General features: G+C 33.4%; 2 pseudogenes; both read right to left on the minus strand.

Annotated features, from left to right (window-relative positions):
- Nucleotides 1-33175: 33175 nt before the first annotated feature.
- Nucleotides 33176-50351, minus strand: LOC149543941 (uncharacterized; annotated as a pseudogene).
- Nucleotides 50352-57015: 6664 nt separating this feature from the next.
- Nucleotides 57016-60024, minus strand: LOC149543942 (ribulose bisphosphate carboxylase/oxygenase activase 1, chloroplastic-like; annotated as a pseudogene).
- Nucleotides 60025-62238: the final 2214 nt, after the last annotated feature.

Here is a 62238-nt window from a genome sequence, read left to right on the forward strand (position 1 = left end):
CCTTGTCATTGGTCCTACCTCTTTGTTTCCAATAATTTGATCTGCAGGACGATGTCTTCTTACATACTTTGCCAATACTGGTTCTTTCCTTGTTTGCATGTTGTCTATTTTAGAATCTGAATCTTCATGTGTATTTTCATCAGATATTTCTTCATTTCCTTCATGTTGATAGTTCTCAGAATCTAAATGAACATTCTCTGTATTCTATAGCTCAGCTTCTGAATGCATTTCCTACTCGACATTCACTATCTGTGACTCGACAGATACTGAATTTTGTTGCTGATTATCATTTTGAGTTGCAACTTCACCATTATTAGGTATACCTTCATAAAAGTATACAAAGGTCTTATATTCTTCTTCTTTCTTGGTGTTCTCAACACTTTGAACTTTTGCAAGCTCATCAAATTTCACATTTGTGCTTTCTACTACTTTGTTATTGTTAACATTCAAGCACTTATAAGCTTTGCTTCTAGTAGAATAACCATGAAATGTGCCTTCCTCACTCTTTGCATCAAACTTTCCATTTCTAGACTCTTTATATATATAGCATTTGCATCCAAATATTTTGAAATGTTTTACATTAGGAGAATGCCCATACCATAATTCAAAAGGTGTTGCATTTGTACCTTTCTTGACTTGAACTCTATTGAGTGTGTAGACTACAATACTTATAGCTTCTCTCCAATACTTGAGTGCAACATTTTTCTCCATCATTAAGGTCTTGGCATAGTCAATAACTGATCTATTCCTTCTTTGTGCTATACCATTCTGAGGTGGAGTCCTAGGTGCTAATGTCTACCTTTTGTTTCCTCTTTCATTGCAGAATTCTTCAAATTCTCTTGATGTGAATTCACCTCCTCTATCATATCTGAGACATTTTACCAGTCTCTTTCTCCACTTTGGCCAAGTATCATTTGAACATTTGGAACACATCTAATTTTTCTTTTAGGAACATGACTATCATCATCTTTGAATAGTCATCTACAAATAGCATTATGTATCTATCACCTTTTTAGCTTTGCACTTCAATAGGACCACACAAGTTAGTATGAACTAGCTCTAATAATTCATTAGAAGTATAAGCCTTACTTTTGAAAGTTGACTTGGTCATTTCCCTAGTTGGCATTGTTTGCACATGGTGTTATCAGGCTTCTTCAACTTTGGTAGACCTCTGACTTTCTTCATTTTGTTGATGCTTATCAGATTGTCAAAATTTACATGACATAGCCTCTTATGCCATAGCCATCCATCATCAGTTTGAACAATGAGACAAGAAGCATCTTCCATGTCTAGGTAGAACAAATTACTCCAGTCTGGTCACCTTTTCCTATTAGACTTCCTTGAGAATCATAGATCTTGGCAACTCCATTTTCAAATTCAACCTTGCATCCTATGTTGCCTAACTATGAGACACTTAACAAGTTATAATTTAGGCCTTCAACATAGTATGTATTATCACATGATATCTTTTTAGTAAGCGTGATACTACCTTTCCCTTTGATCTAACATGGTGCATTGTTACCAAATCTAACACTATTTCTTTCATATTGAATAAAGGTAATGAAATTGCTTTTATCTCTAGTCATATGATGAGAGCATCCGCTATCTATGATCCATTTGTTATTCTTGTTCATGTAGGTTACTAGGGTAGTTGCTTCATCTTCATCTAATTCATCTTTCATAGCCACATAGACTACTTCATCATCATTCTCGTTAGTGTCTTCTTCAACAATGTAGCATCTTTTGCCTTTACCTCTGTAGTCCTTGTTGTCCTCTCTCTTGTTCTTGAGGTTGCCTCCATCCTTGTAATTTTTCTTTTGTGTGCGTCCGGCTGCAATGTGACCAACTTCATTACAATTGGAACAAATGATTGGTACCTTACCTTTGAATTTTCCTCTTCCTCTATGAAATCTTCTTGCTAGTAATGCCTCCAATTGGTCTACGTCATCTTCATCAATGCTACTGTCACTAGATACATACTTTCCTTTTCCACTCTTTTTTTTGTTTGCACCTCCTCATTTTCATTTATTGTCATCTTGGCTTTGAATGTAGATTCAAAGTTTTCTAGCTTGTAGTTGTCAAACTTGGATACCTAAAAGGCAGTGAGTCTTCCAATTATTCCTTCAAATGACAATGTGTTGCCTGGTACACACCTTAGCTCTTGGATGGATGATACATTTATAGCATAGATAGTAAGTAAAGTTCTCAAGTATTTACTACATACTATTTCTCCTGATAACTATCTTCCTAAGATTCTTATGGAACTTACCACTTCTTTCATCCTTGCACTATATTGAGCACTATTCTCTCCTTCTTCCATTTTCAGGTCATCAAACTTTCCTCTTACGCTCTCTCTTTTGGCTCTTTTGACATTATCATCTCCTCCATAGATGTTTGATAATGTTTTTGACATCTGATGTGTGGTATCACATTCTTTGATGTCATCATACTCGACATATCTTAGTGCTGAAGCAATCTCTAACATCACTTGATTGTGCTCCTTCTTCTTGTTCATGTCTTCTGCAGTGAGGGCTCTTGCAGGGTCTACATGATCAACTGTGATTGAGGTCTGTGCATAGTCACCTATTGATCCAAGGTGCAACTTCATTAGACTTTTCCATGCAATAAAGTTGTCTTTGTTTAGCTTGGGAACTTCTCTCTTGGACATCTTGATCTTCCTACTGCTAGTACCTTGAAACGAATCAGCAATGGGCTTTGATACCAATTGTTAGAATTCTTTTAGAATAATTGAAAGGGGGGGTAAATTAGTTATTCAAGGTCCAATAATGTCCAATACAATTTTTTTTTTATAATAAAATGAGGGTGAATCAAAATTACTAGCCTTTTTACTTTCTTGTCAAATCCTTAATGGCATATAATTGAAATTATCATGCATGCAATTAAACATTAAAAAATCATGAAAAGTAAACATGCATCACCTCATAACACAAAGGATTTTGGTGACCCAGAAACCCTCCAGAAATAAGAAGGTAAAACTAGGGTGGGGATGATACCCACAAAATTGATTTCAACCACTTCTAATGGTTTGCCCTGGTAAAGGCCTACCTTGTTAAAGGCTTTACACACTGTCAGATGTGACCCTGTTAAAGGATTTCTACACCCTATTAGGAGTGTGCCTTGTTAGATGACTTAAGAACATTCAACTTAGAATGCCACCCTGATAAGGGATTTACATAGAGCTGTTAGGCCCACCCAAGTCCATGGGTTTTATAGTCACCTTCTCAAAAGGATATTTTATCCCTCTCTAAGGATCTCCTATCCTTCTCTTGAGGATCTCTTATCCTTCTCCTGGGGATCTTCTATTATTTTATTGAGGCTTATCCACCTAGCTGTTAAGATGACCTAACAATGTAGGATTTCAATGTCTAATACATTGGTAAGAAAGTATTAGAAAGGTTTTGACCTAATAAAGATTGCAACTCTAACCTTGTAGATTTCAGATCTCTCTTCGGTTCTTTTCTTTGCTTGGCTTTTCTTACTTGCAGTGCTGATAGCTTGTCCACCCTTCAAGATCTATCTCCTTGAGTTCTTCCACTCGTTATGCCAATGCACTCTATGGTTACTTGATCAACTCAGAGTCTTAATCCTCTGTACTTACTCCTCACTATGTCCTCCTTTTGACACTTCACACTAGCCTTCTCTTGGCTTCTTTACACGACCACACTTTGATCTATGACCTGTAACTCTTTATAAATAAGTTTTTTTCTTCATTTCTTGCCCAAATCTTCTCTCTCATCAATTTTATTTGATTAGAGAGAACGCTATTATTTTCCCTCCAAATTGTTTCTTCCAAAAACTTCATGATAAGTCCATCAGTATTTGCTCAAAACTAGTTTGCATGGTTTACATAAAATTTTGTGATGTCTACTCATCATCCTTATCATCCAACTAATTCACAAAATTCAATGTAACAAACTTATTGTTACTGATCTGGTGAATCTTTTTGTCTTATCAATAATGTAGCAACTCGACATCATTGGTTTATTGATGCTCAACACCTTCTGTGTTACTCAACTTCTACTACATTTACTGATGCTCAACACCTTCTGTGTTACTCAACTTCTACTACATTTATTGATGCCCGACACCTTCTATGTTACTCAACACTAGAAGAGTTTTCTCAGCACCTGAAGGATTGCTCGGCACACACTGAAGTTGAACTTGCTCAACTTTAACTAGCTTGCTCAACACTCACAAATGAACTTAGTCAGGTTCTACAAATGACTTAGTTAAACCTTACATCTTTGATTTGTCTTAGTGTGTCCATTCCCTGTGTCTTAGAGTATGTCATCAATACACTATTTCATCAATGGCTTAGCTAATCCTTATACTTCATTACTACATCATAACTTCAACCTTTCTCTAGGTGCTCTAGTTGCATATTATTGATTGCCTCCTCCTTGTCAATCAACCAATTGATAGTATTTGGATCACTTAAGAAATTGTGATTCCTACAAATAGAAAGTTTGACATCAATGACAAAACAATGATTGAAAACATTCTTTACCAGTTTCATTATTCTTCATTCATGATCTTTCCAATCATTTCCAACAATGTCTTTCCATAGTCAATTCCTTCTTCTTGTGCATATCCCTTGTGAACTAATCTTGCTTTGTTCCTTGTGACTTCACCATTTTCATCTAACTTGTTTCTAAATACCACTTGGTGCCAATCACATTTTTGTTTTTTGGTCTAGGAACTAGACTCCATGTTTTATTCTTCTCTATTTGTTCAATCTCTTCATCCATGGCTTTACTCTAGTCAACATCTTCTAATGCATCTCTTACTGATTTGGGTTCCTTCATGCTCAAAAAACATGTATCAATTCTCAATCTATTTCTTGTCATTGGCCTAGCATCTTTATCTCCAATGATTTGAGCAGCAGGATGGTGTCTTTTGACATATTTAGTCAATCTTGGCTCTACTCTTATTTCTTTACTCTATCTTTTAGCTTCTAAATCACTAAGTGCATCTATTTTAGGTATCTCAACATCTCTTTCATGTCCACCAACTTTAGAATTAGAATGTGAATTCACTCCATTTTGTAGCTTGACATCTAAATCTGGCTTGGTTCCTAAATGCAACTTGACATTAATAAGATGTGACTTGACAGTCACTGAAACTTGCTATTGGTTTGTAGCTTGATTTGTAGAATATTCTTTAGTAAGCATACCTTCATAAAAGTATACAAATGATTTGTAATCTTCTTATTCTTTTATAGGTTTAGCCTCTGTAATGACCTTTTTTAGATCATTAGTTTATTTATGGCTTTTTTGCCATTTTTTCTTCAATTTTTATATCACCTCCTTCCTTATTGTTCATGGCTAAGTCAAATATTACAAGCTAAATCCAAGATGATATTATCATGATTTAGATCTATGGCAGATGTGAATGCCACAACAATTCTTTATCATTTTCCATGTCCTTTCCTTCTGTTTGAACTTCCAATAAGAATCATATAAGCCTCCTTATCTACTACTGGATAATCCTCACCTATGCGTATTGTCTGTACTTCATGGTTGTACATGGGTTTGTGGATAAGAGTTATTCTTCAAATTTGCTTAATGATAAATGTCCACTGTGCATGTCAATTTTTATGTGACTATATTCTTTGCATTCTAAAGAAGATAATGACAGGTACAGAGATCTGTGGATGAATACTTCATTCTTTTTCCGATCTCATATTTATGCACATTCTTCCTATTCTCTTTTCCTAGCTATCACTTCCAAAATCTAAGAATGTGAGGTATTTGTTTGAGATGATTTAATTCTGCTCTCATTGTTTCCGTTGCCTTGAAATGACTAGTTGCCATCTTCCAGCAATGCTAAAGTTTATATCCGCATCAGTAATGAACACTTCCCTCCCCTAAAGTTGATAAATTTTTAAGAGAATATATATTTTTTAATTTGAAGAGTTGTGACTTTTCAATATAATAATTATATTACAATAATATAATAATATAATTATTTATTTATATTAAATATAATATTAATATTAATATTACATAATATAAAATATATATTAATTTGATAATATATCAATTATAATACTTTATTAATATAGTATGTTGCTGTATTAGATTATTATTATTATAACACAATATGGATATTATTATATAATTAGAATGTAATATTACTTTATAAAAAATATTATTATTTTAATATCATTATTAATATTACTTTATATAAAACATTTATTTATTATTTAAATTATATACTAATATGGGGACATCACAGCCTCATATACTTTTTTATATTCATCAAAGTTCACATTTGTACTTTCCACAACTTTGTTAGTGTTAGTATTCAAACACTTATAATCTATTCTTCTTGTGGAGTATCCAAGGAATATACTTTATTCACTTTTTGCATCAAGTTTACCATTCTTAAAATCTTTATGAATGTAACATTTGCTTCCAAATAACTTAGAATATTTTACATTGGGTGAGTGTCCATACCATTGTTCAAAAGGTGTAGAATGAGTACTTTTCTTGACTTGCACACAATTCAAATTGTAGATAGCTATACTTATAGCTTCTTTCTAGTATTTCAAGGCAAAATTCTTCTCCATCATGAGTGTTCTAGCATAGTCCATTATAGATTTGTTTCTCCTTTCAACAATCCCATTTTGTGGAGGAGTTCTAGGTGCAGATGTCTATCTTTTGATTCCTCTGTCATTATAGAACATCTCAAACTCATTTGATGTGAATTATCCTCAATCTAATCTCAAAATTTTTAGAATCTTACTTGTTTCTTTCTCAACTCTTGCTAGGTACCACTTAAACATTTGAAAAGCATTAGATTTATATTTCAAAAACATGACTATCATCACCCCTGAATAATCATCAACAAATAACATAATGTACTTATCTCCTTTGTAGCTTTGCATATCAATTGGTCTACACAAGTTAGTATGAACAATCTCTAGTATTTTTTTAGAGGTATAAGCTTTACTTGTAAAGCTTGACTTTGTCATTTTTCCTAATCGATATTGTTTTCACATTGTATTGTCAGGTTTCTTCAACTTAGGCAAACCTCTAACTTTCTTCATGTTACTGATACTAACCAAGTTATCAAAATTAATATCACATAACCTCTTGTGCCATAACCATACATCATCAAATCTTACAATAAGACAAGTAGCATCCTCTATATCAAGGTAGAATAGATTACATCTAGTTTGATCACCCTTTCCAATCAATTTTCCATCAGTATCATATATCTTAGTAATCTTGTTTTCAAACTCAACCTTACATCTTGAATTTTTTAGTTATTTATGAGCTTGATAGAATATTTTCCTTTTATCAAACATGGTGCATCATTACCAAATCTTAAACTATTTCCTTCATAACAATTTAGGGTAATGAACTTACTTTTTTCTCCATTCATATGATGTGAGCATCTACTATCAATGATCCATTTGTCATTTCTATATACACAAGTCAAAAGTGCAGTTGCCTCATCTTCATCAGATTCATCCTTCATTGCAACATACATCATTTCATGATGCGGAAGCATCTTGACCCTTCATACATTATGATGAATTTTATAATATTCTAATATTTAAGTCATTTAGATTTTCGTATAAACATGTTGAAGAAATGGTTAACATACTTAACTTTGCATTGTGATGTATTAAAAACTAGAGAAAAAATACATTTGCATTGTAATGGGAGTGCTTAAAGAAGCATTGAAAAATGTAGAGGGGTTAAAAGAATGTGTTGGGTTGGTTTGAAAGGTGGTTGGGAACTTTTAAACCACTACAACCACTTTAAAATCATTTTATTGGTCATTCCATATAGAAATGAATGAATGAGAAGAAGAAGAGATCATTTTGAAACATTTTGGTTTCTTAAGAATTTGTCATTTTGATTGGTTTTAACTATTTTAGTGTTGGTTCCAGGTCTTGTACAACCATGTACAGCTTGGAACCCTTGTATTTTGTGTACATTTGAAGATTAGGATGAATAATATTCTTTTTCTTTCTGCTTTGGAGCAATTTTGTTAAGTGCTGAAGAAGTTATGCTAGTTTTCATAAAAGTGGTTATTTTCAAATTTGGGGATGCCCAACTATAGTTAGACTTAAATGTTTGATACCGATATATTTTGATGAAATAGAAACTTCTACTTATATTCATTGGAAGGGTATAAAAACCATCTTTCAGTTCCAATTGGTTTGGGTCATTTTCATTTAGATATGTGTCAGTTATGTTCATTTTAATGAAGACTGGTTTTTAAGGATCTTTGTTGAAGTTGCAAGCAATGATTTGTGCTTGTAGAATGATTTATGAATTAGAAAAATTAATGGCTTATATATTCAAAAACTAGACTCACATAGGGTTGATTGAAAAATAGTTTGGGGTTATTTGGATTCATTTTGAGAAAGTTATTTGATGCCCTAGGAAGTTAAAAATTTTATTTCTAGTTTATGAAAGAGAAAATGGGTCTAAGGGAAGAGACTATAACTTGCAATGGATTTATTATTTTTAGATCAGCCTTGGCTATGTTTTATTATTCCTAATTTGGAACAATTTATCCAAAGGGTTTGGAAAGAAACATTAAGGATTAAAAGTAATGATTTATGGAATCAGATATAGAAATCAGGATATCTAAATGGAGGAGGGTTGATATTTTATGTTGGAAAATGCTTTGTTTTACCTTTTAAGTTTCCTCTAATTAATGGAATTATTTAATGTATTTTGAAGGGATCGGCATGTATCACACTAATTGGTTGATTTTAAAGATGCTCTGCATCAGATGTAAATAGAATCAATGGAGTAAACCAAATGTTGGGATACATGATTATTCCTTCAAAATCCATGAAATAAATTCCATTTTTAAAGAAATCTCATGAGGAAAAACAAAAATCTTTCCAACACTAGTTCACAATACTTCATTGTTCACAAGGTCTGACTGCTATACTTGAGTACATTAATCATAAATTTCAATCCTAAAATTTTATTTCAAAACCCTTTTAAGGATTTGTTCTAAATTAGGAATATGACCAAAAATAATAAATCCATTGTAAGTTATAGTCTCTGCACTTAGACCCATTTTCTCTGTCATAAACCAGAAATAAAATTGGTAACCCTTCCTAGGAAATAAAATAACTATCTCAAAATGAATCCAAATAACCCCAAACTATTTTTCAATCAACCCTATGTGAGTCTAGTTTCTAAATATATAAGCCATTAATTTTTTCAATTCATTGATCATTCTACAAGCACAAATCATTACCTACAACTTGAATAGAGAACCTTAAAAACCAATCTTAATTAAAATCAATATAATTGACACATGTCTAAATGAAAATAACCCAAAAAAATTGGAATTGAAAGCTGGTTTTTATACCCTTCCAATGAATATAACTATAGTTTTTGTTTCATCAAAATATGTCCATACCAAACATTTAAATCTGACTATAGTTGGGCATCCCCAAATTTGAAAATGATCACTTTTATGAAAACTAGCATAACTTCTTCAACACTTAACAAAATTCCTCTAGAACAAAAAAAAATGGAGATTTTTCATCCTAATCTTCAAATGTATAGAAAATACAAGGGTTCCAGGTTGTACATGGTCATACAAGACCTGGAACCAACACTAAAATAGTTTAAACCAATCAAAATGACAAATTCTTAAGAAACCAAAATGTTTCAAAATAATCTCTTGTTCTTATCATTCATTCATTTCTATTTGGAATGACCAATACAATTATTTTAAATTGGTTGTGGCGGTTTAAAACTTCCCAATCACCTTTTAAACAAACCCAACACATTCTTTTAATCCTTGTACATTTTTCAATGCTTCTTTAAGCACTCCCATTAAAATGCAAATGTATTAAGCACCTTTGTTGCCATCTTTTTTTTTTTTTTTGTGCTTCCAATTTTTCAACATCTTCCTCATCTGTATCACTATCACTAGACACATATTTTATCTTTCTCCTCTTCTTCTACTTGGGCTCTTCAGAGTCCTTTAATAACAACTTAGCTTTGAAAGCAGATTGAAGACTTTTAGGTTTGTAATTATCAAAGTTGGATAGCTCAAAAGCACTGAGTCTACCTATCAAACCTTCAAGGGTTAGATTGTTTCTTGGAATACATCTTAGTTTTTGAATTGCAAAAAATCTAATAGCATAAATAGGCAATAGTGTTCTCAAGACTTTACGTAGCATAACATCATCATCTATCCGACAAGTAGCTCCTTTTATTGCACTCACAACTTCTTTTATCCTAGCAATATATTGAGAAATATTATCACCTTCTTCCATTCTCATATCATCAAACTTACCTCTAAGACTCTCAAATTTAGCTCTTTGAACATTTTTGTCTCCTCCATAGATAGTGTGTATGGCATCCCACATTTTCTTTGCAGTGTCACAACCTTTGATATCATCAAATTTGGCATAGCTTAGGGTAGAGGCAATCTCCAACATCATCTAATTGTGTTCTTTCTTCTTCTTCATATCCTCAATAGTTAGCACTCTTGCTAGATCAACATATTCCATTAAAATGGTAGTTTGTGCATGATCTCCAAATCCTCCAAGGTGTAGCTTCGTCAAACTTTTCCATGCAACAAAGTTATCTCTATTGAGCTTGGGTACATCTCTTTTTCACATCTTGATCTTTATGCTTCTAGTCTTTCAAACTAGTCCTCTTAAGTAAATGGCTCTGATACCAATTGTTGGAATTCTTTAGAATAACTATAGGGGGGCAAATTAGTTATCCAAGATCTAGATGTATAAATCAAGCTTTTCATAGCTTAGTGAACCCATAAAAAATTTATACTCATGCATACATCCATAAGATTATGCAATCACTTTAAACTTATAAGTTACTGTCAAATCAATTAGCAGAAATGTAAAGCATGAAACATAAAAAAATCATTAATAAACATAACACAATTATTTACGTGGAAACCCAATTTGGGAAAAACCACCAATAACATGCTACTCTTTTCATGCTTCTGAAGTGATGCCTTGTGAAAGGCCAACCCTGTTAAAGGTTACAATACACACTATTAAAGGATGTGACCCTATTAAAGGATTTCAATCACCCTGTTAGAAGTGAGCCTTGTTAGAGGACTTTAGACCATTCACTTGAAATGTCAACTAGTTAAAGTATATACAAATAATTGTTAGGTCAACCTTAATCCAAAGGATTTACCCTAGACTGATAGAATTGTTAGAAAGTAACAGTAAGGGTTGATTTGATACAACTTACAACTTCATTTATAGATTATAGATCTCTATTTAGTCTTCCATTCTGCTTGGCTTTCACTCATTGCATCTCTGATAGCTTGTTCAACCTTCAAGCATATATTTACTTAAGCCTTCTTGCTTAACATTCTAATTGGGACTCTTCTTAGGTCACTTGATGAAGCAAAACTATTTTGAATCCTTGTCTCCCTTAGGTTCTCACACATGACAACCTTGCTTCATGACCAACCATTCCTATAAATAGGAAATTAAGATCTTTTTCTGCTCATTCTCCATTATCCAATTTAGGATTTGGATGGATTAGGTAGGATACAATGTATCTATCCCATACTCCATATCTCTTCTAGAAACTTCCTCCAGAATCCACTTTGAATTCTCCTCAAAATGATTTATCTAGAATTCTATGCCACCAACTCATCAACCTTATCTTCCACTTGGTTCACACAATCAAAGAAAACAACTTGTTAGCTTTGATTCATCGAATCCAAAATCTTTAAAATAATGCAGCAACTCGACATTATCAATATTTTGATGCTCAACACACTATGTTACTCGACATCCTCTAAAGTTTACTTGACCGAAACTAAATTTTACTTGTGCTCGACATCAACTAAACTTTACTTGGCATCAACTATTTTGCTTGGCATCTATTATAATTTTCCTTTACTCTCCTCCAACTAATTTTCTACTCATCTTACATTGAATTTTCTTAGTACCTACTATCCACTTAGTCAAGCTTAGCAAACAAGCTTTGTATAACTTGTTCTAATATTTCTCAGTGTAGCCAACATTTGTAACCTTAATTAGACTATCAATACATCATATTATCACTATCTTAATTGATTCTTGTGCTTCATTACATAACCATAACTTAACCTTTCCTCTAGGTGAAATTGTTACATCTTTTAATCAAATCCTCTTCATCAATCAACTAAGTGATTGTACTAGAATCTTATAAGCAATTTTCTTACTAGCAAATAGCAGGTTTGACATCAGTAATGAAACAATGATTGAAGCATATAGTTTTGTTCAATAATCTCTCTAAATAATCTCCCTCTTTTATTAGTAGCTTCTTCAATCCATTCTCAACAAAGTATTTTTAGAATTTTACATTTGTGATTAAGAATAAGAGTGAAGTTAGTAATAGAGTTGCTAATGCATTGAGTAGAAGACATTCTTTGTTGCTTGAAATGAAGGTTGAAGTTCTTAGTTTTGATGAGATGAAAGAGTTGTATGATAGTTATCCTGATTTTTATGAGGTGTGGAGAGAATGTAGAGCACCAAATCTGATAGATCACATCAATAAGCATGATGAATAATTTATTCAAGAAGGTATGTTGTTCAAAGGAATTCAGTTGTGTATCCCTAGAAGTTCTATGAGAGTTAATCTAATTAAGGAAAATTATAGTGGTGGATTGGATGAACATTTTGGAATTGATAAGACATTGAGTTTGCTAAAGGAGAAGTATTATTGGCCACAGATTTATGAGAATGTTCAGAATTTTGTGAAGAGTTGTGGAGTTTGTCAAGTTGTAAAAGGAGTAAGTCAATATACTAGATTGTATACACCAATTTTTATTCCCAAGAAACCTTGGAGTGACATCAATATGGATTTTATTCTTGGATTGTCGAAAATAGAAAAGGGGCATGATTCTATATTTGTTTTTTTGGATAGATTTTCTAAAATGACTTATTTTATTCCATGTAAGAAGATATCAGATAAGCATGTTGCTGTACTTTTCTTCAAAGATATTGTTAGATTGCATAAATTAGTGAGAAGTATTATTTTTGACAAGATAGTAAGTATGTTGGTTATTTTTTGGAGAACTTTGTGGAAAAAGATAGGTACTAAGTTGAAATTTACTTGTACATTCCATCCATAGACTGATGGATAGATAGAGGTTGTGAATAGAATCTTGGGTAATTTGCTAAGATGCTAAGTTGGAGATGAATCACATAATTGGGAGATGGTATTGGTACAAACCGAGTTTGCATATAATAATTCTATGAATAGAGGTATAGGGAAGACACCTTTTGAGATTGTTACTAGAATGAATCTTACAGGACTATTAGATTTAAGGGACATTGCTAGTGAAGAGAAGAGAAGTGTTGTAGGAGAAGAATTTGCTGATTTTATGGAGTTGTTGCATAAGGAAGTGGAGCTAAAGTTGGAACAAAGTAATCATAAATACAAGGAGAATGTTGATAAGTCTAGAAGACATCATGTTTCTGAAGTTGGTGATGAGGTGATGGTACATTTAAAGAAAGGTAAATTTCTTGTTGGAACATATAGTTTGTTGAAGATGAAGAAGTTTACACCTTGTAAGATCTTAAACAAGTTTGACAGTGGAAATGCTTATGAAGAGTTACCCGATGACATGGATATAACTCCTATATTCAATGTTGCTAATTTATATAAGTACCATGAGTCAGATGATGAAGTTGTACCTGATGATTATCCTAAGAAGTAGATTGAAGATGTTGAACATATAATAGATTAGAGAGTTGGTAAAAACACAAGAGGAAATGACTACTATGAATATTTGGGGAAGTGGAAGAACAAACTAGTTGAAGATGCTACATGGATTTCTCAATCTAAGTTGGATTCAACTCAGGTTCTGACATCTCAATGATTTAGAAGAATTATTTATTTCTACCTTAGTTATCTGATGTAGGAGCATCTTGGGTTGATTTGTTATCCTTCTCATTTGTGTTCATTCTCCCAGTTGTTGCCAAGTTGAAGCAATTGCCAACTAGTAATAATTTTGTAGAATATGTCGAGTTGACGTTATCCCACATCATGTTAAAACTTAGGTTAGCATGTTATCCTATCTCACTCTGTAGTTTGTGTTAAGTTCCACAGTGTGTGTCGAGCTGTCTTTCATGTGCTGAGTGTTCTTGTTTATGTTGAGTGTCAGCATTTTGGATGAGTTTTTCGTGTTTTGTTTCTTAATGGGAGCTAACTTGCGAGATTAATTTTGATCATGATGTTTATGATAAGATCCTATCATGGGATGTGTGTAGACCATTTTAGGGATGACTTTTATGTTTTGTAATGTTCTAGAATGTTGTGTAAGCTATTTTGGCAAGTATAAATAGGGTGTTTAGGGTTAGAGTTAGGGCAGAACTAGGAGGTTTTGAAAGTTGGCTACATATGTGTATGGAAGTGTGAATTTGAAGCTAGATCTTGGATATTGAATGTATTTTGTATCTGGTCATAACCCAGAAGGCCTTATAGCTAGGCATGTATGTTTATTACTCAATGAATCAATAAAAGACTATTATTCTCTCTCTCGATGGCTCTATTCTCTTTCTATGTTTGCATCCATTCTGTTAACTTTGTAAAGTTGGTTTGGATTTTTGGGTATGCCTTTGGCCCTAGTTCTTCCCACCCACCTTGCATTAGTTTGTGAAGGTGGAACTCAATGTATACTGTGGTTCAATTTGCACTAGGAATTGACATTAGTGTTGTCTGAGTTGGCTCAATCAATGATGGAGCTCAGTTATGCTTGGTGGAATGCTGATGCTTGGTGGTGGTTTTTGACACTAGGTTTGGTCTTGGTTTTTGTGGTGTTTGAGTTGTCTATGAGCTTAATTTTGGCATTTAATTTGGGTTGTGGGTAGTTAATGAGTGTTACAGCTAACTTGTGGCTTATGAAAGTATTTAATATAAGGGTTTATTGTAATTTGTAATGGAATAGGCCAAATTGTGGCTTAGTTGGGTATAAGTAGGGTTATCTTGTGGAGTCTTAGGGAAGACCATGAGATAGTCATCCATCTTGGAGGAGAGGATGAATTGTAGAAGAAACTTTTGAGAAGGGCTAGTAGCCAAGGCTTGGGAAACAAGGAGATTTCTTGGTGGTCTTGCGAGCACAAGTTGAGACCTTCCTTGGAGGTTCCTACCAAAGCTTGGATCTCTACTAGCTAGTGTGGAGTTGGATTTTAAGGGATCTTGTGTAACTATTTTTTAATTGGTAGTATATTTGGCCCTAACTCAAAAGGACTTACAATCAAGCATATTGCATGTAAACAATTATTTTTTGAATCAAGTCTTGAGAATTGGTATTAGATCTTTCATTGTTATTGTATTTCTATCATGTGGTTATTTAAAGGGATCTAAATTACATCAAGAAGGGGTACCCTTAGATTCTCACTGCATCACATGTCATCATTAATTGTGAGGGGATTTTGATTGGTCCAAAAAGGGGTGATAAAAATGGGAGAATTTTATGCCTAAATCAGCACACCAACATTCACAAGATTTTGTAGGACTGTGTTAGATATGAAATGATGGGTGATTTAAAAAATGATATCATGAGTATTGATAATGAAAGGAGTGGTGTTATGAATAGAGAAACAAGTACAAATGATCCTAATGATTCTTTGAGGAAGGTGCTATTTATTTATTTCCTAGACCATTTTCATTTGGGTTATCAACTTTCCTTTTTCCTTAGTTACAAGTTTCTAGGTGCTCTCTATGGTTCTTAAAAGCTTTTATTAGATTTTAGCTAGGGTTATGTTGGATATCTTTGAGGATTTTATTAAGGACTTGGGTGAGAGTAGGGAAATTGGTGGTAAACCTATTCATATCATCTTTAGTTCCATTTAAAATTACAAAGAGGCTTCTTGGACTTACTTGAAATAAGGTGGCTTGGTTCCATTTATGTAGTGTATTGAGGGTTATGATGAAGAAATCTCCATGAATTTTGTTTACTCTTGGAATAATAAAGAGGTGATTATGAATGATATCTTGTTTGAGATCAAGAGAGAGGTCATCACCAAGGTTAGTGGTTTATCCCCAAAGGGTCATAAATGGTGGAAGAAAACCCATGTTACAAATGAAGCTAGCCTTAGCTTTTTTTTTTTCTCGATGAAAGTCCGATGTGTGATCATGGTGGTTTTGTCACAATGGAGTTACTGGATTCCTAGAAAGAGGTATGATATTCTATAATGATATATCTTACCTTAGAGGGTATATTTTAGAGTTTCTATTACTACCATTTCCTCACTTTAAACCAATTTGATAATTATGACCTCATCTTCTTCCTATTTTTTTTTCTTTTATTCTATGGAGGGCATTTTCTCGGTTAGGGAGAAGATTAAAAAAGGAAAACCTTATAATATCCTACACTAGGCCTTCATGTTTAAGCTTTATGATTTCCACAGGAGCCTCTTTCTTATCCAACCTATCAATGTGGAGGTGATGCTTTCTAACTCGGCCCTTTCAATCTCCACTCATCAAATCTCTACGGAGATGATATCTACTATGAAACCAAAACTCCAAAACCCACCTCACACAATATTATGAAGAAAATTAAATGGAGAAAAATATCTAGATTATGAAATCATATGCGAGAATGGAGGGAAATAGATAGAGATCCTTGAGAAATAAGAAAAAATGGGGGAATGTGGACCTTGGGCAAAAATTTGAGAGTCCCCTAGCTCTAACTCCATGAGAAGTGGTAAAAGAAAACATCCTAAAAAATAGAAGAATAAGATTTCTTGAAGGAAATATGTTATAGATGAGGAGGAGGATACTATTAGGGAGGGAAAGGTTGAGGATAGTAGTCATTTTAGCTCCCTACCCTCCCATGTCTTGGTTACCTAGAAGAATGAAATTCATGAAAAGCTAGGGGGACAAATGGGTGAAACTCTCACTCCCCCCTATAGCTAACTAAAAAAGGTGAACATGCACATAATAAGGAGCCCATGTGGCCCCTTTCTACTGATTAGGACAAACATGAAGGGTTGGGGGTTGTTAACTGGGACCTTAAAAATTTGAAAGAGAGGAAGGAGATCTTGAAGTAGAGATTTGATGAGGTTACCAAGTTTATGGTAAGGGTGATGCATTTGGTTGCTTCTACACTCCACCTTTTGTATGTAGAGAAGGAACGTCTCACCTCAGTAATAGGAGTGGACACCACAATCTCTCTCTATAGGTTCATGGTCAATAATTGACTCCAAATGCTACTAGATAAACCAAATAGAAATGATAAGAATAAGGAGAATTATTTTGCCTTGTTTCTTAAGTTTTTTCTTTTGTTATGTTAACTTGTTGAGCACTTGGAGCTTTTGGGCATTATTCATGGAGTTGTTATGGACTCTCAAATATTATGATTTTTGTATATCTTGTGTTACACACTATCTATAGTTTTCTTTCTAGATCTTGAGATACTTTAATGTAGGAGTTTTTGGAATTAAAAAGGGGGTTAGGCTAAGTTAGTATCTTTTGACTTGTAGTTGTCCTGGAGCATTTTGTTCTTTTTGGTCAGCCCCCATTTTTCGGTTGTTTTTAATTTCAAAACATTCACAATCCACAAGTATCTCTTCACTAATCAATATGAACATGAAACATAAACCTGTGCCATTAAAGAAAAATATATTTTTAGTATCAACAAGCTAAAGGGATACATCTATATCCTAAACTCATCACCAAGTTAACAAGAAAAAATATTTCATCTGATCCACTTTGATAAAAATAACTAAAACTATGTATCTCCTAGAATAACCAAAAAAACTAGTTAGTGATCAACAATCTATAACTTACTCAAATCAAAACTTAAATGAACATAAAGGAAAAAAAATCTCTTAAACTATAGCCTAAAAGAAATATCATCTCATGACATTTGACACATGCCAAATGGATTTTTCTAAAAAGGCTTTCGAAACTCTTAAGAAAACATAGATAGAAAGTATAAAGTTAAATTTTCACTTTTACCATGCTTGGAATTTGATGGCCATAGTGGCCATTTTGGTTGATAGGATAAACTCTTATAAAATACACATTATGACATTTAAAGCTTATAAATAAACCATCTAATTTTGTTATCGGTAATATATTCTTTTATTTAATATAAATATAAACATGGAGTGTGCAACATTTAGAAGCTTGTTTGGTAGCATATGGGCCTAGAAAATTTCTAAAAAAGTTAATTTATTTTGTATATATTACTAATGTATACTTATTTTCGTATTTTAAAACATTTGTATATATATTAAAAATATTTTAAATAATAATTATTAAAATTTTCATTAATTAGAAAAAAATGATAGTCGACATTTATTTTATATCATAAAATGGAAGAAACTAACATGATCAAACCATTGAACAATACATTATCATGGCAAGCTTGAAGGGGTCAGTGGAAGATCATGATGGTGAGGTTGGTTCAAATTTGAATTCTCAGAGTTGGGAGAATGGTAGTGGTGTGCAAGAGGTCATATGTCAAGAGAGAATTGCTGGGGCTTCTATCCCTACTAGAGGCTTTATTCTTGACAAGATTTTGTTCCTTGAATCTTTGGGAGGTTTTTCTGAAAATGCCTTGAAGAACAAACTTTTGGGGACATTGGTTGAAATGCTTGGGATAGTGGTCCCACTACCTTCAATGCTATCCATAGATCATGTAGAAAGGGTCCTCATGTATCTTTTAATGTGGGGTTTGGTTATCCTTTGATAAGGACATTCAAGTGGGATCAAAAAGATTGGGAGAAGTTTTTTAAGGCAAGCTTTATCAATAAGCTCTCGGTTCTGGTTGAACCTATCAAAGTAGGATTCTAGAATGGAGAGTTCTCTTTTTTTATCCTTGACCCCATTTTGGATTCTTTTATTTTGGCCGTGGAGATGATTCTTATTTGTAAGTTTCTTGGTTCCCATTCTAATATTGAAGATGTTTGTTACTTTGTTAAAAAGAAATAGTATTTAAAAGGCCAAGTTGAATTTTCTTCCCTTGAGAAAAATTTCATGTGCTTCAAATTCATGAATAAAGAGGATTATAACCTAATCATTTATAGGGAGCTTATATTATTGGTACAATGACTCTCTCATTCTAGAAATAGGCTCCCAAATGGAACTTTCAAGATAACTTCTTTCTTCTATCCCTATCTAGGTTAGACTTCCTAAGTTTCCTTTGGTTTTTTTGAATGAAGAAGTATTTAAAATTATTGTTGCTTTCTTTGGAAAGCTACTAGCTATTGATTTGCGTATGATTGCTAGATAAAGGTTGATATTTTCTTGAATTTGTGTTAATGTTTGTAGACTAGAGAACCTACCATTTATGATTGCCATCAATTACAAGTGGGCTTTACTAAAATAAGAGGTTGAATTTTAATCCTTTCCCTTTTCCAATTTTGTTTGCAATAAGATAGAGCATTGGGCTAAAAATTTCCCCAACAAATATAAGAAGGTTGTTCAGCCACATCTCCCCCAAGGAAGAAAAAGGAGTGGATCCATAAATAGGTGTCAATTCCTAAGATGGATTTTTCTTACGAGGACTTTGGTCAAGTGAATCAATTCATCCCCCACAGACACCTTGGCCCCCTCAAGGACTCTACTATGGTGGGTTCCCTTGAAGGTCCCACTATTGCAGTTGAAGTGAATCATGAGAGTCCTTTGTAAGATGGCAATGTGTCCTCTTTTGTTTTGGATGACTCTTTTGATTCTAGAAAGAAGACTAATGTTTTGTATCCTCAGATGGTTGACCTTCCTAAGGATCGAGCTCTTCATGGAGACAGATTGATTAAAGGGATCTCTAATGAGGTAGTAGTTGGGAAAATGAATATTTATTTAGAGCCCCATGGAATGGTTGAGGTTGAGAAGGTGGTATCCCCTTCAATGTGAATGATCTATAATTTTCAAGGGGTATGATCATGACCATCAATTTCTGTCTAGAGGTCATGATAAACCTTGTGGAGCTAGGTGTTTGGCCCCAAAATTCCTATTATCCTTCAGAGGTCTTTTCCTAGGTCCCTAGAACTTGTTTTTCATTGTTGGGTTGGGAAGTAGAAGCTTTTTTAAATTCAAACTCTTTGATCTCTTCTTTTAAGAAACCATGGAAATTTGTGACCAATAGGAAAATATTTAATTATAAAATGCTAGTGTTTCTACATAAATGTGTCCTATTTTTTAATGGCAAACTCTTTTAATTCTAAGAAGAAGACTAATGTTTTGTATACTTAGAGGGCTCATTTTCATAAGGATCATGTTCTTCATAGAGAAGGATTGATTGAAGGGATCTCTAAGGAGGTAATAGTTGAGGAAATTAATAGGACTTAGGGTCCCATGGAATGTTTGAGATATATAAGGTGGTATCCCCTTCTTCAAATGAAATGATACAAAATTTTCAAGTGGTGTGATTGAGACCATTAGTTTCTAGTGGAGAGGTTGTGGTGAACCTTGTGGAGCCAAGTGCTCAGCCCCAAAATTCCTCTGATCCTTTAGAGGTCCTTTCCTAGGTCCTCAAAAATATTTTTCCATTATTGGGTTAGGAATTAGAAGCTTTAGTAAATTTGAACTCTTTGATCTCTTATTTTGAGAAACCATGGTAGTTTGTGAACCATAGGAAAATGTTTAACCAACAAATGCTAGTGTTATTCAATAAAGTAACCAAGAATCTCATCAAATTAGATATGGGGGGCAAGAAATTGGGTTGTGGTAAGAAAAATAAAAAGAAGGCTTGGGAGTTAGCCAAAAAAAAAGACATATCGGATGGGAAAAGAGGACCATTCAAGAGATCTACTTCTATAATTCTAAATGAATATTATTTCCTAGAATATAAAGGGATTGAATGCTCCCCATATGAAAGATGTAGTAAGGAATGTGATCAAGGACCATAAATTACATGTGTTATTAATTTAAGAAAATACAATGTTTAAATATAAAGTCGAAGTCCTTTCTCTTTTCAATAATGAAAAAGTGAACGAGTGTGATTCATAAGGATCCTCATGAGGTGTGTTAGTCACTTGGAATAATTTTCTTATTCAAGGTAAAATTATTTGGCTGAAAATTACATTACTTGTCTCTATTTTTCTCATATTAGGGATAATTTCACTTGGATTATCTCTAATGTCTATGCCCCCAATGCAAAAAATGGGAGGTTGGTTTTGTGGGAAAGGTTGGAATCCTTTAGAAATTTTGTTTGGAATATTTTGTGGTTGGTTATGGGTGATTTCAACACTCCTTTGAATTAGAATGATTAATAGTGGGGAATTGATACCCAAGCTCATTTAGATGGTAGGATAGATTTTATGGATTTCATCAATAAGGACACTCTTCTAGATGTGGATCTTCAAGGTTTTTCATATATATGATCTAACCATACATAGGGTCAACATCTAATTTGTGTAGGATTAGACCAATATCTTATATTAGGTTACTATTTCTTCTATCACCAAGATAGGTTCTGATCATTCTCCAATTTCTCTATTGCTTGATCCTCTGGTTGTCAAGCATTACTTTCCTATCAAGTTTGAAAGGACGTGGATGCAATGCCCCAATTTTGGACTAGGGGAAAGTGCAATTTGAAGGGGCAACTATATTTAGGATTGCTAAGAACCTTAATTATGTTAAAAATAAATTCAAAGCTTGGAACAAGGATACTTTTGGAGATAAAGTTTACAAAAAATTTAACATTAAAAATAGTCTAGATGAAGTCAAAAAGGTGATTCAAAGGAATGAGGATTCCCATAGGTTTTTTGATGAGGAAAAAGAGATTCTTGTAAAGTATCATGATATTGTGACTAAAGAGGAGCTTTAATGTAGACAAAGATCTAGAGCCCTTTGGTTGATGATAGGAAAAAGGAATACCAATATTTTCCACCTCACTACATCTAAACATACAACTTCCAAAAGGATTTCAAATATCTCTATGGTGAATGGAGATGTTCACTATGATGGGGATATATCTGAGGCTTTTGTTGATTTCTTCTCTGATATTTTGAAAAAAGACTCCAATATTTGTCTTCTAAGTTAAAAATAGCTCATGGTTTCCATTCCTTGGATTCTAGATGATAACATTAACACAATGTTGGTTTCTATTCTATTCGTAAATGAAATCCAAAATGTATTCTTTTCCTTTAATAGTGAGGAGTCACTGGGTTTTGATGGTTTTCCAATGTTCTTCTTTCAAAATTTTTGGAAGCTAGTGGCGTTAGAAGTGTGCACAACAATCAAAGAATTTCCTAATCTAGAAAGCTTCTTAAAGAACTCAACTCAATTTTCATAGTGCAAATTCCTAAGAAAGAGGGTTCTAGAACACTGGGAACTTTTAGACCTATAACCTTGTATAATTCCATCTATAATTTTTTTTCTAAAGTCCGAACCTTGAGAATCTTATCTATTTTATCATCTATAATCTTGCCTCAACATAATGGTTTTGTGTATGGTAGAAAAAGTCTAGATTGAATTATTACAGACCATGAGGTTATTTATTCTTCAAAATCACAAGGCTTACTACTAAACCTTGATCTATCTAAGTATTATGATAGAGTTGATTGGGAGTTCATGTTCAAAGTTTTAAAGAAGTTTGGTTTTGGGAATCGCTTTATCCATCTTATTTCCTAGTTTGTTTAGACTTCTTCTTCAACAATCATTGTTAATGATTATTCTTCAATTTTTTTCAAACTTTCCAAAGGTTTGAGAGAAGCAGATCCTATTTCTTTCCTTCTTTTTGTGATTATGGTAGAGACCCTTAGAAGATCTGTTAGTGCTCGAGTGTTCAAAGGGTTGATTTTTGGTCTTAAACCTTCTTGTGATGACTTGACTTTATGTCATGACCAATTTGAATTGATGACACTATCATGACAGGAGAAGCTAATTTAAAGGAGGAAAGAAATTTCAAAGAGTGTTTCCAAGTGTACACTAAGGCCTCAAGATTATTGATTAACTAGGAAAAAAATTGTTTTTTCTTTTTTATCAACATCCCTATTCCTAGATAGGGGAAGGTTGCTAGGATTCTGGAGTCTAAAATTTAAAATATGGTTATTGCCCACCTTTGGCCTCCCTTAGGGCTTAAATGTCCAAATTAATTCTAGGCTAAGATAGTTGATACATTCAATGTCAAGTTGGTTGGTTGGAAAGTGGCTCTCCTTATCAAGGTAGGAAAAAGTGAAATTCTTAAATCTACTTTGCAAAAAATTTCAGTGTATGCTCTCAATCATTTCAAAAATTTAGGCAAGTTTTTGGAATCTATTGAAAAAATCCAAAGGAATTTTTTTTTTTAGAATGGAGGATTAAAAAAGTGTGGCTCTAGTAGCTTGGGATAAAGTGTGTAATAAATAAGAAAATGTAGGGCTGGGGATTCTTCAATCATATGCTAAACCTTTCCTTGATGACCAATAAAAATTGGTGTATTTTTTAAGATATCAAAGATTAGAATAAAATCTTAAAGACAATGTATCTTATTAATAATATGAACAAAATGGATATTTTAGAATCCCACAATCTAGTTCTAGGATCTAGCTTTTGGAATGGTATTCAACAATGGAAAGAATTAATTATGTCTAATACAAGATGGAAAGTGGGGAATGGGTGTACAATCTTAAATTTTGGGAAGACAAGTGGATTTTTTAGCACTCGATCTCTCCTTTGTTGATGTTGGAATCTTTCAAGGAAAGATACATCTTTTGTTTTGGTCTGCAGGTCTTAGATTATTGGTAGAATGACATGTGGGTGGACCTAAATGTTCTTGATCCTATATTCTCTCAGGTTTATGATAGAGATCAACTCTATTGTTTTGGTTCCAACAAAATCTAATCTTGTCATTTTAGAAGCAAGTTCCAATGGCTCTTATTTAGTGGCCTAGTTCTTTGTAAACTCCAACCATTCTCCCTGTAGTATGGGCCAAGGTGTGGAGCCATCATCTTATCCCAAAAATTAACATTTTATAATGGCTCATGCTTTAGAACAAAATCCTCAAGATAAATAATTTGATGAAAAGAGCTATGTGTTTTCCTAATTGGTGTTTTTCTCTGAAGGGTTTCTTAAGTCAGGTGATCACACTTTTTTGTAGTTCCCTTATGCTTGGGATAGCTGGATGTATCTTTTCCAATGCTCAAAATCGTAGTGAATCTTACTTGGTATGGTATTTGAGATTTGGATATGTTGAAGAAGATCCATCTCACCTGTGGAAAGAAGAATCTAATTGATTCTTGCTCTTGATGGGTTTTGGAACCTCTAGAAAGAATGGAAAAATAGGGTGTTTAGGGAAGTCTCTTGAACTCCAATAATGCTAGCTTAAAGAATCAAACTTAGTGTGGTTGAAAATAACCATATAATTCTTCAATGTAAGGTATATTTTGAGAAGGGTATTATTTTTGATAGCTATGATATCACTAATTACAGTAGTAAAGAGCGAAAGGAGAATGTGAGATAGGACTATCCACCAAAAAGATGCATAAAATTGAACTTTGATGGGGAAATGAAGGGGAATCCTGGTACTACTAGCTGTGGGAAAATTATTCAAAATAAGAATGGAAATATGAATAAGGTCATTACGATACCCCTAGCATGTCAAGATAATCATCTAGTAGAAGCTATAAGTCTCGTCCACTAGTTAAGGCTAGCACTGAACTGTACCTACAAAAGGTTGTGGATCAAGGTGGATTCCATAAATATTCTCAATTATTTATAGGAAAAAGGTTAAGGATTTGTGGACTATTTCTAACATCATGATAGTGTGTAAATCATTTATAAATAATATGGACATGGTCTTTATTAGCCATATGCTTAGAGAAGCTAATGATATGGCCAACACTCTTGCCAACATGACAATTGCTAGCTTCAAGCCCATTCATTTGAATGATAGTTTAATAGGGTACAAAAATTTAAAAATTGAGATACATCATGAAAAAAGATTATGTAAAGGGGAAGATTTTAAAAATCTTGTTATCAATGAAAGACATGCCTATAAAAATTAAGAGTAGTGATGGTAGTACTTATGACAAGGTTTTGTACCAATTTCAAAGAACTTCTCACATTTTTTAGGAAGTTTTCCTTTTATTCACTTATCTTGTCCTTATTATGGGTAAAGATAGCTACTTTTGGAGATCTATTGTAATTGAGTAAAGTTGCAAAAGTATCAGTATGGGTGGAGCTCTAAAAATATAGAAGTCAAGGAACTATGATTTCAGGAAGAAAGAACCCAAAGTTTGGGAAGTGATGGATAAGGGTGGGTTGGTGCCTTACATAGTTAGAATGAAAGATGCCAAACTAGAGGTTATAGAGGCATTCATTAATGGATGGGAAGTGGGTATATTGAGCTTGGTAGGCAGACATCTCAAGATGGACATCGAAATTATGGGGTTGATAATGAGTCTAAAAGGAACATGTATGACTTTTGACCATAATAAAGAAACTAAAGAGGAAAGTGTTGAGAAATTTTCTAAGAATGAGGATGGAGATTTGGTGGAAGAGAAGGGAGGGGTTTTTGTTGCTTCTTCTATAAATTTTTTGTGGAAAATAGTTCTTGAAACTATTATCTAGTATATCACTTGATATGGGAGGTATGATAGGGCCCAAAATTATCATTTTGTATTGTTAAGTCAATTTTGACATAAAACTACAGTTTTATTTCTATTTTACCTACTTTTTTCTTTTGCTTATAGTATAAAGTAATTCAAGAAAAAAATGGATAAACCCATTGTCCATGAAGAGTTGATGAAGCTATGATTTTAATTCATGATGGATCAAATGATGAAGGAAACTCTCCCTCCACATATTCTTGTTAAAAGAGGAAAATGTCCTAAAACTCTCGGTAGTAGAAAATGCAACCATAAGTGATTGATGACTGAATTAGGAGAAGTGAAAAGGGAGTCAGTGAAAAGATACAAGAATAGTGTGAATTATAAAGAAATGATGACAGATTCAAAAGGAGCAAGTGAGGGGAAAGATAATAGTTTGGAAATAGGGGAGGATACTAAGAGTGAAGTTTTGGGAGGGTTAGTTGAGAAATGATTTAAATTGCCTAGTTCTTTCCCTTGCCTAGTTATGGTTCATTCTGACAAAGGGAAGGATGCCCCATAGATGAAGTAGGAGATAGGTTGGAAAAATGATAAAGGTGGAAAAGATGAAGATGATTTTGGTAAAGAATCCTCTTGCTTCAAATCCTTTGAGGAAAATGTTGCCCAATATGTGTTCATTGAATTAGAAAAATTGCCTCTCACTATCTCCCCTAAAGATTTCGAGGAAAATAATGAACTAAAAAGAGAAAGGACTTTCTGAGTTGCCAATATGGTGTATGTTCATGAGGTTAATGTGAAACTATTGGAGGATAATCTTAAAGGCATTAATATCTAGCGACCTCTAGATGTGCTCACTAGTACATTTGCACCCATTTTTCTACCAAAATTTTTGACCAAAGCTATGAATCCTTCTTATTTTTTGTTTTCATTCTCATGTTGGTCACAAATTTTTTTTTCTTGATTTGGTCAAAATTTTGACCAACATCATTTACCCAAGTTGAAAATATCCAAACTATTCTCAAGTTGGTCAAAATTTTGACCAACTTGGGTCATAATACAATTTGGACTAACAAGATTTAGATAAAGTTGGATGCTCAAGATGAGAAACACATTTAGCATGTGTTTTTACTGAAGCCTTTGGCGAGTAATTTTGAGGGATATGGTTTGGGCACTAGAACTGATCAAATTAGGATAGTAGTAAATTTTGGCTCAATTTTTGATGAATTTTGGTCAAAATTTTGACCAAGTAGTTCGTGGTAATTTTTCTCATATTTGTCAAAATTTTGACCAACCTGCACATTGGTCAAAATTTTGACCAATACATTCATTGAAATTTTTTAATTTTTGCTAACTTTTATTTGTCATCGTTGGTCAAAATTTCCACCAATGTTTGGTCCAATGTTTTTTAGAATTGGTGGAAATTTTGACCAATTCTTGGTAGAAAACTCTCAAGAATTGGTCAAAATTTCCACCAATGTTTGGTCGAATTTTTATTATAACTGGTGGAAATTTTGACCAATTCTTGGTAGAAAACTATCAAGAATAGGTCAAAATTTTCACCAATATTTGGTCAATCTTTTTTATGCTATATCTAGCAATTGTTTCTTATCCAATCCATTTAATTTGAAACTTTTTAAATCTTTGCAAAGATAAAGTTGGAGTAGGAAAAAATTTCTTCTCAAAGGTGTCCTCTAATTTTAAAGCATTCATTCCATTATCTGTTCAACAAATAAGACATATCAAGTTCAATAGACAATGGAATGGACGCTATACAATCAAAGGACACCTTTGAGAAGAAAATTCTCCTGCTCCAACTTTATATTTGCAGAGATTTAAAAGGTTACAAATTCAATTGCTTGGATAAGAAACAATTGCTTGATACAACATGGAACAAATGGATGTTTATGCATAGGGCACCATCAATTATGTGAGTGATGTAGATGCAACTGAATTAATTCAAGGGCTAGCTTGCTATAGTAAGATATGACATCTTATAAGAGACCAAGTTCAAATTACCCTCACTACAATTTAGGGACTCATAACCACACATACATGCAAAAAGTCTGTGCTAAATGGGCATGGAACCCATGAGTAGACCTTGGATTTGAATCCAAACATCACCTATCAATAGGCCCACATGAAATAGAACTTACCTAAACAATAATCAAGCTTTACCCACATAAATAAATAGAAAAAAATAAAAATAAAATAACTAAACAATTTTCAAATGACAGTGACTAATAACCTATCTTGTATGAGATTTATGCAATGAGTAGAATGGACTGCTCTTGCAACAGTAAACTAGATTCAAATCAATAGAAATGTTGAAGGGGAGATTTACTAGCTATATACAAAAGTGTTTGTCACCTCTACAAGTCAAAAATTAGACTAGTATGTGTTAAAGACATGTTTACAATGACAAGAGATAATGCTTAAATGAGATGCACATTCAAATTGCTCTTGGCACTATTAGTCAACCCATTTATGCAACAAGGTTGAGCTACATGAATGTGGGTGCCTATGAATAGAACTCAAGTTTAAATAATAAAAATATGTGTTAGTCTTATGTGGCTTGGCTCATATGGCATATAAGTCAACTTAATAGAAAAAACCAAGCTTTACTGAGAAAAAAAGGTTTAATGAGAAAATTGTGAATATGTTTGCGAGTGGATAGAATTTAAGTAATCCAAAGAAGTTGAAATAGGAAATGTACTCTCTAAATGTTCTCATGAAGTTTTTTATCACCTCGTAGAAGTGAAGTAATTCCAACTATTTCTCCAATGCCATTAATAGTCACCTCTAACTGACCTGGTCCTACAAGTGTGCCCTATAATTCACATCATGAGAACTCATAAAATTAATACTCAATACCAAAAATTTATGGATAATGAAAGTAGTGAGAAGGATAGAAAAGGACTATTACAACCAAGGTATTGGTAGTTGCAAGACCAAGGTCATTGTGGCAATGAATTGAGATCATGGCATTCTTAATGCCTGGAGTATTGGCTTTGATGCCTGCAATCAATTCATAGCATTCAAAAGGAAATAAGTACGCCACAGTATCCCCATTGCCAAAAGTGGTGGATCCTACTTTGTTCACCTCTTTGAATATCTTGTACAAAAAAATTGGATCAGTCTTGCCACTAGTTAAGTTCATTAATTTCTATGACTTGATACCTCCACACTTTAAGTAGCTCAATAGGCTACATACAAAAAACCTCAATAGGCTACATACAAAAAACTTGAGCGAGCCTCAACTAAAAAGTAATCTGTGTTTAAGGGACTCCACTAAAAGTAATTGACATGTGGCACTAAATGAAGAGAAACGAGCAAAGAGATCAGATTAATAGGTGAACACCACTAATTTTAGTTTGGCTACACCCACATGGTGATTTGAATTTCTTAAGATGCCCCAATATAGTTTGGGTATGAATATTTTGTACCATATTTGTGAAAATTCATATATGCATCCTAGGCAATGGATTGATTAAGGATGAAGGAGATTTTTATTTCATGTTGTTCTTGTTAACTACACACTAAACAACACGAATGAAAGCTTGTATATCTCTTCTAACAGTCCTACAGAAAGCCTCTGCCCTAATGAGTAGTTTGATTCTTATGACTTAAAGTCCTTCAATGTCTTGATGATTAAAATAAAATAAATTGCATGAAAAGTGCTATGCACCCTCTTCAAAAATCCTCAAAGATTAGAAGTCTCCTGGTGAAAAATACTTCCCTAATGATGCAGCTGATCTACATAGGTCTGGGTTATGAATTTGGTACTACATATGCTTTAAGCTGCTTGTTAATATAAACAATAAAATTACACACTCCAAAGCATGCAATCTTAGAAGATCATCTTGAAAGAAAAAATCTCCCAACAAGTGAGCTGAAATAAATAACAATGGCTAGAACGATCCAAGTGATTTTACTCTCATATATGAACAAAACCACTCACCATGGGAACCCTACTATTTGTTAGTCTGCAATCCTCCAGCATTGAGCCTTGAAAAATCCAACTCTCCCAAGAATCAAAATTATGAATTGCAAAGGTAAGCCCCATTTTCCTATTTACCTATAATAAAAGCATAGCCAAAGTTAAGCAAATTTTACATATTTGCATTAGACATTAAATCCAGAGATATTTTTTTGAGCAAACATAATCCAATTATTAGGTCTGACATCATCTTTAGAATACAACTTGTTACAATGCAATATAGATAAACAAAAACATGAAAAATATATAATGATATACCTATTGACTCTTATCTCCAATGCTATAGGGTGTTCAAAAAATAAAAAAGAGGTATAACAATTCTAGGCTAAAGTGTGGTAGCAAGATTAATTTAAGGATAGCATAGAGTTCCAAAAAAGCTTATCTGATAATATGATATATTGATCAATTTCTCAATATTGAGTCCTTAATGCATAGTAACAGCTACAATGTAATATAATAACCAAAACAAAAAAAAGGTTGTATGAAAAAAAAACCCAAGAGAGAAAATAACAAAAATGATGGAGAGGTCCCACTGGGTATCCAAGCAAAAAGAAACCATAAGCCCAATAACTCTAATGATTGCAAGTCCCATCTTGAGTGATTACACTACCAAATGAAAACACCTAAATTATATCAATCCTAAGGCCTTTTACCTGATCACCTACCAATTTCTTTGCATAGATACCTTACACAGTTGCACTAATCAAAAGTAATTTTTTTATAGTAAAGTTAAAAAACCATGTAAAGATTAAAAATGCCTATCATAGGATGGGTGGTCCATAAATTCTTTCCATAGTGCAGTTCTTGTACAAAAAAGAATAAAAAAATGCCTACTAGAAGATCAAATATATTGTACATGACACATCGAACAATCCACAATGTACATAGCCTATTAATCATCAATTGCATTTAATAGACCAATTTCCAAAATATGGAATTAGATTGTCATTTTGATGCTAGTAGTATTCTGATAATAATGGCAAGATGTTGCATGCTATAATGTTTAGTTGTAATAATACTATTCAAGGAACATGAGATTACTTAAATTGTAATATTAATAAGTGATTAATATAGCACTCAATATGTAGTAGGCCAGAAATTGGAATGTATAGTTGCATGTATCATATAAGAGTCATCCAAACAGATAAAGAAAGGCTCCACATTGTAAACCAGATAAGCTAGAATAGAAAATTAGATAGTTCACAATACCACATTACACAAAACATGGCAAAAGTTTGAATATCACTTGAAAAATAATTATACTTGCAATAATTTTCCTCCACTTGCTAAGGAATGTAGACCAACATGTCCTACTAAAGATCAACCAAGGGACAATTTTTTATAGAGAAAATCAATACATTATAGATATGTACATGCTGTAACTAGTTGCTAATTTAAAGGATCAAATTTGGAAAAATTTGAAGTTCTATTGGAAAATTTACTATATCCACTTGCCTTGCTTTGGAAAACAAAAAGAAATTAGGCATCAGGATCTCTCTTAGTCACATTGGACATGGTGTCTAGATACCAACCAACACCTAGACCTCTTTTTCTAGATACATGGTATCCTAGTTGACTTTTTGCACATAATGATATAACAAGCCATCTTTTAGGAGGTCACCTATTGGAGAGTAAGGGACCTTATTGATCACAGTTTTCTTCTCGAATGTTGTGTCCATTATTGACCCACCATCACCACCATGTTTATGCCTTGTATCCTTAGGTGAAGCAAACCGTAAACTAGAACTAAGCACTTGATCTCTTCCAATAATGTTAGCACCCTTGAAACTTCATTTAAGTTATTTGATTACAAAATGCTTGTGTGATGAAATTTTACACTTAAGAGGACTACCAATGTACCTTGTTTGCACAATCAAAAACACTGATGCATTGCTAATCAAAACTAACTGAGAAGAATGTAGTTAGTGGCACTTTATTGCAATGCATTTTTATAAAGAACAAGAACTATAAAAATCATTTATGATGCATGGGGATTTTTTAGTTTTTGAGGAAAAAATCCCCAAAAGAATGAAAAAAAAAGAACATTGGTTTCCTTGTGATTTTTTCTAACCAAATTCAAAATAAAATTATAGAAGTTCTACTCATTTGTAAGAGACATAAAAAGGTAGTTGGGTACTTCAGTGTAGAAATAGAAATGTTTGGGTAGTGCTTCTAGAAACACACACAAAAAGGGTAACAAAGTTTGGGTAATGCTTCAAGCAACATGCACAAACAGTAAGAGAGTGCAATAGATGAGAAGCACTTGGACAAAGGGGGTTGATGGAATGAGGTTACATGCACAGACACTAGCTTATATCCAAAAATTGTGAAAGGGGTTAAAAAAGAGTGTATCCTAAAACAAAAAATGTTCCAATTGTTGACCAATGAACATACTTGTTGTATAGTTATAGATATTGTGATCATTCATGAACTTGAACAACTGACACCATGTTAGAAATAGTGTTGTGCAAAAGGATTAAAAAATAGAGGGAAATGGCCATGAAATACACATGATTTATATAGCTACATTAAATAGCCCTTTGCTTCATAAATCACTTCAACTCAATCATTACATTGTACAAACAACCTCATCATATGTCACTTGAACAAACCTATCATGTACAACATGAGGGAAAAATCCAAAAAATTAGATCTTAAAATGTTACAATAGTACAAACCTCATGGAAAACACATGGGATGAATATATGTAATCAATTATTAGCCCTTTCCAACATTCCAACTTTATGATAATAATTTACTAGTCAAAGTCCAGAAAATTGGAATGCAATGACTGCAAGTATTCTTGGGTATCTGTTACAAGAAACCATGGTTTTGAAGCAAATTAAGAGCATTAGTCTTGTAGCCAAAAAAATGAGCTCAATAAACACTTTTGAGATGGTCATCTCTTGATGATCATGGATAAATCATTTATAGGTTCTCCTACTTGTTTTAAAATATACTAGCTGTATTTCATATTGATCAACTCTAGAAAGAAACTAATTTGAGAAGAATTATTTTCTATGACACTTCAATACTTTAAGAAAGGGCACATGAGAGTGTCTTGTTTTCAAATTTGAACCCAAAACACATAAGGCAATAAAAATTGTAAGAAGGAACAAAACAAAATAAATGTAATCTCATGAGGGCACAACCCTCTATACTAGACTCTATTAGGCTACAATATGACCAATCAGCTTATAGGTGATTCTAGAAAGTTCTTTACTATTTAAAGCATAAGCTGAACCTAACTAATATATACCTACATCATTTTTAGTGTATTCAAAAATTTTCCAAGTGACCATATCAATGCTCCATATACTCTCATTAGCTACAATGGAAATCAACAAATGGAATAAATAGCTATAGAAGCAAATAGATTAGAAGCACCATGCCTTGGTTGCCAATCTTAGCAATGCAGTGGTGAAGATTTGATATCAAAACTAATATTGCTACATTGCCTTGGTCTATGGTTCCAATGAAGGTAAATATAAAACCATCAACTTGTAGGAGAAATTGAATAGTTGAAATTAACTTATAGTCATAGAGTAGTCCATTCTTAGGCCTATTATAAATGTGAACTTATGCATGCTTGATACACATAGACATTTACATATCTAAAGATACTTGTCCCAATTACCAGAAAGGCCAAGGAAGAAAATAAAATATCAAATTGGTACAAACACCTTATTGGTTTTCAAATGGACCTATAGGAGCTTCAAGGCTTTCAAACATTCTTCATGTTCTGGTTCTTTCTTAGGAGGTGTGTAGTGTCCATGCAGGTCTTCAACAACATATTCCTAAAAATAAAAATAGAATACAATGAAAAAATAAATAAATAAAAGATAAACAAAAATTTGAAATAATAAAGATGAATGTAGATAATTATTTGTCTTGTAGATCTCAAAGTCCAAATGAGTTTAAAAAATCACCTTTGTGAGTTCCCTCTTTGTCAATATGTGATAGTGTCTTTTCCATATCATTTAAATTGCCATTGTTGCTACTGGTAGCCCATAGGCAATGCCAAGGATCACAAAAATAATTACAAAAATAACCAAGAGAGCACCACAAGCTTCCATGGATGCTGGAAAACAATCCAAAGTATCTCATCTATAACAACAACTATGGTATCCTACCATACATGGATCATTGTTATTGACTAATGAACAGTGCACTATCAGTCCTCCAATACCCATAATTATGAAAAAAGTAAAAAATCCTATATTTTGAATTGAGTTGAATTATTCAAATTGTGTGCAAGAAAAGATACAATTTTCAAAAAAAAAAATGTAATTCTAACTTTATGATCTGCAACAATCAATAACAAATAATGGATATGTAGACAACCTATTTGAAAAATTGAATCAAAATATAAGAAACAAACCAAAACAATAGTAGAATGGTATGGGATGCTTGGACAATAGTCGATCCCATCCATCGCTGAAAGAATTTATGAACTCCCCATTTGTGTCCATCAAGTATGCAATACTTCCCATAACAACAATTGTCTACAATAAAAAATGGGAAAATGATTTAGCTCCACTTCTACATATTATGTAGTGAGAACTTTAAACAAAATGTGAGGAAATGGTGACACCACTGAAAGTATTGTTAATGTTGTAATTAATTTTCATGGCCGACTGAAAGTAATAGCCATTTTCCTTCTATTTAATGAAAAAGAAAATATCTTATTTGAAAGTCAAAAAACTACAACTAGAATCACTGTATAGTTAAAAAGGGTGGTAAATGAAAAGAAGCTACATTTGCAATAAGATTAACAATATATCTGAAGGCCTACCATTCCCCTTCTACTTTAGAAAATGTGAACAATGAAATTTTATTACTCACAAGGATTCTCTGGCTTAGAATGAATAATTCTACATTTTTGTTCTATTCTCAATGACTAAATGGGTTTAAAAAAATCAAATCTTACAATGAAAAATTTGCTATGCTGTTCATTTTAAAAATTTGAGTGAGCAATAACTACTCATAGGGTGGTTGAAAACTCAGTTGGTTACCACAAGAAAAAAATATTTATATCATAAAATTATTGTATCACTCATTCAAGAATCAATATCTTCTAGTATTTGTTCTTTAAGCTATACTATGATGAACATAGCAATGCCTTAGGAAATGCATTGATTCTAAATGTTATCTCAAGGGATAATGAAAACAAGTTGATATGTCACTGTTTATTTCCACTAGTGAAGAATATATTTATTTCATGGTGTATACTGATTACACATGCAAGTATTATTTAATTGACTTGAATTTTTATGTAATGGTATATGTTAAGAAGAGTACCAATGTTGTTGAATTACCCTATCGATGTAGGTGGAGGTTTGGGTAAGCCAAGACATGGATAGAGGGGGTATAAAGTGTAGACTTTAGATTACATGTTGACATCATCCACTCCAACTCCCAAGTGATGGTAGCTACAAATTCTTCTACTCCACATCCTTTGGGTTGCTGATTGAGATAAGCTTGGTAAATCCTCTATGACTGGGATTCATCTATTGGTTAAAGCCATTGGTTTCATTCAAATGGAAATGTTCTAAAATTAAAGAAAACACAAACTTGCAAACAAACAAATATGGGAAAGGAAGACCCAACTACAATTTAACCCACAGTTGACTAAGAGTTAAGACTAGTTAAGGTAACTGAGATTTAATTTTACAGAGGTTAAAGAGCTTTTTTAAAACTTTAGCCACCACCACGGATTGTAGCTATGGTTTAGTTTAATGGTAAATTGTAATTTGACACATTAATCATCAAAATCACTAAGGTTGAGACCTGGATGCATGATGTTATGAAAATTTAATAATAATATGCAGTCTAGGATTCAGTCATAAAACATAATCTAGATGACTCTATTTTAGACCTTAGATGATCATAAGAAATTTAGTGTCCTCTTCAAATGATTCATAAGAGTAATTTGTAAATTTAAAGGGGGAAAGAATTCTTCAGATGATCCAACTCCCTGATCTTGTATTACATCTTTTAGAAACATGCATCTATGTAAAAAAAGAAAAGAATAAAATGAGGATACATATCGATCAATCTAAAATAACATTGGGATAATAGATTATAATGCATCACAATGGAGCTTAATGTTAGAGTTTGAGGAATAACTATACCAAATATCTAAATTATGAGGATCAATCAACCCTCATACAAACATTTTGGAAAAACAAATTAGAAATAATCAAAGTAAGCATACCTTTAGATAGCTTAATTTGCAAATTAGAGGTTTCTCTCTAGAGATTCTCTTGTAGATTTCAATGGAACTCTTATTCTGTAGTTTTCAATGTGTGAATGTAGAGGGAGTGGCTGGTTATATATTGAGTTCAATAGTTGAGGATGTGGGGGGTAGATTCAGCTATACCAGCCCAATTCTTTTCTACCCCTACTATTATTCACCCTAGGCCTACATGCAAGGAGCCCAAGCATAAGGATGAAGAAGTAGGAAGCAATGATATCCTAAATCTATTTTGATGGAAAATGTTAGGATGAGTGATGATAGTTTGCAGGGTTAGAAGAATGCAATGTTGCAAATTCAAATTAATAATTCTATAGATCATTTGGAAGTGCCTAGAAGAAAAGTTAAAATTAAAAGTAGAGGATGTATGATATGGATGATCAGAAAAGTCATCTTGAATCTAATGCATTGAATGTTAATGATTATCAACGAACTAAAAGAAATAAAAGGAAAAATGTTGAATCGGTTGCAATAAGAGCTCCACAAGATAGGATTGTGGAAGTTCTGGGGTGTAGATAAGAAATGAATTTGGGCCTAATGCTTATACTAATTCTTTAGGAATAATGAAATAGAAAAATGAATGATGAAATTGTTGTTGTAAGTAAAGACCTTGTGATCACTATTAATAATGCCTATGCATGATGTGTGTAAGAACACTTATTTACTAGTAGTTTTGCAATGAGTTTGGCTTGTTGAAGTAATGATGAGAGCTATGCTATAGGGAATTATTTTAAAACAAGGAGATGCACTATCAAAGCTACCAAAGTTTTGTAGATTACAAAATTTTGAACCATTTCTAAAGAATTCAAAAGTGTGCCTTCTAAACAAAAATGAATTTGAGAGAGTAAGATTATTATATGACAATTTTTCCATAACCCAAATTCTTAAGAATTTGTAATGCTCCTACAATTGTTAGGTTGAGGACCACAAATGTCTCACCTATAGGGGAAATGTAATTTGGGGTAGAGGAAAGTAGTTGTGGCACACGACTGAACTAGGAAAGTAATCACATTATTCCTTATTTATAATCTTCATATGCTAATTTAAATTTGGAGAAAAAGGTTTTCATATTTATCACTTCTCCAAATGTAAATGAAAGTAAAAGTCTGCTATGGTTGACATTTTAGATTGTATGGACAACTACATTTGGAAATTTCAATAATGCTACATTTTCAGTTGACAACATATTTGTAAATAATATTGAAATATGTTTTTGACATTCTTGATTATGTGAATTTGACAATTTTACACTGTAAGTACAACCAAATTGTTATATGAAATCCAATGAGATAAAGGCTTAAACTAATTGTAGAATCAAATGAGCATTAAAGTTGCTTGCTATTAAGGCCAATGGATCTTTGAAAAGTAAACTACTGATGGTCTGATCCTGATTAGTTAGATTGTAGTCCACTTCATACTGGTTTAGTGTTCAATAGCACAATTTATGCATGTGAGTTCCTAAAACAATTTGGGCTACCATGTTTTTGGTTGTAAGGTAGAGCTATTAACCTTTAGATGATATTATTGCTATAATTAGAAATGTCATCCCTTAACACATAACATATGAATGATAGCTCCCAAAACATTTTGGAGTGTCATGTTTCTGGTTGCAAGATGGAACTTAGATAATCTAGCTATAAGTGGAAATGCCATTCCATGACATAAAATCTATGCCTGAGATCTACCAATTTTTTTTGGAGTACCATGTTTCTAGGTGCAAAACTAAACCATTAGGTAATTCTCTTGCTATGATTGTAAATGTCATTCCATAACACAATTTATGCTCTATAGCTCCCAAATCAATTTGGATTATCATGTTTTTGGTTACAAGATAGAACCGTTAGGTGACATGCTAACTACATTAAAAAATATCATTCCATAACATAATATATGTTGGAGGTTGGATTCATACATGAATTTCAAATAAAACCCAAAATTAGGGTTTACTTCAAAAACAAAAATACTATAAGGTCTACATTATCCTTAATCTAAAGAGCTTTGCACACAGAAGATAAATAAAATGAAAGATGTGGATTGAAAGCAAATGCAAGAGCATATTCAAAATGTCATTTGACACACTATACATGATTTGGTTGCTGTATGAATATGAAGGAATTTAATAAATTTGAAAAATGATATTAATAAGCACTATAAAAAATCATAAAGAAAATTTAACAAGAGCAACAATCTATATGCTTGCGCTCCCAAAATATGACTGACTCCAAGATTCAGGCGGAGTTGCACAAGCGGCGTCAAGCTAGGGACAAGAAGTCTTGCTACCTGCCAGCTAGATCAATGTCTCCCTCCTTCCTTGATTGATCTTCTCATCGACAGTGAGTGCCAACCAAGGATTGGAACAATTTGTCAAGTAGGAAAGGAGGAATGAAAGGTAGGGGAACTCTTTCTTAAACTACTAGATGGGATTCACGATCTAAAAAGTTAGAGTACCACTTCATATCTTTTCCTCATAGGTAGGTGGGATGGTCAATGAGGAAAGCTACCAAAATGAGAAAAGCCCACCCAATGCAAATGAATTTGAATTTTGGTACTACCCATGCTCATACCTACAAATGAATGAAATTTTTTATATTTTACCTACATGGGAATGAAACATTTTCTTTTTTTCTAACATTGGGTTGGTCAAAATTCAACTTGGGAAAACATAGGTTGGTCAAAATTTTGACCAAATCAGGCATACAATTTTTATTTTCGACAAATATGGGAATGAAAACCAAAAAAAAGAAGGAATCATAGGTTAGGTCATAAATTTTGGTAGAAAAAAAAGTGCAAATATACTAGTGGAAGGACAAAGCCAGAAGTGATTCACCAATTCACATGTAAATTTTTATGCCTCTATTACTACTGCTACTGTTGTTTAGGCAACTGGCATAGAATTTGTATCCCCTTAATAATTTTGTGGGATAGGGTTTGGGAAACAAGTTTTCTTAATTTTTTGGGATAGGGTTTGTAGGATGAATAATTTCTTAGATTAACATTATTCATGATGATTATTTTCTTGCAGGGGGCTGTGAATCATGGTATTCATCTAGATGTAGTGGAGAATGCAAGAAAAGCAGCAAGAGGAAGGAAAAAGAGATCAGATTGCTAGTTATGGATGTATAAAGGGCTTCAAAGGGCAAAATACTGATTGGGTGGATTTACTCTATGCCTTCCTATCTCCTGATTCTCTCAAAGCTCCTCATCTTTAGCCCTCAATGCCCATAGACTATAGGTTAGCCAGATGTCTCTTAATGACTAAGAGATTTGGTAGATGCATTTCCGAATTCCTTTGTATTAATCAATAGATAAAAGAAGGCTAAAACATTCAAGTTTTTTCAGTACTTCCACATATAATATCCTTGGAATAAATAGAGCATAGTACTAGCATCTCTTATTCAAGTTTGTGAGGAGGATTTAAGTAATGTAAACATGTTTTTCAATTGATAACATAGAGCATATTAAATAGTGTGGTGCCATTCTATTAGTTCATCCATAAAAATGTCTAGTGAGTTTATCCCCTTGCATACCTATCTAATATAATAGCTGGGGGTATTTGTTTTTCTATTAAAATGTTTTTAAAAATTTATCACAACTTTTCAAGCTAGTAAATTTTGTATCGCAACTTTTTGCCACTCATTTGATTTACCCTTCTGTTAATCTTTTCCATTCATGTTTATTGCAACTTATTTTTAGATGATCACATTCATAAGTCAGATCTTTCTCCAAGAGCTTAATCAACCTTATATTTTGGCTATTTGAACTCTTATTTTGATTCATTGTTTGTTTACGTTGCCATTTAATTTTTTTCCTATGTGAAAGATTTTTGTGATTAAGCACCCTGAGTTTAAAGGTTGAGAAATATAGCTTATGGTGTGAGTTAACTATTTAGGTTTGACTTTGCAGCTACAAGAGGTGTTTTTTTATGGTTGGATTTGGCTGTACAAAAAGATATAAAAATTGTAAATATTATTTATAATGGCCTAAACTTTTCATTTTGTTGTCCAGGTTTCCTAGTCCACTATATTATTTTTATCAATAGGGCTAGTTCTTGAAAATCTTGCATCTTTCAAATATACGCATTACACCTAAATGTAGAAACCCCTGTGGGAGTATTTCAAAATTTTGAAAATTCAATACATATTTTTGGCAATGTAGGAATTAGAAATTTCTTGCTATCCCATAAGCTCTTGTCTAATGGAAATGGTTGTATTGACTGGCTTCTTTTGGATATTAATCAGCAACAAAAAAAGGGTGCTCTCCCTTACAAAACTATAGCCTAACAACTAGAAACTAGAGCACACTAAAAAAAAATCAATATCAAAAACTACACTAGAGAAAAATGACAGATTGTAAGCTATAATTGATAGTACATAGTCCAATGACATATTTATAGTAGAATCTAGGAGTAATCTGTAAGTGGATGAAATGTTTACCTAGGAAATGAAGTGTAGCAAGCTAGTAGCTATGCTGGGAAGACTAAGAAGTAGTAAGATGTTCTTACTAGAACCATAGTCCAATTTACCAATCAACACGAAAATAAAAAGAGTTTTCACAAAAAGCCCCTATAGACAAGCATAATATTAAGAACAAAATGGATTTGGAGAGATATGCATGGCCAATAGATTTTATGTCACATCCCAATTGATGGAGCACATGGCTCTAGTCATCCATAAATAACTTGAATAGTTCATTATATTTTCATTCATTCTCAACATCCTTACCTAATACTTTCTACTACATGAGACGCATAGAAGTTGTTGAACTATGTATCACATAGAGGTTGAATCTCAAGAGACTCCCTATCTTCCTTTTGAGGTTGATAATCTTGGTCTTCAACCCTCCTAATTCAGCCCTCAGTGTGATCAACTTAGTGGCTGTGATTTGACAGTCGGTATGGTTTCCTTTGATAGCATATGTACTAATATTCTCTTCCTCCGACATTATGTCTCTTGTTAAGTCTATAGGCTCTACTCTCATTTAGAAGGAGGTTGAGACTATTATTTTTGGTCAAGGTGTTAAATCTGGTGTTCTTGGTGCAGACTCTAGTTGAGGTAAATCTAGTGGTTTTGGTGTTGAGACCACTAATTTTGGACAAGGTGAGATACCTTGTGCTATGATTGTTGGTGCAAATCTGGGAACCAAAATCATGGAGTTTCTTCTTGTTCATATTATCATTTCAAGGACTTAAATAAGAAGTAATATTTATTCATAATAATAGCAACGAACCTATTTTAGCAATTTCTAAAGTTTCCAATTACCTTACTGGTGTAGGAGCACCACACACAACCAAGCTAAAGTTGAAGATTATAGAGACCCCAAAGACCCTCAAAACAAACCAAAAGGATGGAATGTATAAACAGGGTTTTCAAACCAATTGGAAGGTTTTAGAACCTATAATGATACTAAAATAGTGTATTCCTTGGCAAGGTTCATTCCATGAATACCATCTTCTAAAAAATGCTCAAAAATGATCATAGCTATAGCCAATTTTTACCAAAATGAATGATCCCATCTAGTTGTGTTTTAAACTAAAACATTTTGATACCTTATAGAATTTGCAAGACCATTGCTCAAATTCTTGATCATTTTTGTTATGCATGTAGTTGCAGCAGTTCATTGTACATTATAGGATTACCCATTACCATAGATGATTATTCCCATGTTGGCTGAAGATAACAAAGGAGAGGTGTCATTGATATTTTGTATTTTACCTCATTGTATTATTCCTCATTGTGACACTCTCATACCCTTTAATTGTTTTGTATTTTACCTTCTAAGGTCTTCAATATCTATTTCTACTCATTGTGAATTAATGTCTTTTAGAGACTCATTCCATGATTTATGACTTTAAAACCTATACCATATTTAGTTTGATAAGAATGTTTTTTCTTAACTTTATTGTATTATACTTGACAATGAAACCATCCAAAACTTTTCATCAATACAATAATGACATATTTTCTTTCCGAGAAGCATTTTCACCTAAACATTCCCATATTTGCAAAGAAAGGGGGATCCATTTGCATGAAACACATTAGTGCAGACAAAGTCTAGTTCGGGTCAATAACACCATCATTGGGTATGAATAAAGCATAGTTCAAAGATACCTAGTGAAGGTTATCCATCTAGGCACAATACCATGAAGAGAAAATTTGTTTCACCGAAAGAAAATGCTACCATGGAATTCAAGAAAAAAAAAAAAGAAACAATATCTATCTAGTCCTTGTTGAGGATAGAAATTATATAGAAAACATACTAAGTGTATGAGTTCTTGAAACCCTGCATGCTATCTAGTGTTTAGCAGCTCCGTGAAATAGCATAATTTTTGACAATCTTCATATAGGTTGAAGTTGTCTTTGCATGGTCTTGTATTGCTAGAGAATGATAACCTCTACAAAATTATTTTCAACTCCATCCATTCCAAAGTAAATTCATTTCCATGTTTAAAGATCCCTAAAACAAAAAAGAAAACAAGTCTTATCCTATATGTGTCTTCCTATTTGGGTTTGAGTTTTCTTCCAATACAGTCTTCCATTAACTGTGCACAAGTACTAGCTGCCATGATATTACAGACATAAAGCTTTAGTAGATAATGAAAACTTTAACTATGTGTATTATCTCACTAAGGTTAAATTCTTCATTTATTAAACTCCCTTGAAGAAACCTACAACATGCCTTTGGCAAGACTCGAGAAAATGTAGAGGTCAAAAAACTTCCTTTTTGACTCTCTAAACTATTACAAATTATGGGAATGTGGAAATGACCACATCAAGATATTCAAATTGCAAGTGATGTAGTAGTATAGTGTGGTGGTATTAGAAAACACAATAAGAGTTTGTAATTTCAAAGGTTTAGGTACTCTAGCCTATCAACAACCTCTAATGCTAAATTGTCAAGGCTTTCACAATACCACACAATGATGGATTTGGTTTCATAGACTCACAACTAATACTCTATTACAATTCCATACCCCTACTTCACAAAATCTCCTCAAATTGAACCTAAAAGCCCAATACTCTACCTATTAGTCCTACTACATACTTAGAATGTAAATAATTCTACCTTTTCAAGATAGTTGAAAATGTAATGATGCTTACTTATGCCCTGTTTGGTGTACTAAAACACATCATAGACTTTCTTATGTTTATTTTGGACTAGCACAATTAACCTTGACTAGTGCCCTATTTTTATGCATAAAGGTTGACCTATTAACAAAGGAACTACATGATAAAATCACCTAGCACTTCCTAATATTGGGTAGCATTTTCTTATATCATCAAATGGTCAACTCCAAAAGGAATTAGTCCCAAGAGTCCTGCAACTCTTGATCTCCAATTCTTGACTCCAACCCTGATTTTGCTAGGGCTTCCTCAATGTTCACTGTCCACCCAATCCTGCATCCAATTGGTGATGGATTCACATTTATTTTAATCCATTGGAATGTTCCCAAGCTAAAAATCCACTCCTTCTCAAGAAACTCATTCACTGCCACACAATGCATTCAATTATATCTTTACACTATTCCTTAACTGTGATCATTTCCATCAAACACAAATCTGCATATGCATAGTTAGAGTTTTATGATACATGTTAAGTAATGTTATTCCATGAATGTTAGGCTGCTATGTTCATGGAATGACCTTCATTCTCCCTAAGGTATTACAACAAGAAGTTTCAATAAAGAGCAACTGATTGAATTATAACTAATGCGATAGTAACTTACTATAATATGAAATTGAATAGCAAAAGACAACAAAAGATGAAGTGACTTAGTCAAAACATATGGAGATCCAATCAAATTAGAATTCAAAATGGAGTCGATTTGTAGAAAATAGAAAGATTTTTCATTTGTGGTTTCTTGTTCACCAATACATAACTCAATCCTTCTTCTCCCCATGTCATAATAGAGACTTCGTCTCTCATATAAAAGACCCCCCATAACTACTTAAGAAACTAACTCAACCAACTCCCACTTGTTGAGTTGAATGTTAACCATACAACCCAAAACTTCTCAATCCCTAAACTAGCCATTACTTTTTTTAAATATTTAAATTTTAAATAGCAAAAATGGCTTTATTTTGATGCTTCGCCTTTTTTCTAATATATAGACCTATCCCATGCCCCTTCTATACTTATTGAAACATTATTAAAGCTTGGACTTTAGTCCGTAAGAGGACATTACACAATGAAAGGAGTCTTTTGAGGACATTATAATATGATTGAAAAATTCCACTATTTTAGTATCATTATAGGTTCTAAACCCTTCCAATTGGTTTGATAATCCTATTTATACATTCCATCCTTCTGGTTTGTTTTGAGGGTCTTTGGGGTCTTTATAATCTTAAACTTTGACTTGGTTGTGTGTGGTGCTTTTGCACCAACAAGGTAATTGGAAACTTTAGAAATTGATAAAATAGGTTCATTTCTATTATTATGGATAAATCTTATTTCTTATTTAAGTCCTTGAAATGATAATATGAACAAGGAAAAACTCCAAGATTTTGGTTCCCATATTTGCACCAAATATGCCTTTTTGAAATAACATTTCACCCCAAACACTATTCTTTGGTACCTTTAAAGTGGGTCTTAGTGCATTAAGCAGTTAAACACTTGATGAAATGCATGTACAAACATTCATAGCTTATTTATATTCTACCCGTTAGTGGGAAAATTCATGCTATTGTTAGAGCTATTGAATTAAAAAGGTATTTCACCATAAATCCACCTTTTCATCTTGACTAGGTGATTAAGCATTGGGCACTATGATAAAAAAAAACTTTTTAAAGCCATATCAACCTCAATTTATGGTGAAATTTTCCTCTAATCTACTCTCATCCATGCTTTAACAATCTAATGCCCACAATCATTTGTTTAATTGAGAATTCCCTCCTACTAACAACATGTAGTGGTTTGTACTAACATGCAAAGGTTGTTCACCTTCAAAACATGTTGATTCTATACTTTTGTAGTGAGTCATTTTTGTTAGTGAATTCATTGAATATATAGCAACCTTTCCTTATTCTCTAGTAGGCTGTGGTCCCTCTTCAGAAGGAGGAAGCTTTACACATATTTCCCTTTACACAGCCAGTGTGGTGAGTTTTACCCCAACTAAATGCTACCCAGAATGTTACAATTATTATTACAAAGTAGCATCACTCTTTTGAAAACCTTTGAGAACTTCTTCGTATAATCTTTGTAAAAAGGTTCATTGGTTTGTGCCAAAAACTCAAGCAAGGAGAAAGAGACACTAAAAAAAGAATTGAACCATAGGGTCCAATCTTTGAAGGTAAGTAGTAATTAATCTAAAGAAATAATAGAAGTTCAATAGATGTTAATATTTTATAGAATCTTATAGATCGTGATCTAAAACATTATGTGTTCTTGTACAAAAATATGTGATAGTTGTGACATCGCGCAATGAACATGGTGAGGGTTGTAGCACACAACCTTTGTATAAGTAACACTTTCTTTGTTTGTTTTTATCAACATTATAACAATTAACTCTTTTTTTTAGATGCTTCTAGCTAGTATCCCATTTTATCTTTATCCATTGCAAATTTCTTTGCTAACAATATTGTATACTTCAGCTCACGATGAAGTGTAGACGCCTCCTTCAGTCTGCGGTCCAATATTGCCTTGTGCATTGTCAGCAATAAGGAGCATGCAAACATCATCATCTATGCCTAGTACAATTGGTAAAACCTTGTTTTGCTATATTGCATAATGTGCTAATCATGCATTGTTCTTTTTTTGGGTGGATTTTTTACTCATGTACCTATTTTGTGCACTAATAGATAGACCTTTAGTTGATAGAGCAATAGAGAGCAGCACTACTAAAGCTGATCCATTTCCTAGAGCACTCTATGTGACTAGTACTAGTTCATTTCAAGGGACATTATTGCTGAATAAGAAAACTTACTTTTAAAAAAAATTATGAAAGCTTCCAGGTGCTTTAAAATTGTTATTATTTAAAGTGTAAATTTAGTTTACCTATACATAACTCATTTTGGACTAATAATCCCTTTATGTTTTTGTAGGTAATAATGTTTTCTTTGACCATCTTTTTGATATGACATTGAGGCTATTTGGACCCACAATATGTAAAAGGTACATAGTTTTATATCATTGTTACATAATTTTTCATTTCTTCCATTTATTGTACTATATTAAATTTATTGATCTAATAATTTTTTTAATAAAAAAGGTGAAATTTATAGGCTTCTAAATTAAAAAATTAGCTAATTACATCTTTTGAGGACTTATTTGGAAAAAAACATTTTTGACACTGCCCTACTTCTGAAAAGAGCATCAAGGCATATAAAGACTATGAGGGATAAATATAGAAGGGGTCTTATGGAGAACCCAAAGTACAAGCATCCTACTATGATTCCATCGATGGAGTGAAATGAAATAATAGAAGATGCAAAGGACAAAAGGCTATGTGAAAATAGAGTAAATGAACCAGCATAGGGTAAAAGAAGGTATGTCATGATAGTATTAAGTACACTATAATCATGCACTAATTAGCGATCTTTGTAAATATATAATATAACATGTTTGAAACTATTCATAGATTGTAGGACACATCCATGGCTACAAAAGTGAGACTAGAAAAGGTTGACCAACACAAACTTGGCTCTAGTAGCTATATGAATCTTTAGTCTCGACTTGTATGTAGCAGAAATGAAATTTCATATATATATATATATATTTTTAAGATAATGTTGCAAAAAATTTTGTTTAATGAAATCATACATAGAAAAATGATGATGTTAAGCAAAAAATAACAGGCACATAATTCAATGTGGAGCTCATAGATGAAGATAGAAAAATTGCCTTGAAGGAAGGCTATAAGTCATGGCTTCATGCCTAGGCCAAGAATCTAAAAGCCTTACCCAAGAATGTGGTGCACCAAATAAGACATAGGTTTTTTTGGTTAGATGAAAAGTAAATAAAATTGAATAGTTGAGAAAATTATTTTTTGGTGCTAGTTTTGAACATAAATTGACTGCATAACAATGTGCATAACATTTTACTATAGCCTTCATATCCTATCATAGAACCTTCTCGTAATGAAGGCCATGATGTGCATTATAGTGGTGGAGGTATTAATTTTCTATTAGAAATTAATTATACAATTATGAATATAATTTAACATCAATTGCAAGTTGATGTGTATCCTTTTTTTGAATATTTTAGAGCATGTTGAACATCACGGTGAAGGAGCAAAGCATGTTCCAAGTGTTTAGCATGTTGACATGGCGACGGATCAAAATGTTAATGTACATGATGTGGCATTGTTAGGTAAATAAAATGCATGTTATGTTGTACTAGTACTTAATTATAGACTTGTAATAGTTAGAAAAAAAAAAAGAGTATGCCAATTTAACCCATTTACTTGTTCTTGCAACAAAACCCCCTTTAGTGTAGCAGCCTCTTGCTCCTCCAAAGAGGAGGAGCCATCATAATTTCACATTATATGTTCCAAAAGAGGAGGATAATGAGGAATATATTGATTCTCCTATCAGCCTTTTTCTTAACAGAGCTAAGAAAAACAAAAGGAAGAAATGATGTTTTCAAAATGGTCTTTGATAAACCTTGTTGGATAATGAAAGAACTTTTTAAAAAGTAATTATCTATGAATGTTGCATAGTAATATTGATTTTTATTTTATGTTAATGAATATTGTTATGTGTTAATGAAGTCTTGATTAGTATTGTGTATTAATGAATTTTATATCATATTAATGAATGTTATGTGATTTTACTGATTGAATGTTATAGTTCATAAATGGATGGATGAATGAATGAAGTATGTAATTAGATGATAGTGGGTAATTTAGATTGATGGTAGGGGGAGGGGGGTGAGGCTAGATGAGCTTCCACCTTCACATGGTTGGCCTTGTTAAGTAGAGAATATTGTAGTATTCTTGAAACCAAGTGAAGCTCAAACTAACATACCAAGGAATCACAAAATCCAAATCAATCTACCTCTATCTTCTCATCCAAATAAGTCATCTTTTCCACCACTTTTTGCATATTCAGTATTCTATTATTCACAATCTTGATAATGGAAACCTCCATCTTGTCAATAATTTATTCTTATCCTATCCTTTTTTTTTAAAATGCATCTATTTCTCTCCTACCATAACTCCCATATGAAAATAGATGGTGTTCCACTTCACAAGCCACCATTCAAATAGTTCTTATTTTGAATACATGTTTGTCTTTGGTCTTAGCTATTTTGTAATTAGGTAATTATAGCCCTCCTTAGTGTTCTAGTTTGTAGTAGTCATTTGATAGTTTCTCTGAACAACCTCAACCCCATAAGAAATCCATAAACCATAGTTGATGAGGACTACTAAAGCAACCTTCATTTCTACATCCAAACCAAGGTAACCCATTTACTTTGTTTTTGTATACCATGGAAAGACTCGTAAGGTTATCTCCATATTAAAAATTTATTAAAATAATTTATCCTCTTTCTCTTTTGGTGCTCAGAATTGGTATTGCTATTCAAAGATGGTAGTAGAGAAAACAGTGTGTGAGTATGTGATGTTTAAAGGTAGCCTTCATTTGATAACATTATCGGGGTATGTTTTGTTTTGTTTGTTACTTTTGTATCTAACTTTAAATACCTTTCTAGGTTTTCATATATGTTTATAGAATTCAATAGAATGGTCTTACTCGAACATAATTCATGCCTATTTTTTGTGATTTCTGATATTAGCCATTGGAATTAGTTTAATGTAACTCTAGGCAATTCATTAGTAGTGCAACTAGAATTTCCTTCACCTTGCAGTCCAATAAAGAAATTGCCTATATTTGAGAAGCATGTCCCAAAAATCAATATTGATAAAGGTGAACATCCAAGTCCAGTGTCTATTCTAGAATGGTTGCAAGAGTAAAATGCAAAAATTTTCTCAAAAGTTGTCAAGTTACTTAGTAATTTTTGTTGACAACTTTTCACCAATGGCTAATTTTAGTTAAAAAGTTGGTTGAAAGTAGTTTGGAAGGCTTAGAATGTATTTAAACACTCATGTAAATGCCCAAAAAAAGATGGTGTGGAAGGATCTGGGTTGTAAGACAAAAAATTTGATAATGCGAGATTTTCTCTACAAATTGGTGGCTGCAAATCTTCTTTCTGATTGAAATCATATTGGACATAGTAGAATACTATTCTAACATTCATTTGAAATGGTTTGAAGCTCATTTAAACCATTATGTTCAATTCACCTTAACTATTCCTATAGACTATTATATCTGATAGTTTCTTTGTAGTTTGAGGGTTATCATGTGGATATGACACATTCTACTTTATGTGACAACTGTTCCAACTTGTGGAATGGGTCTAGAATGGTTTATTATAGGATGTTATAACACTAGGAGTGTAAAGGAGATCATGGAGATTACATGTTAATACCCTAAGGTAGATGGTTAAAAGGGAAATTGTGCATTCTTCATGCCATGTATTGGTCTGAGTGAGATCATTGAATGAGAAGGTTATTTTATGAATGATTATGTACCTTCTTGTACAACCATCTAATATCATTTATAATATCCATTTTTTAATTGCACCCCCTTTTAAGGCCCCAATAACTAATTTGGAATTCTCATTAATCTAGAGCTCTCTCCACCTATTTTATCTAGTATCATTAATCCCCATAGCAGTTAGGGCCCTAGCCTTAGCCAAGTTGTTAGTGTCTATCTTGAAGTCCTGATCATATAGACCTAGCGGCTTCCCCCATGCATCTTTAAAACTCAACCACCTGCAACTTTTCCAAGATTCCCTTTAGTAGCTCCATTTAATTTCAGCTTCACCCACCTATGCTCTGACTTTTTCTACTTATATGTCTTATTGCTGCCTTTGGTTAGAGAGGGAGCCATCATGAAGCCCCTAAAATTGGTCCACAAGTTTTCCCAACCCAATTCTCCTTCCCCTACATTCTAATCATCTTTCTTATGAATCTCTCCAAATGCTTTAATGGTGTTGACCAACCTATCCCATATCCTATCAAAATTCACCTCTTTGCCTTAATTGAGTTCCTTTCAAGCCAAAGACTCCCAATAATGATTGCCGCAACCACATTCTATATTATTTTTATGTCCAAACTAGTAGAATTGGTATCACACAACTCAAAAAGTTTGCCCACAATTTTTTGAATCACCCCACTTGAATGCCAATTTAGCCCAGAAATGACTCCAAATCAGCCATGCAATCTTGCAATGAAGGAAAAGGTGATCACTATTTTCCTCTTGAAATTTACACAACACATCAAGTCTTGCCCAATACCCGAAGTCTATCCCAAATTAGGGCTCTTCTTTGCCAAGACATCCATCAAAAAACATTTATATTGGTTTGGAAGAACTTTTTCCAGATCATTGGATTTCCTTTGGAGCTAGCATTAGAGAAATATTTGATAAAGTGTCCTTGATCATCTCCATACCACTGTCCTCATTCATCTCCCCTACCAGAGGCCACTTGGCCAATCTCTCCTGAATCTCATCACATGTGAATTGTAACTCAACAATAGCTACTTTCAGCCTTTTCCAATGCCTGTTTGGAGGGGGCCTTACAATGGAGTGCTCAGCCTGAGTCCCCTCAACTTCCTCAAAATGTGTCATCACGGGGACAAAACATTGGTGCTCATTAAAAGCACTATCTTCCATCCATTGGTCCTCCAAAATTTATTCTTGTCACCTCTACCTCATCTTCATTTTATATCTGGACTCAAGAAATTGCAATAGTTTCATAGAAAATATCAAATACTTGAAGCTCCAGGCAGCTTACAAGTGAAAAGATTGTCAACATTGTTCATCAAATACTTAGTCTATATGACTTTGCTTCATAACTTATCCAAAATAAATACGAAATTAAAATCCACATGCAAGAGAATAGACAACATACCCACAAAATTGTGACACAAGATATACCCTGGGAAACCCTCATTGAGGGAAAAACCCAGCCTCCAAAAGCATCCATCATCATGTATTATTCAGCAAAAATACCATTGCCATACAACCATGGAAGCCTTCATGGCCATAGCCACAACCGAGCAAACTATGTGAACAAGCATGAATCCACACATCCCATGCCATGCTTTCAAACTTCACAAATGCTCCCTTGGCTAACCTATCAAGCCTTGTCCCGCTCGACTCTTGCCTTTTGTCTTCTCCTTGTCACTCTCTCTTTTTTCTCTCTCTACAACAACTACCCTTGTGGTTGCTTATATAGTAGCAAGTCCCACAAAACCACTAAGTGGTATTACATAAACCATGTGCTAAAACCATGTGCTACCTAACCCACTGACCCCACATTTAGTATTGGGCATTTAATTCTTTTCCCCAATATTAAATAATTACATAAAATATTTTCACAATGTTACAATACAACTCATCAAGAATATTCCAGGGGAATCTTTACATGTTGCACATCCATCTAGGCACAACATTACATAATAAAAAAATAAAAAAATAACAATATTATGCAATGTGTGCAACACTCATTATCTCAACAATCTCCCACTTGTTGTATACATTGCATAGGGTCATTCTGTAGCCACATAAATGAACAAGGGAACAATCCCTCCCAGCACATCCACCATCATGGATCAAAATACACCAAGTGCTCCATCCTGGTACCCGCAAGAAAATCAAAGTATCCAGCATCTCAAACATGAATGATCTCACCTCCTATTATGCCACTGCCACTGGACATACATAGAAGCCATCCAAAGAGAAAACCACCCAACCTGTCACATTAGAAGATCATAAAATCCTATACCAACTGAAATTCCAAGCACAAAAACTTGATCCAAAAGGTAATCACATGTATCCATAGTTGTCAAAATATCCATAGCTGAAATAGCACCCACAACAAAGTGCCAAACCCATCCAACTATCCATACCTCAAAGGTATAACAAGTGAATCTCATATCACTGACATATCCAATCTATAACCTGCAATCACAAGCCTCAAGAGCAATACCTGCCACATATATACCAAGAAGCTCCCACTGCAAAAGATAATATCAAATCTATAACCAATCCACTCAACACATCTAAAAGAAGTGAATCCATGTAGCATCAAGGACATCCACAATACATAAACTGATATCTTGCAAGAACAACTCTCAAAACAAGTCTCCAATGCTCTCCCAAGTTCACCACAACCAACAGAGGAAAGAGAAAGAAATAACCATGTCATCTCTCACATGACATACATGAGCACAAACTAGTGATCACAATCTTTAACCAATCTCAAATCCAATGTAGGCAAAACTAAACATCCAGGAAGATAACCAAGACCAGAGAAACCATGCAAATCATAACCTGTATCATGTCCCTCTACACGCACCTCTAGATGTAAACTGTGCAAGTATGATCTCCTCCATAAAACCCCAACAAGAAGCCTCAACAACACCCAAACCATACCATATAAATCATCATGGATGTAAGCCTCTCACAAGAAGATCAAACTCATAAACCCATTCCTAAACCAAGGAATAACCATTCCTAATCCAAGGAAAATGCCCAAATATAAAACCATCTCCCAAACTCAACCAGCATAAAAACATATGCACATGGAGATAACCAATGCTAAACCATCTCTCAAATGAACCCTCAAGAACTAACTCATGTACCATAGCTCAAGATCCATATCCATGAAAGACAAGCATAAATATAATGCAACTGAGAGAAAAAAATGGGCTATACCTCTCAAGTAGAAAACCACCGAGTAGATCAAGAGTGGGGAATGAGAATGCTCATCAAGATACCCAAGTCTCCAACCAAGACTCATCTAAGAACAATCTCCTCTCAGGTCCATATCAGGTGACTGCCCCTCGGGCTTCCTGCTGAAACCATCAAGCGTCCCAACAAATACTTCTCTAATCCAAGAGAAATCAGCATCACCACCATCTCTAAGTATCCATGAGCACCTGTAACCAATCAATCCATGCCAACTCCAAATGCAACATAGCAATATCATGAAGTATCCAGCTTATGATCAGTGTACTCAATACCAAGAAACTAAACCAAAATCAATGTCAAAGTTTCAACCATGGCCTCAGGAACATAAACATGACAACATGATCTTACCATCTCAACTAAAAAGAGATAACATGCTCCATATGAACACACCATAACATGTCACAACTCTAAATGCATATCAAGAGTATACCATGACATAATAATGAAACCATCCTCATACCAAGGATGACATGTAGAATAAAAACATAAACCACACCTTTACCAAGAACCCTGTGAGTCCTCAAGATGCAACCATCTCCACACACCATGAAGAAAACCATCTCCACATACCAGGAAGAACCATCTCCACACACCATGAAGATAACCAAGAACCCCATGAGTCCTTAAGATCTATCCATCTTCACACACCATGAAGATAAAAAGTGTACCATGCAAATGTCAAAGACGCTTCTGCAACAACAGGATCTAAGACAAACCTCCAACATCTGCAAAAACTCAATAAATATATCAATGCCAACAAAAATCCCACTCAACTGTGGTACCAAGTCACTTGTGGCATCATAAAATCCATCCTCTCCAAACCAAGAAGATATAAACCAAACCAGGAACTAATCCTACACTCACCCCATCACTGTCACAAGCTCCCACTAAACCATGTATCCAAGCTATCCATGACATAATGATGAAAAACCCATCCTCTAACCATGAGAATCAACCAAGGCATCAAACTATCAAAGAACTCAAAGTGCACATCATGAGCTCCTCAAAAGAAACTAAATAACCATGATCCTCAACCAAGAAGATATACCACCATAACCAAATCAGAAAATCCAAGCTAATGAAAATCAAGGATGTACCTGTATATCCAATCATGTCATGCCAAAATCCATGACACCATGATCACATCCATGAACCGAGCATCTGGCTTTCAATAGGTCCAACCTGTCAGCATAGTCAACCACAATCCTTTGCCATGACTGTATCTGGTAACAACATCTCATCCCTTCTACATGAAGATAAAATTATAAAATCATATGACTTAGGGCATAGACAACCCAAATCCAAGCCACCAATCTGAATATGCATCAATAATGAAAGATCAATGGGCAAAGACAACCCATAACCAAGCTATAAATGCAACCTGTAAGTATAGACCGCTTACAACACTACACAACTTGTAGATCCAACAAGTCATCATGCATATCCAAACCAAACACTAATAACCATATCATCATGAGACCAATCTGAAATATGAACTGAGTATACAATGACATCAAATCTTAAATCTCCAATGCCATCAACTCACAATGTTACCATAGTCAAAATATACCTATAAACTATTCAGATAAATATATCACCAAATAAATCATTCCAAACCTACACCAAATCTGAACCATTGTGTAGATCTCTCCAAGAGCTTTCTGTTGACTACTCGAAGTCCAAAATCTGACTCCGTATGCCCAAGTTATGCCCTAATCCGTTCTCAAAATAAACAACATCTGACTTTAGGGCTCTAAAAACCTAACTAAATTTCAAAATTATAGAACCAAACCTATACAATCTTGTAGTGCTCTGAATTAGCTTTCCAACGCCTGTAAGAACTCTGAAATCCGATATTCTGAGAGAAAGTTATGACCGTTTTACTAAGACAGTCTTTTTACCATTTTCAGTACGACTTTTAATTTTTTAATTTTTTTTAGTGACAAAAATTCTGACGGGATTAAATTTGACAGCCATCATGGGCTGAAACTAAAAAACTCTTTCATTTCCTCTGAACATGGCCAAACTAAGGCATATTATATATCAAAATTTATGAAAATGTCGACCCGGATCCAATGGTGAGGTTTGCTTTTACCTAGGAGGTCATTTCTGCAAGCTACCTCCCAAAACCCTCATTTAAATGAAACATCCAAAAAAATCTTTTGTCCAACAATTTCCCATGCCCAAATATTTTAACATCCCATCATAACAGCAAATCCAAAACCCTCAGATCTGCAATAAAACATTCATATATCTTGCCCTTTCTTTTATCCTCTCATGCATTCCCATGGATTCAATCTAGGGTTACAATAATAAAATCATAGCTCTGATACCACTTGTAAGGAAACTTGGCAATAAAGAATATAACCATTTCCACATAACCCATAATAGATCCAAAATAAATACGAAATTAAAATCCACATGCAAGAGAATAGACAACATACCCACAAAATTGTGACACAAGATATACCCTGGGAAACCCTCATTGAGGGAAAAACCCAGCATCCAAAAGCATCCATCATCATGTATTATTCAGCAAAAATACCATTGCCATACAACCATGTAAGCCTTCAAGGCCATAGCCACAACCGAGCAAACTATGTGAACAAGCATGAATCCACACATCCCATGCCATGCTTTCAACCTTCACAAATGCTCCCTTGGCTAACCTATCAAGCCTTGTCCCGCTTGACTCTTGCCTTTTGTCTTCTCCTTGTCACTCTCTCTTTTTTCTCTCTCTACAACAACTACCCTTGTGGCTGCTTATATAGTAGCAAGTCCCACAAAACCACTAAGTGGTATTACATAAACCATGTGCTACCTAACCCACTGACCCCACATTTAGTATTGGGCATTTAATTCTTTTCCCCAATATTAAATAATTACATAAAATATTTTCACAATGTTACAATACAACTCATCAAGAATATTCCAGGGGAATCTTTACATGTTGCATGTCCATGTAGGCACAACATTACATAAAAAAAAAAAAAAAATAACAATATTATGCAATGTTTGCAACACTCATTATCTCAACACTCCAGGCAGCTTACAAGTGAAAAGATTGTCAACATTGTTCATCAAATACTTAGTCTATATGACTTTGCTTCATAACTTATCTTTTTCATGATAGACCCTCCATAGTAATCTAATTCCCAATCGTGATTCATATCCTTGTACTTTCTAATTTCTAAATGACCGTGCACATTCGGCCTGCAAGCATTGTCTTATTTAACTAAATATATTTGAATGGCTCATATGACCATCTTACGTGATGTTATTGTACCTTTTTGTACAACCATCTATAGCCTATCCATTTAAGATAGACATGTGCTGAATTGGCACCCTAAATCTACATTGTAGTCCTTTGAGTCGTGTAGGTCTCTTGGATAAAGAGCTCACTTAGCCTACTAGTTGGTCTTAGTTGTTTGCTCTTTCCATTTCTATACCTTAAATATCTTTACCATCTTATATCATTGAGTTATTTCATTAATCATTAGTTAGCATTATAGTTAGGATCATTTTTTTTAATGCAACCAAATCTACCTAGCTTGTTAGAATAGTATTATAAGTGAGGTGGTGTTGGGCGATTCGTCAAATTGAGTTTTCTATGTAATATATTTGATTTCCCCTCTTATTTTTTATTTTCCTCTTATGTACTTATCACAATGTCTTAAGCTATTCTAGATCCATGATCCATCCCCTAGTCCAACTATTTCAGCATCATAGAAGAAACAAAAAGCAACTAATGTGTTGCCATCTCTATCAATGCCACCACATTCAACAATTCATCCTTGGAAAACTATTGCAATAGCACAACCTTTATTATTAGCAAAAAGAGGAGCTTCTCTTGGAAAATATGTATGTTGTTTGCATACTTGGAAAAGGAATATTTTTAAACACTAAGAAGTGATAATTGTACTTGCATAATAATGTTCATTTGACTGAATTTATATTTTTAGCATCAAATATCTTTACGGCTTTGTAGCAATATCTTTTATTAGCTCAATGTAGAAAATTGTGTGACTGAATTCATGTAAGGTTATGTAGATAACAAAAAATCTTACAGATAATTCAGTGTCTTGCTAGCAATGCCATCTTGAATTGTGGGCATGGTCTTTTTGGTTGAATACAAGAAACTCTTGTAAACATTCTTGTAGGTTCTCAAGTATGGGTGCAAGATTCTAAAGTGGCTTGGATTGATGGAGAAGTCACAGAGATTAAAGATCAGTAGGCTAAAATTTAGATAGTTGATGGAAAGTTGGTAAGTAAAAAATTTTATTTTGAATGACAATCTCTTTAGATTTCTTTCTTAATTTATTGTGACTACTTACAATCGGTTTAACAAAATCCTACCAATGGAAATAGGTTTTTAAGAAAGCCAATGGCTTATGTCTAGGAATATTATTTCCAACATTTCTTTGTGGATTGTTTATGTTTTCCTTTTGGTCAATGGTTAAGAAGATTCTTTTTTAGAGAAGCTATGTTGCACATATTTCTTTTTTACGACTGCTTTCATTTCCTCCTAGCAATATAATCATGCTTTATGCATACTAACCTTGTTCTCCACATTTATGGTGACCACATGAGACATCAACACAACTAAGGCTTTGTTTGATATCTCAATTTGCAGGCCCTCAAATATCTCAAAATTGTTCTCAAGTTGCATGCCCTCAAGTATCTCAAAATTGTTCTCAAGTTGTAGTACCTCAAGAATACCAAGAGTGGATACCTCATCGTGATATGCTCGAGCTCTTAGAGCACCAAAGAAGTCTAGAATATAAACTAGAACACTTTTGTTAGTGTTTCATCATATACCACCAAATATGATGACATTATGGATAGAACACCATAACTTTTTACTTGTTGTTTGGTAAATTAGGCTAGAACCAATGTCTTAACTTCATTCTTGTAAATATAGATCCCCAACCAAAAGACACAAGGTGAGACAAGCTTGAAGTCATTACAAATAATAAGATTTTCAAGTGCTTCTTACCTATTGACTGACCAAGGAACATATCTACTAAATTGGCTATCACTTTAAGGTGCACATTATTTGCCCTTAAAATTCCTCTGCAAATGCCAATGAGGTCATCTTGGGTAGGTGCCCAATAGAAATTTTCCATCCTTCCATCTCTAATCAAAGGTGCATATAAAGTAGAAAAGTCATTTCTTCTAATGATAATTGGCACTTGAGGATTCTCAACTTTGTTATATTGGCCTAGTAGTTGAACATTTGTAAGATTGTCTACAATGTTCATGATAATTGCATTCACCATTTGATTATTGACTGTGTACTGTGTAGTTCCACCCATTCTACTAGTGCCTATATCAAGATTGTTTATGAAGAGAGCACACATCTTTCCTTTCTTTATTATATCAAAAGCCTACCTATATCTTTGCCTGATAAGTTTGGCAAGTTCACCTGCATTTCCACTCTCCAATTCTCCTACACTCATAATAATGGGACTTCATTGAACAGAAAAATAAGTAGTTTTCAAATAAGAGAAGTTTTGAAATTGGATTCAATCCCAATAATGCCCTCCTATTCAATATTTTTCAAAACTTTTGGCCCCCATTAGATGCTAGTTTTGAAATTATTCAACCCTAATAATGCCCTGCTGCTAAATAATTTTCAAAACTTGTGGCCTTGATTGCAGAGTACATTTGTGCATGTGGTAGTTCTTTCCAATTAGGTCTGGTCGATTTGAAGGATTCCAATTTAGAAAGTGAAATTGGAATGGTAATGTTGTACTTTCTACAAGACTAGTAATGGTGGAATGCACAATTTCAAAAAGAAATTCATTAATCCCATTCATCACCTTTGCCCAACATCCTTGCTAGAATTAGAGAAATTGAACTAAGGATTGCATTTATAATAAACAGCTCTAATAAAAAAACTTAATTCAGCTTTAGTTTTACAATTGAATATGTTCTGAGTGGGTAGTAGCATTTGACTAATAAAGATGCTCAATTCATAATGACTTACTTTGAGGAAAGCATCTATCTTTAGAAGAATGTCTCACTTACTTGATCCCTAGCTTTGCAAAAACAACCTTGCACTAAAATGATTTTCCTTGCCCTTTGCCACTCTAAACCCCCAAAATAAGAGGCAAAATGATTGAAATAAATCACAAGAATAACTGATAACTTTTGTTATTTATAAGAAAGTAAATAGTAAAATTGCTTCTCTAGTAGAAACACTTATTTTTATAGTTATTGATGAGTGAATTCTGACCAAGAGATTTAGCCAAGAACATTAGTATGTTTAATCCTAGACAACATGTCAAACAAAATTAGGGGATACTTGGATTTTCCAAACAAGAGGAGAGTTGGCATGCCCAATAACATCATCAATCAAATGGTGATCAATAGCTCACTATCAAATTCTAGATTTTCACAGCATAGAAAGAAAGCTTTATGGTATGTATTTACTATTTTACTATCTATTCTATTGTTTTCAACTTTTCTGATATTTCAATTTGTTCATTGATCAATTTATCCAAACATTAGATCAGTTTTTTTTGAACATTGCAAAACCACTAAATTAGCCACCCTCCCCAAAACTTATATGATTTGAAACTAACATAGTCTTCTCAAACATTATCAGAAAAATGTACATCCCTTAGAGTTTCTCTTGGGTTAGAATACCTAATAGTTAGGCCAATGCCTAGGAACATGTAAATGAACCATTTGTTATTAGCATAACATGAATAATGAAATACATAGCAACATGTAAATGAACCCTTTGTTATCAACATAACATGAACAATCAAATGCATAGCTCATAAAATATATTTATGTGGAATGGGGTCAGTTGTATTGGTTTAAGCTATTAATCTCAGCTTCTCAAACACACCCAAGCTGGTTAAACTTATGACATCCGCATTCATAGGTAGGCTAGAGAAAAATTTCCTGGCAGAGGGGTGTCTCACAATGGCTAGATTTTAGATGATCAAGACAACCCTAGGTATTCTATTAAATCAAAGAAGGAATTATCCCATCCTTATGAATAACACCCAAGCACACTACATGGTTTGCATTACCTCACACCACTTGCATTACCCAATTGGGCATTGGATCAAAATAGATAGGCCAATAACATTCACATGCTTTCTTTACATCTTCTACCAATATGAATAAACTTTTGAAAGAGAAAATAGACTATTACATACCTTAATTTAGGCAAATCCATGAAATTCTTAGCTATTTGGAGGACCAGCTTATCCATGAAGGTGGGAGCTATGTAAAAACCATTTGATGTAGTGTCATCATAAGCATACTTGGTCATAATTGACAAGATTGAGTGAAAAAAAAAATGGCCTAATTTAATAAATTAATAAATGATAAGGAAAATTGAATAGAAGAAAACAAACATACATGTGCTGAGCATAACTGATGTAATCATAGCTATTCATGATAGCTATTTGGGTTCCCATTCTCATAGCCCATTGAAAGATAGAATCAACCATTCCTTTTCCTCTAGTGATGTCCTACTGATCATCAGAATGTCAAACGCAAGTCCATCCCATCTATCATTCCTCATTTTATCTTTCTCAAATGAATAGTTAACCACAGGAAGCCATCTTCTTTTTGAGACACCACCCAAGCAACCCTTCTTGATGATAGAGCTCACAAAAACTAAGCTTTAGATGCACTTCTCATTGAGCCTTATTGCATGTTGAGGAGAACATGGCAAGCTCTACAATCATAAACAACACAATAATGAACCATTCGATATAGTCTCTTGATGCTCAAACAAAGGCCATAATAAAGAAGAAAGTTATACCCCTTTTATGTGGGGTTGTTTAAGAGAAAACTCAGAAAGGGGACATCTACAAGTACTCCAAAATCCTTGAATAAATAATTAAATAAGAAAAGAAGATGAATAAACATGAACAAGGGAGTGAACAAAGACAGAAAGGTTTTGACATGTCTCCTTGGACCATACCTTAATGCATGAGCTGCCTTCAAACATAAGGTTTTAAAATAGTTAATGTTCCATCTAGGGTGGTTACAAAGGCAAGCCTTTTGAAGTGTGGTACTATAAATTCCACATATAGATGATGTGGTAAAGTACATGTGTTCATGTCCCTTGGATGTGCTTAGTAGCATGGTGCTTTTGGAATTGGTTTTAATTTAAACTTAATCTGATTCTTGGTGCCTTTGGGTAATTAAGCATAGCTACGTAGCTGTTATGGGATACAATAGGATTAATGACCCTGAGATTTTTTTGGGCATTGAAATGTGAGAAGTTCCCTATTCATGATAACCATAGCTATGGTGCCCTCTCCATAGGCCTTACAATCACAATGTCAACATCGTGGAGATTAGAAACCTTATATTAATTGGTGGCTTTGAATCCCAAAAAATTCAGCCACATTTGCATCACTCGCATAATTGATTGTGCCCTATGCATAAATACCCATTTGTTCCATATTATATCAAGCAATTTTTTCTTATCCAAGCCATTTAATTTGCAACCTTTTAAATCTCTACAAAGATAAATTTGGAGTAGGAGAGTTTTTCTTCTCAAAGGTGTCCTCTGATTATAAAGTGTCCATTCCATTATCTGTTTAACAAACAAGACATATTTAGTTCAACAGATAATGGAATGGATGCTTTACAATTAGAGGACACCTTTGAGAAGAAAAATTCTCCTGCTCCAACTTTATCTTTGTAGAGATTTAAAAGGTTGCAAATTAAATGGCTTGGATAAGAAACAATTGCTTGATATAATATATAAAAAGAATTTACCAAACATTGGTCAAAATTTTGACCAATTCTTGATAGTTTTCTACCAAGACTTGGTCGAAATTTCCACCAATTATATAAAAAATTTGACCAAACATTGGTGGAAATTTTGACCAATTCTTGATAGTTTTCTACCAAGGCTTGGTTGAAATTTAGAACCAATTATAAAAAAATTCGACCAAACATTGTTGAAAATTTTGACCAATTCTTGGTAGTTTTCTACCAAGAATTGGTCAAAATTTGCACCAATTCAAAAAAAAAATTGACCAAACATTGGTGGAAATTTTGACCAACATTGACAAATCAGAGCTAGCAAAAATTAATTTTTTTCGATGAATGTATTGGTGAAAATTTCAATAAAACATTGGTTGGTCAAAATTTTGATGAGAAAAATTACCACGAACTGCTTGGTCAAAATTTCTACCAACCTGCATAAAAATTTTGACCAACATTCATTGAAAATTGAGTTCAAATTTACTAGTGGCTCAAAACTATGAGGGCCATCTATATGTATACTTTTAGAATCGAGCAATGGAATTTTATCACCATTAAAAATAGCAACATTAATTAGAGATTACTAAATTCAAAAATGGAGGAAGTTGAGAACAAACTAAATGAGGGGACTATGAGTGGTGATGTTGGGAATGATTTTGAGAAGAAAAATATTTTACAAGGGTTGGTCAATAGGATTGAGAACCTATAAAGGGCTTCTACTAGTTTGGTCAACAATTAACAAAAGTTGTTAGAGGCCTTAGTGGAGAGTATGAATAAACTTGAAGGTAATATTGACATACATGAGGACAAATTAATGGTGCAAGACTTGGACATGTCTAATAGTGCAAGACATGGACATGTCTAATGGTGCAAAAGAGTCTCTTCATAAGAAAAGAACTAGATCTTTGACAAGGAAGTTGAAGGACAAGAATCAAGAGAGCACCAAAGAGGATGCCAAAGTGGCCATTGAAAAGATCAAGGAAAAGAAGGAGGAGATGGATCTTGAGCCAAA

The sequence above is a fragment of the Cupressus sempervirens genome, chromosome 8 (genome assembly GCF_028749045.1).
Source record: "Cupressus sempervirens isolate cs-2001-9-10 chromosome 8, ASM2874904v1, whole genome shotgun sequence".
Classification (NCBI taxonomy): Eukaryota; Viridiplantae; Streptophyta; class Pinopsida; order Cupressales; family Cupressaceae; genus Cupressus; species Cupressus sempervirens.